General features: G+C 42.4%; 3 protein-coding genes across 4 annotated transcripts in view; all 3 read right to left on the reverse strand.

The window, feature by feature from the left end:
* Positions 1 to 2523, reverse strand: part of LOC109881640 (zinc finger protein 883-like) — a 7978-nt gene extending 5455 nt beyond the window's left edge. The window contains exon 1 of the mRNA XM_031820302.1: positions 1911 to 2523. Within this exon, the coding sequence (XP_031676162.1) occupies positions 1911 to 2256 (346 nt within the window). The 5' untranslated portion in view covers positions 2257 to 2523. The remainder of the gene's footprint in view (positions 1 to 1910) is intronic.
* Positions 2524 to 4794: 2271 nt separating this feature from the next.
* Positions 4795 to 48078, reverse strand: LOC116371432 (zinc finger protein 568-like). Of its 2 annotated transcripts, none has more exons than XM_031820300.1 (2): positions 47112 to 47862; positions 4795 to 9164 (listed from the first exon to the last, which is right to left on the reverse strand). In XM_031820300.1, the coding sequence occupies exons 1-2, from the start codon at positions 47839 to 47841 to the stop codon at positions 8191 to 8193; spliced, it is 1704 nt and encodes a 567-aa protein (XP_031676160.1). In that variant the 5' UTR covers positions 47842 to 47862; the 3' UTR covers positions 4795 to 8190. The 2 variants fall into 2 exon arrangements, with proteins under 2 accessions (XP_031676160.1, XP_031676161.1); XM_031820301.1 differs by lacking the exon at positions 4795 to 9164 and adding an exon at positions 31920 to 34935 and having other exon boundaries at positions 47112 to 48078.
* Positions 48079 to 49617: 1539 nt separating this feature from the next.
* On the reverse strand, positions 49618 to 58352 carry LOC109877353 (piggyBac transposable element-derived protein 4-like). The gene is made up of 5 exons (XM_031820298.1): positions 57872 to 58352; positions 57075 to 57172; positions 56778 to 56934; positions 54356 to 54461; positions 49618 to 52941 (listed from the first exon to the last, which is right to left on the reverse strand). Exons 1-5 carry the CDS (start codon positions 58065 to 58067, stop codon positions 51228 to 51230), a joined length of 2271 nt encoding a protein of 756 aa, XP_031676158.1. The 5' UTR covers positions 58068 to 58352; the 3' UTR covers positions 49618 to 51227.
* Positions 58353 to 72089: the final 13737 nt, after the last annotated feature.

Raw genomic sequence — 72089 nt, forward strand, 5'->3', positions numbered from 1 at the left:
TATAGTGTTCCATAGCATTCCATAGCGTTCCATGATAGTATAAAGCACTAAATGAACCTCAGTTAGTGCTAAACACGGTTGCTAGAATCTGGACTAGAACATTTGATCATATTACTCCAGTGCTAGCCTCTCTACACTGGCTTCCTGTTAAGGCAAGGGCTGATTTCAAGGTTTTACTGCTAACCTACAAAGCATTACATGGGCTTGCTCCTACCTATCTTTCCGATTTGGTCCAGCTGTACATACCTACACGTACGCTACGGTCACAAGATGCAGGCCCCCTTACTGTCCCTAGAATGTCTACGCAAACAGCTGGAGGCAGGGCTTTCTCCTACAGAGCTCCATTTTTATGGAACGGTCTGCCTACCCATGTCAGAGACGCAAACTCGGTCTCAACCTTTAAGTCTTTACTGAAGACTCATCTCTTCAGTGGGTCATATGATTGAGTATAGTCTGGCCCAGGAGTGTGAACGGAAAGGCTCTGGAGCAACGAACCGACCTTGCTGTCTCTGCCTGGCCGGTTCCCCTCTCTCTCCACTGGGATTCTCTGCCTCTAACCCTATTACAGGGGCTGAGTCACTGGCTAAGTGGTGCTCTTCCATGCCGTTCCTAGGAGGGGTGTCACTTGAGTGGGTTGAGGCACTGACGTGGTCTTCCTGTCCGGGTTGGCTACAGGGTGGTTCTTTTTTTTAAACCTTTATTTAACTAGGCAAGTCAGTTAAGAACAAATTCTTATTTTCAATGACGGCCTAGGAACAGTGGGTTAACTGCCTGATCAGGGGCAGAACAACAGATTTGTACCTTGTCAGTTCGGGGATTTGAACTCGCAACCTTCCGGTTACTTGTCCAACGCTCTAACCACTAGGCTACCCTGCCCCCCCTTGGGTTGTGCCGTGGCGGAAATCTTTTTGGGCTATACTTGGCCTTGTCTCAGGATGGTAAATTGGTGGTTGAAGATATCCCTCTAGTGGTGTGGGGGCTGTGCTTTGGCAAAGTGGGTGGGGTTATATCCTGCCTGTATGGCCCTGTCTGGGGGTATTGTCAGACGGGCCACAGTGTCTCCCGACCCCTCCTGTCTCAGCCTCCAGTATTTATGCTGCAGTAGTTTATGTGTCGGGGGGCTGGGGTCAGTCTGTTATATCTGGAGTATTTCTCCTGTCTTATCCGGTGTCCTGTGTGAATTTAAGTATGCTCTCTCTAATTCTCTCTCTCTTTCTTTCCCTCTTTCCGAGGACCAGAGCCCTAGGACCATGCCTCAGGACTACATGGCCTAATGACTCCTTGCTGTCCCCAGTCCACCTGGCAGTGCTGCTGCTCCAGATCGAACTGTTCTGCCTGCGGCTATGGAACCCTGACCTGTTCACCGGACGTGCTACAGGTCCCAGAACTGCTGTTTTCAACTCTCTAGTGACAGCAGTAGCGGTAGAGATACTCTGAATGATAGGCTATGAAAAGCCAACTGACATTTACTCCTGAGGTGCTGACCTGTTGCACCCTCTACAACCACTGTGATTATTATTATTTGACCCTGCTGGTCATTTATGAACATTTGAACATCTTGGCCATGTTCTGTTATAATCTCCACCCGGCACAGCCAGAAGAGGACTGGCCACCCCCCCATAGCCTGGTACCTCTCTACCCAGTACAGCCAGAAGAGGACTGGCCACCCCTCATAGCCTGGTTCCTCTCTAGGTTTCTTCCTATGTTCTGGCCTTTCTAGGGAGATTTTCCTCGCCACCATGCTTCTACACCTGCATTGCTTGCTGTTTGGGGTTTTAGGCTGGGTTTCTGTACAGCACTTTGAGATATCAGCTGATGTAAGAAGGGTATTATAAATACATTTGATTTGATTGATTAACGTTTTATTGGCCGCCCCGTCTATTTGTAGCTTTCACAAAGATATTACTCACTGTTGTTAATCAGATCTCCTGTCTCCTCTTCTTCTTCCAATGTGACAGTAATCTCCCCCAATTCCTTCATTCCAAAAACGTCTTCCTCTTCTTTCACTGTGGCAGTCATCTCCCCCTCCTCCCCCTCTTTCTCTTCCTCCTCTTTTACTGTAACATCCTCCTCCTCTTTCACTCTGAACGCGTCTTCATCTTCTTTCACTGTAACAGCCTCAACCTCTGTTTCTTGTTTTACGGTGACATCCTCTTCTTCCTTCTCCTCTTTCACGACAATGTTCAGCCCCAGAGTGTCTTTCTCCGTCCAGCAGACCTCCTCTTTAGAAGTGGGGGAGTCGTTTCGTGAGCTCATGGTTGGGATGTTAGCTAGTCAGCTAGCTAGTTAGTTAGTTAGTGACAAGACTAGCACTACTGCTAATTTACCCAGCTAGCTAGCTGACTAAAAACAACGTAGATATTTAATGAAATGGTGTAACTAGCTAGTAGATACGACAAGTGTGTTTAAAACACAGTCGCTAATATACAACGAAAGCTTTTAAAGATCTGCTATGTTGGCTAGAAAGCTACCGAGGTGAATAACTCGCTGGCGTTGTTTGAAGAAGCGTCCCGTCCATTAGATTATACGTCACACCGGCAGCATTGCCCTGAAACAGGCACGTCGCCACCTGCTGGCTGGGAGGGTAACAGTCAAGGGATTTTATATTAATTTTATTTTGAGACACTTAATTAGATTTGGATACAAAAGTTTGGATACACCGACTCATTCCAGGGTTTTCTTTATTTATTTAATAGTGAAGACATCAAAATTATGAAATAACACATATGGGATCATGTAGTAACCAAAACAAGTGTTAAACCAAGTGTTAAATCAAAATATATTTTATATTTGAGATTTTTCAAAGTAGCCACCCTTTGCCACTCTTGGCTTGTGGATAATTCCCCAGTAGCTTGTGGATGATTCCCCAGTAGCTTGTGGAGGATTCCCCAGTGGCTTGTGGATGATTCCCCAGTAGCTTGTGGAGGATTCCCCAGTAGCTGGTGGAGGATTCCCCAGTAGCTGGTGGATAATTCCCCAGTAGCTTGTGGATAATTCCCCAGTAGCTTGTGGACAATTCCGCAGTAGCTTGTGGATGATTCCCCAGTAGCTTGTGGAGGATTCCCCAGTAGCTGGTGGATAATTCCCCAGTAGCTTGTGGATAATTCCCCAGTAGCTTGTGGATGATTCCCCAGTAGCTTGTGTATGATTCCCCAGTAGCTTGTGGAGGATTCCCCAGTAGCTTGTGGATAATTCCCCAGTAGCTTGTGGATAATTCCCCAGTAGTTTGTGGAGGATTCCCCAGTAGCTTGTGGATAATTCCGCAGTAGCTTGTGGTGGAATCCCCAGTAGCTTGTGGAGGATTCCCAAGTAGCTTGTGGATGATTCCCCAGTAGCATCCTGAATATTAAGGCTATACTCCATGTTATACACACACACAGACACTCAACCATGACACTCAACCATGCAAACTGGCTGGGTTATTCTTTATTTCAGACATCACACATTATAGTCTTACTCTAATCCAGACATCGTACACACTCTCACTAAATCACATCCAGTATCATACACATCAACCTACACAGATCTACTAGACACGTAATATCTTGACTACATTTTCTAAAATCCGTGGCATTGGCTCACAGGCAAACAAAACCAAACAAATGGTTGCTTGAACCTGTTTCTTGAATTCTAAACATCAGACATTTGAAATCTCTATTTTTGACCTTCATAATACCTCTTATGGCAGTAACTTTACAAGCACTAATCATGGTCCATTTAGACTGAGAACAGTGTCTAGTTACAGTAAGGGCTACAATAAGTATAGCCAGTTAGAATTGTTACGGTTTAAGACATTATAGGAAAAGATCAGTCTTTATGCGGCTGAAAGAAAAGGAATATAACATATATTATTTACAGGAAACTTAATCTACATCCTGAGATGAAGCTGCGTGGGAAAAGGAAATGGGGTTGGTGAAATAGTGTTCTGTCATGTGGACAAAGGAACTCAAAAGGTGTGATGATATTAATTATCAAAAATGTCGATCCGAATGTGTAAACAGTCAAGAATTATTCGCAAGGAAGGTGGCTCCTTTTGAATATAAAAGTGGATGGAAAAAATAGATCATCGATATTGTCACGTTCTGACCTTTATTTCCTGTGTTCTGTATTTAGTTAGTATGGTCAGGGCGTGAGTTGGGTGGGCAGTCTATGTTTGATTTTCTATGATTTGGGGTTTTCTATGTTTCGGCCTAGTATGGTTCTCAATCAGAGGCAGGTGTCATTAGTTGTCTCTGATTGAGAATCATACTTAGGTAGCCTGGGTGTCACTGTGTGTTTGTGGGTGATTGTTCCTGTCTTTGTGTTTGCACCAGATGGGACTGTTTTAGGTTTTCTCACATTTGTTGTTTTTGTTAGTTATCTCATGTGTAGTTTCTTTATAAATTAAAGAATATGAATAGGTAATCACTCATCACCGTGCCCTTACGGAGATCACAAATATTATGGACTAACAACCCCTGACCTATTACGATATACATGGAGGAGACATAATTAATCTAGTCGTCTTGACTACTTTCTTGTCTCTTTCTCTCTCACATCAAAGGTTAAACAAGTATTGATAGGAGACAGAATGTGATCAGACCATCATCTAATTGGCCTTCATGTGGATGGGGATATTGAAATTGTATCAAAGTCTACTGCAGGACAATTTATTCTTAAATAAGACTAAATAATTTACAACCGTTTTTTTCCCATTACAATATAGGTTCAGCAAATCCCCTTATCGTTTGGGATACCTTTAAATGTAGCTTTCAGAGGTCATTCAATTCAACATTCATCAATAATAATTTAAAAAAAAGTTGTTTCTGTCTAAAGAGACAAGACTAACAATGGAAATACATGAATCTATAGTTCAGGTAGACCGCAATAAAGACAATACTACAGAGATACAAAATAGGTTAGAGAAAAAAAACAAAAAAGAACTTGAGGAACTTATTCCAAAAACGATCTAATGTAATCTATTACAAAAATAAAGCAAATGCACCAAATTCTGCACTTCCTGAATCTCCAACACAGCAACTGTTACGAATCCCTTTTGGCCCGACAGTCTAGGGTGGGATGGTAATGAGACCCGTAACATAACTCATGCAAATTATTATTGTGACAAAGTAAAAGGGTGAACGAAATAACCACGACAACAGAGAAAAGAACACAGGATACCTGTATCCGTAACAGCAACCCTAACAAAAATAATTGGCAGAAACTTATTAAAGACAAAGTCATCTATGATTCTCCAAATTATATTTTAAAAGAGGAAGCTAAATATTTTAAGTAGATATGTTCCTTTCCGTCTCATGCTCTGAATGATGACTACTGTAAGGAATTCTTTCCCTCAAAAAAAAAAAATGGAAAATTAACAAATGCACAGAAAGACCATTGCGAGGGCCAAATTACAGAGGAATAATTTTTTGAGGCTAGTAAATCCTTTTAGTGTGGAAAACCCCCAGAGCTTGATGGCATACAGGTAGAGGTATATCAAGCCTTCTTTGATATACTCAAAGCTCCATTGTTAGCTTGTTTTAACTAGCCCATATAGAAATGGGAGTCTGTCAGGTACTCAGCAGGAAGGTCTGATTTCACTATTATTAAAACAAGACCCAGATGGCAAATACAAAGACCCAGTCTGTCTAAAAAAAAAATGGAGGCATCTTACACATCAATATTGTGATGCAAAAAATACTAGCGAAAAGCATAGCACTCCGAATTAAAAAAGGGTTTTACCAGGTATTGTTCATCCTGATAAGACAGGTTTTTAACATGGACGATACATTGGAGATAAAATACGACAACTACTAGAAATAATAGAGCACCATGAAACATCTAAGAAGTCAGGCCTGGTATTTATAGCGGATTTTGAAAAGGCCTCTTATTCAATAGGTAAAAGTTATGTGTAGCAACCCCAGCTGTGAAATAGTAAACAGTGGCTACTTCTCAGAGAGTGTTGAATTGTCAAGAGTTAAACAAGGGTGTCCTCTGTCAACACATCTATTCGTTACGGCCATCTAAATGCTAGCTATTAAAATCAGATCAAATAACAACTGTAGTGGCTTCCTTACATATTGACCACAGCCACTGCCCAAACCTGAAGCAGGGTTGTTTCGGATGCGTACAGTCCACATTCAAAGTTCCCAACCGGCAAAAAACATCCAATGAGATCCAGGGATATGGTGCAACAAAAAGGTTTATTCTTCTTATATCTAACAAATAAATGATTCTCCAATCAACTTAAAAGCATAGATTACTTGATGTGAAAATTACATAAGACGGCCTGTTCATATGTCTGAATGGTCAAAAGACTATACCGCACCCGCGTCTAGCTAGGACTCCCCTCACCCCTCACCCCGAAGTCCCAACTTCCTGCCTTACTCCTATCACTAACACACTTACCACAGTACAATGAATGGGCGAGAGGGGAGGGGGAGGAGCCAAACACAAAGTTACTAATAAAGGAATATATCTCAATCAGATAAATGTCAATCATAAAAGGTACCTAATACTAATACACCATATACATTCATATTTCATATATTTCATAAAAGGTACCTAATACTAATACACCATATACATTCACATTTCATATATTTACACACACGTACATGGAGCTCTTGTATGTTCGGTTTTTTATACCAACATGTCAAAATCGGCTCTAACATCATAAATCATGACATCATAACAACAACATTAGAGGATTCTAACATCATAAATCATGACATCATAACAACAACATTAAAGCATTCTAACATCATAAATCATGACATCATAACAACAACATTAGACGATTAGAAATCCAAGGCTTAAAAAACAAAAAGGTGCCGATGACTCAAGTTTTATATTAAGTCCTCAAGCTGTCTCACTGTCTCATTGAAGATAACTTTTATGACAAGTCTACAATATTGCGTATTGGACCTTTACCAAAAAAACAGCTTTTACATGATCCTGTAGTTTACCTGTAAAATGGGCTGATGGTGAAGTAGACATACTTGGTATTCATTTCACAAAATATATATATATATATAAATGGTTTGAGTCCTCGATTTGACTTGTTGGAAGATCTGTCGACATCCCTATGGGCGGGACGCTTGAGCCTGGTTGCTCCTGTGGGTCACTCTGGACGGGAGTCTGCTAGATGGCTGAATGTAATGTAAATGTTGAACGGCTTCGCTGCAGGTAGATTGTATGTTGTAATATTCCACAAGAAAACAAAAACAAACAAAAAAAAACATTGCTACTGGTTACAAATGCTAGCAGTGTTAAGTAGCAATTAGCTGCTAGCCATCATGAAAATGGAGCAGAAAATGCTAGCAGTGTTAAGTAGCAATTAGCTGCTAGCCATCGTGAAAATGGAGCAGACAAATGCTAGCAGTGTTAAGTAGCAATTAGCTGCTAGCCATCATGAAAATGGAGCAGAAAATGCTAGCAGTGTTAAGTAGCAATTAGCTGCTAGCCATCGTGAAAATGGAGCAGACAAATGCTAGCAGTGTTAAGTAGCAATTAGCTGCTAGCCATCGTGAAAATGGAGCAGACAAATGCTAGCAGTGTTAAGTAGCAATTAGCTGCTAGCCATCGTGAAAATGGAGCAGACAAATGCTAGCAGTGTTAAGTAGCAATTAGCTGCTAGCCATCTTGAAAATGGAGCAGACAAATGCTAGCAGTGTTAAGTAGCAATTAGCTGCTAGCCATCGTGAAAATGGAGCAGACAAATGCTAGCAGTGTTAAGTAGCAATTAGCTGCTAGCCATCGTGAAAATGGAGCAGACAAATGCTAGCAGTGTTAAGTAGCAATTAGCTGCTAGCCATCATGAAAATAGAGCAGACAAATGCTAGCAGTGTTTTATCCACAGCTGGGCACAAATGTTTATATTGTTAATCTTTAGTTTTTTTATATCCTCTTATGTTTCTTGTGTAGTAAATATTTCAGTTTTTGTTTTCATAGTTTTTTCCTGTGAAGCCCATTGTGTTCCACTCCATGTCTGAAATGTGCTGAATAAATATAGCTTGGTTAGATTTGATGTGAATTTAGGTCATGTGATCGGGAAAATATAGTTCCACACAATGGGAACGGTTCTCTAACTGTGTGTGATTCTTTCCACACCGGGACCAACTGTGTGGTTTTTCCCCTGTGTGTTTCCTTTTATGTGAATTTAGGTGATGTGATCGGGAAAATATAGTTCCACACAACGGGAATGGTTCTCTAACTGTGTGTGATTCTTTCCACACTGGGACCAACTGTGTGGTTTTTCCCCTTTGTGTTTCCTTCCCCCGTGTGTTTCCTTTTATGTGATTTTAGGTCATGTGATCGTGAATATCTCTTTCCGCACAAGGCGCAATGGTAAAGCTTCTTCCCGGCGTGTGTCTTCTCATGCTCCCTCATGTTATCTAACGACCTAAAGAATTTTCCACAATGGGAACAGGGGTAAGGCTTCTCTCCAGAGTGTATTTTCTTATGTTTGTTCAGGTTCCCTAAATGCAAAAAACACTTTCCACACTGGGAACAACTGTGTGGTTTTTCCCCTGTGTGTGTCCGCTCATGTGATCTCAGGTCATGTGATCGTAAGAAACTATTTCCACACTGAGAGCAATGGTAAGATTTCTCCCCGGTGTGCGTCATCTCATGCTTTTTTAAGTCTGATGACGTTGAAAATCTCTTTCCACAATTGGAGCAGTGGTAAGGCTTTTCTCCTGTGTGTTTCTTCTCGTGATCTTTCAGGTTCCCCAACTTGGTAAAATCCTTGCCACACAGGGAGCAATGGTAAGGTTTCTCCCCTGTGTGTGTCCTCTCATGCGTTTTCAGGTTACCTGACAACCTAAAATTCTTTCCACAATGGGAACAGGGGTAAGGCTTCTCTCCAGAGTGTATTCTCTTATGTTTGTTCAGGTTCCCTAAATGGGAAAAAAGCTTTCCACACTGTGAGCAATTGTGAGGTTTTTCCCCTGTGTGTGTCCTCTCATGTGATTTTAGGTCATGTGATCGTGAGAATCTATTTCCACACTGGGAGCATTGGAAGGGCTTTTCTCCAGTGTGTTTCCTTTCATGCTCTTTCAGCTTCCATAACCACTTAAAACTCATATTACACTGGGAGCAGTGGTGTTGCATCGCTGGGGTCTCAGGGTCTGGTTCCCCTGAAGGACTCTCTCTGCTGTCAGATGGAGAGTCTGGTCTCTCTCCTGCCAAAGACAAACAGAGTATTTAGTTAAACATATAAAACTGTTTTCCTATGAGGTTTAATCCAGACTAGATCCTTCAAAATAAAATCATTATAAAATGCTGATTGGTTGATTATTATCATTATAAAATGCTGATTGGTTGATTATTATCATTATAAAATGCTGATTGGTTGATTGGTTGATTATTATTATTATTAATGCTGATTGGTTGATTATTATTATTATAATAAAATGAGTATTTAGTTAAACAGAATATTTAGTTAAACAGACAGACCTGACTGACCATTATAAAACTGTTTTCCTATGCGGTTTAATCCAGACTAGAGCCCTCATTATGAAACACAAAATGTGGATCCTGGATGCTGATTGGTTGATAGCTGTTAGTTATTCACGTTAATCCCGGGTAATGGCTGTTAACAGTTCCATTTGAATTATTTCTACACATCCACTGTCCCACAGCCCTGCCAGGAAATTCATCAACTAATCTCCACTGTTCCACAGCCCTGCCAGGAAATTCATAAACTAATCTCCACTGTCCCACAGCCCTGCCAGGAAATTCAGAAACTATTATCCACTAGAAAGACTCATTGAGACATTATTACCCCATGCTTTACAGCCTAGCATTTGGTTTGCAAATTGCAATTCAAAACTAATCTCCACTGTCCCACAGCCCAGCCAGGAAATTCATAAACTAATCTCCACTGTCCCACAGCCCTCCCAGGAAATTCATAAACGAATCTCCACTTAATGGCTAATTGTTGGTTTGCTACTAGAATGGTACATAAGGGGTTAAGATGGGGCTAGAATGGTACATGATGGGTTAAGATGGGGCTAGAATGGTACATGATGGGTTAAGATGGGGCTAGAATGGTACATAAGGGGCTAAGAGGGGGCTAGAATGGTACATAAGGGGTTAAATGGGACTAGAATGGTAAAAAATAGGTTAATATGGGGCTAGAATGGTACAAACCGGGTTAAGATGGGGCTAGAATGGTGCATAAGGGGTTAAGATGGGGCTAGAATGGTACATAAGGGATTAAGGCGGGGCTAGACTGGTACATAAGGGGTTATTAAGGTGGGTCTATAATGGTACATACGGGGTTTTCCAACAATATCAACTGGAACCTGTTTTACCATCATTATCAGTTAGAACCTGTTTTATACTATCATTATCAGTTAGAACCTGTTTTATACCATCATTATCAGTTAGAACCTGTTATACCATCATTATCAGTTAGAACCTGTTTGTACCATCATTATCAGTTAGAACCTGTTATCCCATCATTATCAGTTAGAACCTGTTTTACCATCATTATCAGTTAGAACCTGTTTTATCATCATTATCAGTTAGAACCTGTTATACCATCATTATCAGTTAGAACCTGTTTTATACCATCATTATCAGTTAGAACCTGTTTTATCATCATTATCAGTTAGAACCTGTTATACCATCATTATCAGTTAGAACCTGTTTTATACCGTCATTATCCGTTAGAACCTGTTTTATACCATCATTATCAGTTAGAACCTGTTTTACCATCATTATCAGTTAGAACCTGTTTAATACCATCATTATCAGTTAGAACCTGTTATCCCATCATTATCAGTTAGAACCTGTTTTACCATCATTATCAGTTAGAACCTGTTTTATACCATCATTATCAGTTAGAACCATTACCAACTGGGACCGGTCTGTGTTTACCATCATTATCAACTGGGACCTGTCTGTGTTTACCATCATTATCAACTGGGACCGGTCTGTGTTTACCATCATTATCAACTGGGACCGGTCTGTGTTTACCATCATTATCAGTTAGAACCTGTTTTACCATCATTATCAGTTAGAACCTGTTTAATACCATCATTATCAGTTAGAACCTGTTTTATATCATCATTATTAGTTAGGACCATTACCAACTGGGACCGGTCTATGTTTACCATCATTACCAACTGGGACCGGTCTGTGTTTACCATCATTATCAACTGGGACCGGTCTGTGTTTAACATCTTTACCAACTGGGACCGGTCTGTGTTTACCATCATTACCAACTGGGACCGGCCTGTGTTTACCATCATTACCAACTGGGACCTGTCTGTGTTTATCATCATTATCAACTGGGAATGGTCTGTGTTACCATCATTACCAACTGGGACCGGTCTGTGTTTACCATCATTATCAACCGGGACCGGTCTGTGTTTACCATCATAACCAACTGGGACCGGTCTGTGTTTACCATCATTATCAACCGGGACCGGTCTGTGTTTACCATCATTATCAACCGGGACCGGTCTGTGTTTACCATCATTATCAACCGGGACCGGTCTGTGTTTACCATCATTATCAACCGGGACCGGTCTGTGTTTACCATCATCTCTGTAGGAAGGACTGGTTTATTATACAGCTGAACCCATAACCATTAAGGACTGGTTTATCCTGTACAGCTGAACCCATAACCATAAAGGACTGGTTTATCCTGTACAGCTGAACCCATAACCATAAAGGACTGGTTTATTATACAGCTGAACCCATAACCATAAAGGACTGGTTTATCCTGTACAGCTGAACCCATAACCATAAAGGACTGGTTTATCCTGTACAGCTGAACCCATAACCATAAAGGACTGGTTTATTATACAGCTGAACCCATAACCATAAAGGACTGGTTTATTATACAGCTGAACCCATAACCATTAAGGACTGGTTTATCCTGTACAGCTGAACCCATAACCATAAAGGACTGGTTTATCCTGTACAGCTGAACCCATAACCATAAAGGACTGGTTTATCCTGTACAGCTGAACCCATAACCATAAAGGACTGGTTTATTATACAGCTGAACCCATAACCACAAAGGACTGGTTTATTATACAGCTGAACCCATAACCATAAAGGACTGGTTTATTATACAGCTGAACCCATAACCATAAAGGACTGGTTTATTATACAGCTGAACCCATAACCACAAAGGACTGGTTTATCCTGTACAGCTGAACCCATAACCATAAAGGACTGGTTTATCCTGTACAGCTGAACCCATAACCATAAAGGACTGGTTTATTATACAGCTGAACCCATAACCATAAAGGACTGGTTTATCCTGTACAGCTGAACCCATAACCATAAAGGACTGGTTTATTATACAGCTGAACCCATAACCATAAAGGACTGGTTTATCCTGTACAGCTGAACCCATAACCATAAAGGACTGGTTTATCCTGTACAGCTGAACCCATAACCACAAAGGACTGGTTTATTATACAGCTGAACCCATAACCATAAAGGACTGGTTTATTATACAGCTGAACCCATAACCATAAAGGACTGGTTTATCCTGTACAGCTGAACCCATAACCATAAAGGACTGGTTTATTATACAGCTGAACCCATAACCATAAAGGACTGGTTTATCCTGTACAGCTGAACCCATAACCATAAAGGACTGGTTTATTATACAGCTGAACCCATAACCATAAAGGACTGGTTTATCCTGTACAGCTGAACCCATAACCATTAAGGACTGGTTTATTATACAGCTGAACCCATAACCATAAAGGACTGGTTTATTATACAGCTGAACCCATAACCATTAAGGACTGGTTTATTATACAGCTGAACCCATAACCATAAAGGACTGGTTTATTATACAGCTGAACCCATAACCATAAAGGACTGGTTTATTATACAGCTGAACCCATAACCATAAAGGACTGGTTTATTATACAGCTGAACCCATAACCATTAAGGACTGGTTTATCCTGTACAGCTGAACCCATAACCATAAAGGACTGGTTTATCCTGTACAGCTGAACCCATAACCATAAAGGACTGGTTTATCCTGTACAGCTGAACCCATAACCATAAAGGACTGGTTTATCCTGTACAGCTGAACCCATAACCATAAAGGACTGGTTTATCCTGTACAGCTGAACCCATAACCATAAAGGACTGGTTTATCCTGTACAGCTGAACCCATAACCATAAAGGACTGGTTTATCCTGTACAGCTGAACCCATAACCATAAAGGACTGGTTTATCCTGTACAGCTGAACTCATAACCATAAAGGACTGGTTTATCCTGTACAGCTGAACCCATAACCATAAAGGACTGGTTTATTATACAGCTGAACCCATAACCACAAAGGACTGGTTTATTATACAGCTGAACCCATAACCACAAAGGACTGGTTTATTATACAGCTGAACCCATAACCACAAAGGACTGGTTTATTATACAGCTGAACCCATAACCATAAAGGACTGGTTTATTATACAGCTGAACCCATAACCACAAAGGACTGGTTTATCCTGTACAGCTGAACCCATAACCATAAAGGACTGGTTTATCCTGTACAGCTGAACCCATAACCATAAAGGACTGGTTTATTATACAGCTGAACCCATAACCATAAAGGACTGGTTTATTATACAGCTGAACCCATAACCATAAAGGACTGGTTTATCCTGTACAGCTGAACCCATAACCATAAAGGACTGGCTTATTATACAGCTGAACCCATAACCATAAAGGACTGGTTTATCCTGTACAGCTGAACCCCGTAACCATAAAGGACTGGTTTATCCTGTACAGCTGAACCCATAACCATAAAGGACTGGTTTATCCTGTACAGCTGAACCCATAACCACAAAGGACTGGTTTATCCTGTACAGCTGAACCCATAACCATAAAGGACTGGTTTATTATACAGCTGAACCCATAACCATAAAGGACTGGTTTATTATACAGCTGAACCCATAACCATTAAGGACTGGTTTATCCTGTACAGCTGAACCCATAACCATAAAGGACTGGTTTATTATACAGCTGAACCCATAACCATAAAGGACTGGTTTATCCTGTACAGCTGAACCCATAACCATAAAGGACTGGTTTATCCTGTACAGCTGAACCCATAACCACAAAGGACTGGTTTATTATACAGCTGAACCCATAACCATAAAGGACTGGTTTATTATACAGCTGAACCCATAACCATAAAGGACTGGTTTATTATACAGCTGAACCCATAACCATAAAGGACTGGTTTATTATACAGCTGAACCCATAACCATAAAGGACTGGTTTATTATACAGCTGAACCCATAACCACAAAGGACTGGTTTATCCTGTACAGCTGAACCCATAACCATAAAGGACTGGTTTATCCTGTACAGCTGAACCCATAACCATAAAGGACTGGTTTATCCTGTACAGCTGAACCCATAACCATAAAGGACTGGTTTATTATACAGCTGGACCCCATAACCACTAAGGACTGGTGTTAATATACAGCTGAACCCATAACCACAAGGACTGGTTTATTATACAGCTGAACCCATAACCATAAGGACTGGTTTATTATACAGCTGAACCCATAACCATAAAGGACTGGTTTATTATACAGCTGAACCCATAACCATAAAGGACTGGTTTATATCAGCTGAACCCATAACCATAAAGGACTGGTTTATTATACAGCTGAACCCATAACCATAAAGGACTGGTTTATTATACAGCGAACCCATAACCATAAAGACGGTTTATTATACAGCATGAACCATAACATAAAGACTGGTTTATCCTGTACAGCTGAACCCATAACCACACAGGACTGGTTTATCCTGTACAGCTGAACCCATAACCATAAAGGACTGGTTTATCCTGTACAGCTGAACCCATAAACCATAAAGGACTGGTTTATCCTGTACAGCTGAACCCATAACCATAAAGGACTGGTTTATCCTGTACAGCTGAACCCATAACCTAAAGGACTGGTTTATCCTGTACAGCTGAACCCATAACCACAAAGGACTGGTTTATTATACAGCTGAACCCATAACCATAAAGGACTGGTTTATCCTGTACAGCTGAACCCATAACCATAAAGGACTGGTTTATCCTGTACAGCTGAACCCATAACCATAAAGGACTGGTTTATTATACAGCTGAACCCATAACCATAAAGGACTGGTTTATTATACAGCTGAACCCATAACCATAAAGGACTGGTTTATTATACAGCTGAACCCATAACCACAAAGGACTGGTTTATCCTGTACAGCTGAACCCATAACCACAAAGGACTGGTTTATCCTGTACAGCTGAACCCATAACCATAAAGGACTGGTTTATCCTGTACAGCTGAACCCATAACCATAAAGGACTGGTTTATTATACAGCTGAACCCATAACCATAAAGGACTGGTTTATTATACAGCTGAACCCATAACCACAAAGGACTGGTTTATTATACAGCTGAACCCATAACCATAAAGGACTGGTTTATTATACAGCTGAACCCATAACCACAAAGGACTGGTTTATTATACAGCTGAACCCATAACCATAAAGGACTGGTTTATTATACAGCTGAACCCATAACCACAAAGGACTGGTTTATCCTGTACAGCTGAACCCATAACCATAAAGGACTGGTTTATCCTGTACAGCTGAACCCATAACCATAAAGGACTGGTTTATCCTGTACAGCTGAACCCATAACCACAAAGGACTGGTTTATTATACAGCTGAACCCATAACCACAAAGGACTGGTTTATTATACAGCTGAACCCATAACCACAAAGGACTGGTTTATCCTGTACAGCTGAACCCATAACCATAAAGGACTGGTTTATCCTGTACAGCTGAACCCATAACCATAAAGGACTGGTTTATCCTGTACAGCTGAACCCATAACCATAAAGGACTGGTTTATTATACAGCTGAACCCATAACCATAAAGGACTGGTTTATCCTGTACAGCTGAACCCATAACCATAAAGGACTGGTTTATTATACAGCTGAACCCATAACCATAAAGGACTGGTTTATTATACAGCTGAACCCATAACCACAAAGGACTGGTTTATTATACAGCTGAACCCATAACCATAAAGGACTGGTTTATTATACAGCTGAACCCATAACCATAAAGGACTGGTTTATTATACAGCTGAACCCATAACCACAAAGGACTGGTTTATTATACAGCTGAACCCATAACCATAAAGGACTGGTTTATCCTGTACAGCTGAACCCATAACCACAAAGGACTGGTTTATTATACAGCTGAACCCATAACCATAAAGGACTGGTTTATTATACAGCTGAACCCATAACCATAAAGGACTGGTTTATCCTGTACAGCTGAACCCATAACCATAAAGGACTGGTTTATTATACAGCTGAACCCATAACCATAAAGGACTGGTTTATCCTGTACAGCTGAACCCATAACCATAAAGGACTGGTTTATCCTGTACAGCTGAACCCATAACCACAAAGGACTGGTTTATTATACAGCTGAACCCATAACCATAAAGGACTGGTTTATCCTGTACAGCTGAACCCATAACCATAAAGGACTGGTTTATCCTGTACAGCTGAACCCATAACCATAAAGGACTGGTTTATTATACAGCTGAACCCATAACCATAAAGGACTGGTTTATTATACAGCTGAACCCATAACCATAAAGGACTGGTTTATTATACAGCTGAACCCATAACCATAAAGGACTGGTTTATTATACAGCTGAACCCATAACCACAAAGGACTGGTTTATTATACAGCTGAACCCATAACCACAAAGGACTGGTTTATTATACAGCTGAACCCATAACCATAAAGGACTGGTTTATTATACAGCTGAACCCATAACCATAAAGGACTGGTTTATCCTGTACAGCTGAACCCATAACCATAAAGGACTGGTTTATCCTGTACAGCTGAACCCATAACCACAAAGGACTGGTTTATTATACAGCTGAACCCATAACCATAAAGGACTGGTTTATCCTGTACAGCTGAACCCATAACCACAAAGGACTGGTTTATTATACAGCTGAACCCATAACCATAAAGGACTGGTTTATTATACAGCTGAACCCATAACCATTAAGGACTGGTTTATTATACAGCTGAACCCATAACCATAAAGGACTGGCTTATCCTGTACAGCTGAACCCATAACCATAAAGGACTGGTTTATTATACAGCTGAACCCATAACCATAAAGGACTGGTTTATTATACAGCTGAACCCATAACCATAAAGGACTGGTTTATCCTGTACAGCTGAACCCATAACCATAAAGGACTGGTTTATCCTGTACAGCTGAACCCATAACCATAAAGGACTGGTTTATTATACAGCTGAACCCATAACCATTAAGGACTGGTTTATTATACAGCTGAACCCATAACCATAAAGGACTGGCTTATCCTGTACAGCTGAACCCATAACCATAAAGGACTGGTTTATTATACAGCTGAACCCATAACCACAAAGGACTGGTTTATCCTGTACAGCTGAACCCATAACCATAAAGGACTGGTTTATCCTGTACAGCTGAACCCATAACCACAAAGGACTGGTTTATTATACAGCTGAACCCATAACCATAAAGGACTGGTTTATCCTGTACAGCTGAACCCATAACCACAAAGGACTGGTTTATTATACAGCTGAACCCATAACCATAAAGGACTGGTTTATTATACAGCTGAACCCATAACCACAAAGGACTGGCTTATTATACAGCTGAACCCATAACCATAAAGGACTGGTTTATTATACAGCTGAACCCATAACCATAAAGGACTGGTTTATTATACAGCTGAACCCATAACCATAAAGGACTGGTTTATTATACAGCTGAACCCATAACCACAAAGGACTGGTTTATTATACAGCTGAACCCATAACCATAAAGGACTGGTTTATTATACAGCTGAACCCATAACCATAAAGGACTGGTTTATTATACAGCTGAACCCATAACCATAAAGGACTGGTTTATTATACAGCTGAACCCATAACCATAAAGGACTGGTTTATTATACAGCTGAACCCATAACCATAAAGGACTGGTTTATTATACAGCTGAACCCATAACCATAAAGGACTGGTTTATCCTGTACAGCTGAACCCATAACCATAAAGGACTGGTTTATTATACAGCTGAACCCATAACCATAAAGGACTGGTTTATCCTGTACAGCTGAACCCATAACCATAAAGGACTGGTTTATCCTGTACAGCTGAACCCATAACCATAAAGGACTGGTTTATTATACAGCTGAACCCATAACCATAAAGGACTGGTTTATTATACAGCTGAACCCATAACCATAAAGGACTGGTTTATTATACAGCTGAACCCATAACCATAAAGGACTGGTTTATTATACAGCTGAACCCATAACCATAAAGGACTGGTTTATCCTGTACAGCTGAACCCATAACCATAAAGGACTGGTTTATTATACAGCTGAACCCATAACCATAAAGGACTGGTTTATTATACAGCTGAACCCATAACCATAAAGGACTGGTTTATCCTGTACAGCTGAACCCATAACCACAAAGGACTGGTTTATTATACAGCTGAACCCATAACCATAAAGGACTGGTTTATCCTGTACAGCTGAACCCATAACCATAAAGGACTGGTTTATTATACAGCTGAACCCATAACCATAAAGGACTGGTTTATTATACAGCTGAACCCATAACCATAAAGGACTGGTTTATTATACAGCTGAACCCATAACCATAAAGGACTGGTTTATCCTGTACAGCTGAACCCATAACCATAAAGGACTGGTTTATCCTGTACAGCTGAACCCATAACCACAAAGGACTGGTTTATCCTGTACAGCTGAACCCATAACCATAAAGGACTGGTTTATCCTGTACAGCTGAACCCATAACCATAAAGGACTGGTTTATCCTGTACAGCTGAACCCATAACCATAAAGGACTGGTTTATCCTGTACAGCTGAACCCATAACCATAAAGGACTGGTTTATTATACAGCTGAACCCATAACCATAAAGGACTGGTTTATCCTGTACAGCTGAACCCATAACCATAAAGGACTGGTTTATCCTGTACAGCTGAACCCATAACCACAAAGGACTGGTTTATTATACAGCTGAACCCATAACCATAAAGGACTGGTTTATTATACAGCTGAACCCATAACCATAAAGGACTGGTTTATCCTGTACAGCTGAACCCATAACCATAAAGGACTGGTTTATCCTGTACAGCTGAACCCATAACCATAAAGGACTGGTTTATTATACAGCTGAACCCATAACCATAAAGGACTGGTTTATTATACAGCTGAACCCATAACCATTAAGGACTGGTTTATCCTGTACAGCTGAACCCATAACCATAAAGGACTGGTTTATCCTGTACAGCTGAACCCATAACCATAAAGGACTGGTTTATCCTGTACAGCTGAACCCATAACCACAAAGGACTGGTTTATCCTGTACAGCTGAACCCATAACCATAAAGGACTGGTTTATTATACAGCTGAACCCATAACCATAAAGGACTGGTTTATCCTGTACAGCTGAACCCATAACCACAAAGGACTGGTTTATCCTGTACAGCTGAACCCATAACCATAAAGGACTGGTTTATTATACAGCTGAACCCATAACCATAAAGGACTGGTTTATTATACAGCTGAACCCATAACCATAAAGGACTGGTTTATTATACAGCTGAACCCATAACCATAAAGGACTGGTTTATCCTGTACAGCTGAACCCATAACCATAAAGGACTGGTTTATCCTGTACAGCTGAACCCATAACCATAAAGGACTGGTTTATTATACAGCTGAACCCATAACCATAAAGGACTGGTTTATCCTGTACAGCTGAACCCATAACCATAAAGGACTGGTTTATTATACAGCTGAACCCATAACCATAAAGGACTGGTTTATTATACAGCTGAACCCATAACCATAAAGGACTGGTTTATCCTGTACAGCTGAACCCATAACCATAAAGGACTGGTTTATTATACAGCTGAACCCATAACCATAAAGGACTGGTTTATTATACAGCTGAACCCATAACCATAAAGGACTGGTTTATTATACAGCTGAACCCATAACCATAAAGGACTGGTTTATCCTGTACAGCTGAACCCATAACCATAAAGGACTGGTTTATCCTGTACAGCTGAACCCATAACCATAAAGGACTGGTTTATCCTGTACAGCTGAACCCATAACCATAAAGGACTGGTTTATTATACAGCTGAACCCATAACCATAAAGGACTGGTTTATCCTGTACAGCTGAACCCATAACCATAAAGGACTGGTTTATTATACAGCTGAACCCATAACCATAAAGGACTGGTTTATTATACAGCTGAACCCATAACCATAAAGGACTGGTTTATCCTGTACAGCTGAACCCATAACCATAAAGGACTGGTTTATTATACAGCTGAACCCATAACCATAAAGGACTGGTTTATTATACAGCTGAACCCATAACCATAAAGGACTGGTTTATCCTGTACAGCTGAACCCATAACCATAAAGGACTGGTTTATCCTGGACAGCTGAACCCATAACCACAAAGGACTGGTTTATTATACAGCTGAACCCATAACCATAAAGGACTGGTTTATTATACAGCTGAACCCATAACCATAAAGGACTGGTTTATTATACAGCTGAACCCATAACCATAAAGGACTGGTTTATTATACAGCTGAACCCATAACCATAAAGGACTGGTTTATTATACAGCTGAACCCATAACCATAAAGGACTGGTTTATTATACAGCTGAACCCATAACCATAAAGGACTGGTTTATCCTGTACAGCTGAACCCATAACCATAAAGGACTGGTTTATCCTGTACAGCTGAACCCATAACCATAAAGGACTGGTTTATTATACAGCTGAACCCATAACCATAAAGGACTGGTTTATTATACAGCTGAACCCATAACCATAAAGGACTGGTTTATCCTGTACAGCTGAACCCATAACCATAAAGGACTGGTTTATCCTGTACAGCTGAACCCATAACCACAAAGGACTGGTTTATTATACAGCTGAACCCATAACCATAAAGGACTGGTTTATTATACAGCTGAACCCATAACCATAAAGGACTGGTTTATTATACAGCTGAACCCATAACCATAAAGGACTGGTTTATTATACAGCTGAACCCATAACCATAAAGGACTGGTTTATTATACAGCTGAACCCATAACCATAAAGGACTGGTTTATCCTGTACAGCTGAACCCATAACCATAAAGGACTGGTTTATTATACAGCTGAACCCATAACCATAAAGGACTGGTTTATCCTGTACAGCTGAACCCATAACCATAAAGGACTGGTTTATTATACAGCTGAACCCATAACCATAAAGGACTGGTTTATCCTGTACAGCTGAACCCATAACCATAAAGGACTGGTTTATCCTGTACAGCTGAACCCATAACCATAAAGGACTGGTTTATCCTGTACAGCTGAACCCATAACCACAAAGGACTGGTTTATCCTGTACAGCTGAACCCATAACCATAAAGGACTGGTTTATCCTGTACAGCTGAACCCATAACCATAAAGGACTGGTTTATTATACAGCTGAACCCATAACCATAAAGGACTGGTTTATCCTGTACAGCTGAACCCATAACCATAAAGGACTGGTTTATCCTGTACAGCTGAACCCATAACCACAAAGGACTGGTTTATTATACAGCTGAACCCATAACCATTAAGGACTGGTTTATCCTGTACAGCTGAACCCATAACCATAAAGGACTGGTTTATCCTGTACAGCTGAACCCATAACCACAAAGGACTGGTTTATCCTGTACAGCTGAACCCATAACCATAAAGGACTGGTTTATTATACAGCTGAACCCATAACCATAAAGGACTGGTTTATCCTGTACAGCTGAACCCATAACCATAAAGGACTGGTTTATTATACAGCTGAACCCATAACCACAAAGGACTGGTTTATCCTGTACAGCTGAACCCATAACCATAAAGGACTGGTTTATTATACAGCTGAACCCATAACCATAAAGGACTGGTTTATCCTGTACAGCTGAACCCATAACCATAAAGGACTGGTTTATTATACAGCTGAACCCATAACCATAAAGGACTGGTTTATTATACAGCTGAACCCATAACCATAAAGGACTGGTTTATCCTGTACAGCTGAACCCATAACCATAAAGGACTGGTTTATTATACAGCTGAACCCATAACCACAAAGGACTGGTTTATCCTGTACAGCTGAACCCATAACCATAAAGGACTGGTTTATTATACAGCTGAACTCATAACCACAAAGGACTGGTTTATCCTGTACAGCTGAACCCATAACCACAAAGGACTGGTTTATTATACAGCTGAACCCATAACCACAAAGGACTGGTTTATCCTGTACAGCTGAACCCATAACCATAAAGGACTGGTTTATTATACAGCTGAACCCATAACCATAAAGGACTGGTTTATTATACAGCTGAACCCATAACCATAAAGGACTGGTTTATTATACAGCTGAACTCATAACCACAAAGGACTGGTTTATCCTGTACAGCTGAACCCATAACCACAAAGGACTGGTTTATTATACAGCTGAACCCATAACCACAAAGGACTGGTTTATCCTGTACAGCTGAACCCATAACCATAAAGGACTGGTTTATTATACAGCTGAACCCATAACCATAAAGGACTGGTTTATTATACAGCTGAACCCATAACCACAAAGGACTGGTTTATCCTGTACAGCTGAACCCATAACCACAAAGGACTGGTTTATCCTGTACAGCTGAACCCATAACCACAAAGGACTGGTTTATTATACAGCTGAACCCATAACCACAAAGGACTGGTTTATCCTGTACAGCTGAACCCATAACCACAAAGGACTGGTTTATTATACAGCTGAACCCATAACCATAAAGGACTGGTTTATCCTGTACAGCTGAACCCATAACCACAAAGGACTGGTTTATTATACAGCTGAACCCATAACCATAAAGGACTGGTTTATTATACAGCTGAACCCATAACCATAAAGGACTGGTTTATCCTGTACAGCTGAACCCATAACCATAAAGGACTGGTTTATTATACAGCTGAACCCATAACCATAAAGGACTGGTTTATTATACAGCTGAACCCATAACCATAAAGGACTGGTTTATCCTGTACAGCTGAACCCATAACCACAAAGGACTGGTTTATCCTGTACAGCTGAACCCATAACCATAAAGGACTGGTTTATTATACAGCTGAACCCATAACCATAAAGGACTGGTTTATCCTGTACAGCTGAACCCATAACCATAAAGGACTGGTTTATCCTGTACAGCTGAACCCATAACCATAAAGGACTGGTTTATTATACAGCTGAACCCATAACCATAAAGGACTGGTTTATTATACAGCTGAACCCATAACCATAAAGGACTGGTTTATCCTGTACAGCTGAACCCATAACCATAAAGGACTGGTTTATTATACAGCTGAACCCATAACCATAAAGGACTGGTTTATTATACAGCTGAACCCATAACCATAAAGGACTGGTTTATCCTGTACAGCTGAACCCATAACCATAAAGGACTGGTTTATTATACAGCTGAACTCATAACCACAAAGGACTGGTTTATCCTGTACAGCTGAACCCATAACCACAAAGGACTGGTTTATTATACAGCTGAACCCATAACCATAAAGGACTGGTTTATTATACAGCTGAACCCATAACCATAAAGGACTGGTTTATTATACAGCTGAACCCATAACCATAAAGGACTGGTTTATTATACAGCTGAACTCATAACCACAAAGGACTGGTTTATCCTGTACAGCTGAACCCATAACCACAAAGGACTGGTTTATCCTGTACAGCTGAACCCATAACCACAAAGGACTGGTTTATCCTGTACAGCTGAACCCATAACCATAAAGGACTGGTTTATTATACAGCTGAACCCATAACCACAAAGGACTGGTTTATTATACAGCTGAACCCATAACCACAAAGGACTGGTTTATCCTGTACAGCTGAACCCATAACCATAAAGGACTGGTTTATTATACAGCTGAACCCATAACCATAAAGGACTGGTTTATTATACAGCTGAACCCATAACCATAAAGGACTGGTTTATCCTGTACAGCTGAACCCATAACCATAAAGGACTGGTTTATTATACAGCTGAACCCATAACCATAAAGGACTGGTTTATCCTGTACAGCTGAACCCATAACCATAAAGGACTGGTTTATCCTGTACAGCTGAACCCATAACCACAAAGGACTGGTTTATTATACAGCTGAACCCATAACCATAAAGGACTGGTTTATTATACAGCTGAACCCATAACCATAAAGGACTGGTTTATCCTGTACAGCTGAACCCATAACCATAAAGGACTGGTTTATCCTGTACAGCTGAACCCATAACCATAAAGGACTGGTTTATTATACAGCTGAACCCATAACCACAAAGGACTGGTTTATCCTGTACAGCTGAACCCATAACCACAAAGGACTGGTTTATCCTGTACAGCTGAACCCATAACCATAAAGGACTGGTTTATTATACAGCTGAACCCATAACCATAAAGGACTGGTTTATCCTGTACAGCTGAACCCATAACCATAAAGGACTGGTTTATCCTGTACAGCTGAACCCATAACCATAAAGGACTGGTTTATCCTGTACAGCTGAACCCATAACCATAAAGGACTGGTTTATCCTGTACAGCTGAACCCATAACCATAAAGGACTGGTTTATCCTGTACAGCTGAACCCATAACCATAAAGGACTGGTTTATCCTGTACAGCTGAACCCATAACCATAAAGGACTGGTTTATCCTGTACAGCTGAACCCATAACCATAAAGGACTGGTTTATTATACAGCTGAACCCATAACCATAAAGGACTGGTTTATCCTGTACAGCTGAACCCATAACCATAAAGGACTGGTTTATTATACAGCTGAACCCATAACCACAAAGGACTGGTTTATCCTGTACAGCTGAACCCATAACCATAAAGGACTGGTTTATCCTGTACAGCTGAACCCATAACCATAAAGGACTGGTTTATCCTGTACAGCTGAACCCATAACCATAAAGGACTGGTTTATCCTGTACAGCTGAACCCATAACCATAAAGGACTGGTTTATCCTGTACAGCTGAACCCATAACCATAAAGGACTGGTTTATCCTGTACAGCTGAACCCATAACCATAAAGGACTGGTTTATCCTGTACAGCTGAACCCATAACCACAAAGGACTGGTTTATCCTGTACAGCTGAACCCATAACCATAAAGGACTGGTTTATTATACAGCTGAACCCATAACCATAAAGGACTGGTTTATCCTGTACAGCTGAACCCATAACCATAAAGGACTGGTTTATCCTGTACAGCTGAACCCATAACCATAAAGGACTGGTTTATCCTGTACAGCTGAACCCATAACCACAAAGGACTGGTTTATCCTGTACAGCTGAACCCATAACCATAAAGGACTGGTTTATTATACAGCTGAACCCATAACCATAAAGGACTGGTTTATCCTGTACAGCTGAACCCATAACCATAAAGGACTGGTTTATCCTGTACAGCTGAACCCATAACCACAAAGGACTGGTTTATCCTGTACAGCTGAACCCATAACCATAAAGGACTGGTTTATTATACAGCTGAACCCATAACCATAAAGGACTGGTTTATCCTGTACAGCTGAACCCATAACCACAAAGGACTGGTTTATCCTGTACAGCTGAACCCATAACCATAAAGGACTGGTTTATCCTGTACAGCTGAACCCATAACCATAAAGGACTGGTTTATTATACAGCTGAACCCATAACCATAAAGGACTGGTTTATCCTGTACAGCTGAACCCATAACCATAAAGGACTGGTTTATTATACAGCTGAACCCATAACCACAAAGGACTGGTTTATCCTGTACAGCTGAACCCATAACCATAAAGGACTGGTTTATTATACAGCTGAACCCATAACCATAAAGGACTGGTTTATTATACAGCTGAACCCATAACCATAAAGGACTGGTTTATCCTGTACAGCTGAACCCATAACCACAAAGGACTGGTTTATCCTGTACAGCTGAACCCATAACCACAAAGGACTGGTTTATCCTGTACAGCTGAACCCATAACCATAAAGGACTGGTTTATTATACAGCTGAACCCATAACCATAAAGGACTGGTTTATCCTGTACAGCTGAACCCATAACCATAAAGGACTGGTTTATTATACAGCTGAACCCATAACCACAAAGGACTGGTTTATCCTGTACAGCTGAACCCATAACCATAAAGGACTGGTTTATTATACAGCTGAACCCATAACCATAAAGGACTGGTTTATTATACAGCTGAACCCATAACCACAAAGGACTGGTTTATTATACAGCTGAACCCATAACCACAAAGGACTGGTTTATTATACAGCTGAACCCATAACCATAAAGGACTGGTTTATTATACAGCTGAACCCATAACCATAAAGGACTGGTTTATTATACAGCTGAACCCATAACCATAAAGGACTGGTTTATCCTGTACAGCTGAACCCATAACCATAAAGGACTGGTTTATTATACAGCTGAACCCATAACCATAAAGGACTGGTTTATTATACAGCTGAACCCATAACCATAAAGGACTGGTTTATTATACAGCTGAACCCATAACCACAAAGGACTGGTTTATCCTGTACAGCTGAACCCATAACCACAAAGGACTGGTTTATCCTGTACAGCTGAACCCATAACCATAAAGGACTGGTTTATTATACAGCTGAACCCATAACCATAAAGGACTGGTTTATTATACAGCTGAACCCATAACCACAAAGGACTGGTTTATCCTGTACAGCTGAACCCATAACCACAAAGGACTGGTTTATCCTGTACAGCTGAACCCATAACCATAAAGGACTGGTTTATTATACAGCTGAACCCATAACCATAAAGGACTGGTTTATTATACAGCTGAACCCATAACCATAAAGGACTGGTTTATTATACAGCTGAACCCATAACCATAAAGGACTGGTTTATTATACAGCTGAACCCATAACCACAAAGGACTGGTTTATCCTGTACAGCTGAACCCATAACCACAAAGGACTGGTTTATCCTGTACAGCTGAACCCATAACCATAAAGGACTGGTTTATCCTGTACAGCTGAACCCATAACCACAAAGGACTGGTTTATTATACAGCTGAACCCATAACCATAAAGGACTGGTTTATTATACAGCTGAACCCATAACCATAAAGGACTGGTTTATTATACAGCTGAACCCATAACCACAAAGGACTGGTTTATTATACAGCTGAACCCATAACCATAAAGGACTGGTTTATCCTGTACAGCTGAACCCATAACCACAAAGGACTGGTTTATCCTGTACAGCTGAACCCATAACCATAAAGGACTGGTTTATCCTGTACAGCTGAACCCATAACCATAAAGGACTGGTTTATCCTGTACAGCTGAACCCATAACCATAAAGGACTGGTTTATTATACAGCTGAACCCATAACCATAAAGGACTGGTTTATTATACAGCTGAACCCATAACCATAAAGGACTGGTTTATCCTGTACAGCTGAACCCATAACCATAAAGGACTGGTTTATCCTGTACAGCTGAACCCATAACCATAAAGGACTGGTTTATTATACAGCTGAACCCATAACCATAAAGGACTGGTTTATTATACAGCTGAACCCATAACCATAAAGGACTGGTTTATCCTGTACAGCTGAACCCATAACCACAAAGGACTGGTTTATTATACAGCTGAACCCATAACCACAAAGGACTGGTTTATTATACAGCTGAACCCATAACCATAAAGGACTGGTTTATTATACAGCTGAACCCATAACCATAAAGGACTGGTTTATCCTGTACAGCTGAACCCATAACCATAAAGGACTGGTTTATTATACAGCTGAACCCATAACCACAAAGGACTGGTTTATCCTGTACAGCTGAACCCATAACCATAAAGGACTGGTTTATTATACAGCTGAACCCATAACCATAAAGGACTGGTTTATTATACAGCTGAACCCATAACCACAAAGGACTGGTTTATCCCATAAAGGAGGACCACTGTAGAAGACAAAATGTCAAAGTAGTGTCGTTCCGTGACATCAATAAATGTGAAGACTGTTATTTTATCAAATCAATTCTCTGTGTAATTATTATTACGTGATTAAACTAATCATTTAAACTTTAATTAACTAGGAAGTCGGGGGCACCACGGGAAAATTTTTTAAGAGACTATTTCCCAAATCGACAAGATGTTTTCATATCTTATCAAAACAATCGCTTAACGTATTGTATCGCATCAGTTCTCATTACTGAACATCGCAAACCTCAGATATCTGCACAAACCCTCGCATAAATAATGAATCAGCGATATACAAATTGGTTAAAGTATTTATTTACTAACTAACTAATCCAAGTCACAGAATAACATGAAAACACAGTCACGAGAATTTTCAATCCCAAAATGATGATAACTCAACTATTTTATAGCTTTGACCAAATCCCCAAGGTTTGTAAGTCCCTGGTTTAAAAAATAATTCGGCAAAGTCTCAGATTCTGCAAAAGGTTAATTCATTATTCGGAGAGCGCCCTGAAGTCAAAAATGAGAACACAGTCATTTTATAAACACACACACTACTACATTCATAGATAACTACACTCATAGAAATGGCTAATATCTTACATGAACTACGGCTCAATCGAAAATAAATGACATATTTACGAGTGTTGATGCCTTGCTCTGTGGTCGCCGGTTACTCTTGCTGGAGAGTCAATCGACAAAGGCTTTGGTTGTGTTATAATGGATACGTTAGGCGTACCCATGGTTGTCGCATAGAATACTGTAGGTGTTTTGGCGGTTGTCGGGATTCTTGTCCTAGGCTTCGTACATTTCTGGCTTCAGACTGGTAGTTTGATGGCCTAGGACTTCTTACTTCTGTAGTGAATCGATAGTCTCAGAGTTTAACTTCTTGGTGACTGGGGGGCAGTATTGAGTAGCTTGGATGAATAAGGTGCCCAAAGTAGCTGCCTGCTACTTAGCCATAAAAGCTAGAATATGCATATAATTAGTATATTTGGATAGAAAACACTCTGAAGTTTCTACAACTGTTTGAATGATGTCTGTGAGTATAACAGAACTCATATGCGAAAACCTGAAGACAAATCCAACCAGGAAGTGGGAAATCTGAGGTTGGTCATTTCTCAACACATTCCCTATTGAAGATACAGTGGGATATTGATCACGTTGCACTTCCTAAGGCATCCACTAGATGTCAACAGTCTTTAGAAACTTGTTTGAGGCTTCTACTGTAAAGGAGGGGCTCGTAAGGGCTATTTGAGTCAGTGGTCTGGCAGAGTGCCACAAGCTTGTGACGCTCGTTCACGTGAGAGGTAGCTCGCGTTCCATTGCATTTCTACAGACAAAGGAATTCTCTGGTTGGAACATTATTGAAGTTTTATGTTAAAAACATCCTTAAGATTGATTCTATACATCGTTTGACATGTTTCTATGGACTGTAACGGAACTTTTTGACATTTCGTCTGCTCCTAGTGAACGCGCTTCGTGACTTTGGATTTGTTTCCAAAACACGCTAACAAAAGTAGCTATTTGGACATAAATGATGGACATTATCGAACAAATCAAACATTTATTGTGGAACTGTGATTCCTGGGAGTGCATTCTGATGAAGATCATCAAAGGTAAGTGAATATTTATAATGTTATTTCTGACTAATGTTGACTATCCAATATGGCGGATATCTATTTGGCTTGTTTGGTCTCTGAGCGCTGTAGTCACATTATTGCATGGTTTGCTTTCTACTTAAAAAAAATTGAAATCTGACACAGCGGTTGCATTTAGGAGAAGTTTATCTAAAGTTCCATGTATAATAGTTGTATCTTTCATCAATGTTTATTATGAGTATTTCTGTGAATTGATGTGGCTCTCTGCAAAATCGTCGCATGTTTTAGAAATACTGAACATAACACGCCTATGTAAAATAAGATTTTTGGATATAAAGATGCACTTTATCGAACAAAACATACATGTATTGTGTAACATGAAGTCATCTGATGAAGATCATGAAAGGTTAGTGATTAATTTGATCTATATTCCTGTTTTTTGTGACACCTCTCTTTGGCTGGAAAAATGGCTGTGTTTTTCTGTGACTTGGTGGTGACCTAACAATCGTTTGTGGAGCTTTCGCCGTAAAGCATTTTTGAAATCAGACACTGCGGCTGGATTAACGAGAATTGTATCTTTAAAATGGTGTAAAATACTTGTATGCTTGAGGAATTTTAATTATGACATTTTTGTTGTTTTGAATTTGGTGCCCTGCACTTTCACTGCCTGTTGGCAGAGTGGGACGCTACCGTCCCGAATATCCCAGAGAGGTGAACCATTTCCAGCCGTGTAGCCAATGCTCCACACTGTATAGTCTTGTCCTTTGGTAGAGTTGTCGTGCCAACCATTTCAACTTGTAGCTGCCGCTTCATATTTTCGGTCTTAGAAATTCACCATTTGCAACCTTAGCTTACGTTTGCGTGGTCTGATGTAAATTTCTGTCAGAAGTGGGTTTTATATACTTCTGAGAACAGGGTGGTCCATGCGCCACCATAATGTCTATGCTCACGTGACCGTGGCCCCTTATTTGGTTAACTTGACATGAAAACCCATATTTTATCATATAGAAGGTTGACATCACAATACATCTTTTCACAAATAGTTTCATGTTTAATTACATACGTTTCACAATATGTAGATGGAACCCCCATAATTCAGAAGTGGAACACAACCACAGACACAGTAATGACTGTTTCCTGTCCTTCATGAGATCGTCAAATAAAACACACTCGTCATGACTGTCCCTTAAGTGTCCACAGACCACTCCCACATTCTCAAAAATGTAAATATTGTTTAATTATTCAAACTTTTGATTGTCCAAGGGTCTCTCCGTGTTCCACGGTTTACATTCCAATCTCGAACACTACAGGCCATAGGGGCACCGTATTTGATGACCGACCATAAAACAGACAACTTCCCGCTCTCCCCCCTCTACGAGAGAGACCCACTGTAACCTGATCCTTCAGATCGCCACAGGAGAGTCATGACATTCCCCCTCTACGAGAGAGACCCACTGTAACCTGATCCTTCAGATCATCACAGGAGAGTCATGACATTCCCCCTCTACGAGAGACCCACTGTAACCTGATCCTTCAGATCATCACAGGTAGCGGATTTGTGGAAAACGGCCCAAAATGCCTTAGACTCTAGCCACACACCGACACACCCACCAACTGGAGCAAACCAAAATGTACCTCATAGTCTGTTCAAGAACATACAAGAAAATGTTGGTAATAGTGTTATTCAGTACAAACTCTTCCACAACGTTCAATCAAATTGAACACACCCCTGTTCAATACCCTGAAACCCCTTCAATTTACAGACAAGCTCTCCCCTGATTGGTCGCTACACACCTCCATCAATGAAGGTCTACAGTAGGTTCAACAGCACTCTGTAAGGTAGCACCATGGTGTAGCCGGAGGACAGCTGGCTTCCGTCCTCCTCTTGGTACACTGGCTTCAAAATAAAACCTAGGAGGCTCATGGTTTTCACCCCCTTCCATAGATTTACACAGAAATTATGACAACTTCCGGAGGACGTCCTCCAACATTTCAGAGCTCTTGCAGCATTAACTGACATGTTGTTGACCCAATCAAAGGATGAGAGAATGAATTTAGTACTGAAAGCATAAGCTACAGGTAGCTAACACTGCAGTGCACAAAATATGGTGAGTAGGTGACTCAAAGAGAGAAAGACACAATAGTTGAAATTTTTTTTACAAATAATTTATTCAAAAATTAAGGAGAAGCGAAAACTAGCTATATTTCATAGTATGTTTTTTACTTTCACTTAATAGTGAATGCAGCTAGCTAGTTTAGCCTACTAGTTTAGCCTACTCAGGCTCAAACAGAGAGGGATGCTAAGTTAGCTAGCTGGCTATCCAACAGAGAGGGATGCTAAGTTAGCTAGCTGGCTATCCAACACTGGAACTCTTCCAAGTCAAGGTAAGCTTTTGGTTTTACTCATTTATTGCACTATAAAGCTACTGCATGATTGTAGCAGGTTTACTAACGTGTTAGTCTTATTAGTTGTGTTGACTACCACGTTACCTTAGCTATTATGGTGACAATGATATAGGCTGTGTGTAGCGGTTATGATGTAGTTTGGCTTGGAAAGGTTTTTTCTCCTGGTCACATAGAGCTGATGTGTTGTGCACTGAAGTCCACAAATGAAGGGAAAAGGTGAGAAGTGGAGAGCTAGCTAGTTTAGCCTACTAGTTTAGCCTACTCAGGCTCAAACAGAGAGGGTTGCTAAGTTAGCTAGCTGGCTATCCAACAGAGAGGGATGCTAAGTTAGCTAGCTGGCTATCCAACAGAGAGGGATGCTAAGTTAGCTAGCTGGCTGTCCAACAGAGAGGGATGCTAAGTTAGCTAGCTGGCTATCCAACAGAGAGGGATGCTAAGTTAGCTAGCTGGCTATCCAACAGAGAGGGATGCTAAGTTAGCTAGCTGGCTATCCAACACTGGAACTCTTCCAAGTCAAGGAGCGCGTAGACGGGAGTAAGAATTATACCATGAGAAAAGGGATCATGCTGTTTGTATGTGGCTGCTATGAAAGTGAACTGTGTGCGCGGGTGATCAGGGGTGTGTTTATCCCAATGATTCTGTTGAAAAACGTTACGAAACGGGGATAAACATACCTGTATTTCAAAATTCAAATTTCTGTAAGTACATAGATGTACATAATCAATGTCCACTAGTGGCTAACACAGTAAAAAAAAAAAATCTATTTCATTTGAATTCAGATAAAAATGTTGCATTAATCAAATGTGTGTAACAATCAGCACCTGTGTTCTCTCTCTAACATGGTGGAATAATACTGACGGGAACATTCATGAGGTCGTGAATGTTTTCCATGTTTACAACGTTATCAGAACATCACCACAGTCAGCACCTGTGTTCTCTCTCTAACATGGTGGAATAATACTGACGGGAACATTCATGAGGTCGTGAATGTTTTCCCATGTTAACAACGTGGGAACATCACCACAGTTTCATAGATCTTTAGCTTGGAGACTAGAACACAAATTAACTAAATGAAACCAAAACAACTACGTTTCTTGAGGTTTTAAGGTTAGAATCAAGAAATACACACAATATGCAATTAATAATTTACATTTTAAAATATCTAAATCATGTCATTAATAACATCTAAGGGTTCTAACATGTATCCAATCTATCAAAGTGTAGAATCAAAATTATAATCTGATTTTAGACATAATCCTGTCTCAGACACTAAACAGGTCTATTCTAGAGAACGATTTAATATCAACAATATGGTTTAATGTGACATAAAACAACAGTCAAACATCAGTCAGAACACTGTGACTCATCAGAACACTGTGACTCATCAGAACACGGTGACTCATCAGAACACAGTGACTCATCAGAACACAGTGACTCATCAGAACACTGCCTGTAGATACCATGTATCTAGAGAAAAAAACAAAAACAGGCCTATTGTTGATTAAGATTTCATATCAACAATATGATTTAATGTGGCATAAAACAAGTCAAACATAAGTCAGAACACAGTGACTCATCAGAACACTGCCTGTCTATTCTATCATGTGATTTCAGGTCCTCTGGGAAGATGTCTTTCCACAATTAGGTTCCCTAACTAGAACTCTTTACAAACTTCCTCCCCTGTGTGTGTGTATGTTCCTTTTCAGGCTCCCTAACTAGGTAAAACTCTTTCCACACTGGGAACAACTGGGTGATTTCTCCCAAGTGTCCTCTCATGATCTTATAGTTTCCCTAAATTGGTCAAATCTTTTCCACTGCGACCATGGTAAGATGTGTGTGTGTCCTCTCATGCTCCTTAAGGTTATTTAACAACCTGAAATTCATTAGGCAATGGGAACATGAGTAAGGCTTCACTCCAGAGTGTATTCTCTTCTTATGTTTGTTCAGGCTCCCTAAATGGGTAAAATCATTTCCGCATAGGGAACAATGGTAAGGTTTCTCCCCGGTGTGTGTCCTCTCATGTGATTTTTGGTCCTGTGATCTAGAAAACCTCTTTCCACAATGGGTACAGGGGTAAGGCTTTTCTCCTGAGTGTACTCTATTATGTTTGTTCAGGCTCCCTAACTGCGTAAAACACTTGTCACAATGAGAGCAGTGGAGAAGTTTCTCCCCTGTGTGTGTCCTCTCGTGTGACTTTAGTTCCTGTGATCGTGAAAATCTCTTTCCACACTGGGAACATTGGTAAGTCTTTTCTTCAGTGTGTTTCCTTTCATGCTCTTTTCGGTAAGCTAATTGGGTAAAACTCTTTTCACACAGGGAGCAATGGTAAGGTTTCTCTCCTGTGTGTGTCCTCTCATGCTCCTTCAGCTTATCTAACAACCTAAATTTCTTTCCACAGTGGGAACAATGGTAAGGCTTTTCTCCTGTGTGTATTCGATTATGTTTGTTCAGGCTCCATAACTGGGTAAAACACTTTCCACACTGGGAGCAGAGAAAAGGCCTTTCCCCTGTGTGTGTCCTCTGATGTATTTTTAGGTTCTGTGATCGTGGAAATCTCTTTCCACACTGGGAGCAGTGGAAAGGCTTGTGTCCTGTGTGTGCCCTCTCATGCTCTTTTAGGTTCCATGACAACGTGAAACTCTTATTACACTGGGAGCAGTTGAGTCGTCTCACTGGTTTGGGAGTCTCTGGGTCTGGTTCCTCTGAAGGACTCTTACTGCTGTCAGAGTGACAGACTGGTCTCTCTCCTGCCAAAGACAGAGTATTTGGTTAAAACAGAGAGACCTGGATGAAACCTCCACATGATAAAACTGTCTTCCTATAAGGTTTAATCTAGACTAGATCCTTCATTATTAAACAGTACACTTGGAACATGAATGCCGATTGGTTAATAGCCATTAGTTATTCACAATACTACTCGGGTAATGGCGGTTACCAGTTCCATTTGAATCATTCCTACACATCCACTGTCTCACAGCCCAGCCAGGCAATTCATCAACTAATCTCCACTGTCCCACAGCCCTGCCAGGAAATGTATCAACTAATCTCCACTGTCTCACAGCCCAGCCAGGCAATTTATAAACTAATCTCCACTGGAAAAATGAAACTCAACATTATTACCCCTAGTCCAGCATTTAGTTTGTAACAGATGGGACTTGTTCTGAACCTTGTTATCTGACCTCTGACCTCTGAATTTTGTATAGGTACAGACAATATGTATAGAACCTATTCTGGTTTATTCTTCAATAGAAATGTATGAAAATACACTGCTCCAAAAAAATAAAGGGAACACTTAAACAACACAATGTAACTCCAAGTCAATCACACTTCTGTGAAATCCAACTGTCCACTTAGGAAGCAACACTGATTGACAATAAATGTCACATGCTGTTGTGCAAATGGAATAGACAACAGGTGGAAATTATAGGCAATTAGCAAGACACTCCCAATAAAGGAGTGGTTCTGCAGGTGGTGACCACAGACCACTTCTCAGTTCCTATGCTTCCTGGCTGATGTTTTGGTCACTTTTGAATGCTGGCGGGTGCTTTCACTCTAGAGGTAGCATGAGACGGAGTCTACAACCCACACAAGTGGCTCAGGTAGTGCAGCTCATCCAGGATGGCACATCAATGCAAGCTGTGGCAAGAAGGTTTGCGGTGTCTGTCAGCGTAGTGTCCAGAGCATGGAGGCGCTACCAGGAGACAGGCCAGTACATCAGGAGACGTGGAGACCGTAGGAGGGCAACAACCCAGCAGCAGGACCGCTACCTCCGCATTTGTGCAAGGAGGAGCACTGCCAGAGCCCTGCAAAATGACCTCCAGCAGGCCACAAATGTGCATGTGTCTGCTCAAACGGTCAGAAACAGACTCCATGAGGGTGGTATGAGGGCCCGACGTCCACAGGTGGGGGTTGTGCTTACAGCCCAACACCGTGCAGGACGTTTGGCTTTTGCCAGAGAACACCAAGATTGACAAATTCGCCACTGGCGCCCTGTGCTCTTCACAGATGAAAGCAGGTTCACACTGAGCACGTGACAGACGTGACGGAGTCTGGAGACGCCGTGGAGAACGTTCTGCTGCCTGCAACATTCTCCAGCATGACCGGTTTGGCGGTGGGTCAGTCATGGTGTGGGGTGGCATTTCTTTGGGGGACCGCACAGCCCTCCATGTGCTCGCCAGAGGTAGCCTGACTGCCATTAGGTACCGAGATGAGATCCTCAGACCACTTGTGAGACCATATGCTGGTGCGGTTGGCCCTGGGTTCCTCCTAATGCAAGACAATGCTAGACCTCATGTGGCTGGAGTGTGTCAGCAGTTCCTGCAAGAGGAAGGCATTGATGCTATGGACTGGCCCGCCCGTTCCCCAGACCTGAATCCAATTGAGCACATCTGGGACATCATGTCTCGCTCCATCCACCAACTCCACATTGCACCACACTGTCCAGGAGTTGGCGGATGCTTTAGTCCGGGTCTGGGAGGAGATCCCTCAGGAGACCATCCGCCACCTCATCAGGAGCATGCCCAGGCGTTGTAGGGAAGTGATACAGGCACATGAAGGCCACACACACTACTGAGCCTCATTTTGACTTGTTTTAAAGGACATTACATCAAAGTTGGATCAGCCTGTAGTGTGGTTTTCCACTTTAATTTTTTAGTGTCACTCCAAATCCAGACCTCCATGGGTTGATAAATTTGATTTCCATTGATAATTTCTATGTGATTTTGTTGTCAGTGCATTCAACTATGTATATTTCTTTCATTCAGATCTAGGAGGTGTTATTTTAGTGTTCGCTTTATTTTTTTGAGCAGTGTTATATAAATTCCTGTGGAAGTTGGAACTAAAGTTAGACTAATTTGGGATCGTCTGTGATGAGACCATTAATATTTAATTGTTGAATTGTATTATTTTTTTAAGAGTGGTCTTTATCTAACCTGAAAAAACCAAGATGAATTTTGTTCATCCTCCTCTAGCCACTTCTTCCCAGATCTGACAAAGGTTCCCTCTGCTTTCAGTTTATACAGATCATCCAACTGGTGTTGTAGCTCAAACAGATTTGTCCTCCTCTGAGAGCCTTTCAACAGACTTTGGAACGAGACAGGTGATCTTTGGAATTATACTTTCTTCTTCAACTCTCGTCTTGGCAACAATATTCCCATATATTCTTAAATATTTTCCAACCTCATATTTAAAAGGCTGCTAGGATATGAACACAGTAGCACAGACTACATCCATATGACGTTGAGAAATAGTGCATTGTGGGAAGTTTAGAAAATACCCTGGAAATAAGTTAATAAATATGTAATAACGCAAAAACATAACTGTTTTTTCTTAATAGGTAACCAAATCGTGACGACAACTAGCTTACTAATAAGTCTTTAACCACACAGTGTTGTTACATTGGTGAGTAAAAACTCTTCCCTAATTTCTTCTAATTTCTTCCTACGCTTTAACATGTCTGAAAATAAAATATACATATACATCAAATATACATTCTCAACTGCGTCACTCCAGTCAGCAGACATTTTAAGTTTCTAAAATCCCTTATGGGAAAAACGATTGGAATCATTCCCCTGTTTGACCCTGAGGTTTATGGGTACTATGACTCCTACTGTGGTACTTTATGTGAGCCATTCAATATGTGACAGAGATGAAAATCTCCTCTAGGATGGGATGCTAACATGACCAGGATGGGTTGATAACATGACCAGGATGGGTTAATAACATGACCAGGATGGGATGATAACATGACCAGGATGGGATGTTAACATGACCAGGATGGGATGTTAACATGACCAGGATGGGATGTTAACATGACCAGGATGGGGTGTTAACATGACCAGGATGGGGTGTTAATATGACCAGGATGGGGTGTTAATATGACCAGGATGGGGTGTTAATATGACCAGGATGGGGTGTTAATATGACCAAAATGGATTGTTAACATGACCCATGTTAACATGACCAGGATGGGTTGTTAACATGACCAGGATGGGTTGTTAACATGACCAGGATGGGTTGTTAACATGACCAGGATGGGTTGTTAACATGACCAGGATGGGTTGTTAACATGACCAGGATGGGTTGTTAACATGACCAGGATGGGTTGTTAACATGACCAGGATGGGTTGTTAACATGACCAGGATGGGTTGTTAACATGACCAGGATGGGTTGTTAACATGACCAGGATGGGTTGTTAACATGACCAGGATGGGTTGTTAACATGACCAGGATGGGTTGTTAACATGACCAGGATGGGTTGTTAACATGACCAGGATGGGTTGTTAACATGACCAGGATGGGGTGTTAATATGACCAAAATGGATTGTTAACATGACCCATGTTAACATGACCAGGATGGGTTGTTAACATGACCAGGATGGGTTGTTAACATGACCAGGATGGGTTGTTAACATGACCAGGATGGGTTGTTAACATGACCAGGATGGGTTGTTAACATGACCAGGATGGGTTGTTAACATGACCAGGATGGGTTGTTAACATGACCAGGATGGGTTGTTAACATGACCAGGATGGGTTGTTAACATGACCAGGATGGGATGATAACATGACCAGGATGGGATGTTAACATGACCAGGATGGGATGTTAATATGACCAGGATGGGGTGTTAATATGACCAGGATGGGGTGTTAATATGACCAGGATGGGGTGTTAATATGACCAAAATGGATTGTTAACATGACCCATGTTAACATGACCAGGATGGGTTGTTAACATGACCAGGATGGGTTGTTAACATGACCAGGATGGGTTGTTAACATGACCAGGATGGGTTGTTAACATGACCAGGATGGGTTGTTAACATGACCAGGAGGGGTTGTTAACATGACCAGGAGGGGTTGTTAACATGACCAGGAGGGGTTGTTAACATGACCAGGAGGGGTTGTTAACATGACCAGGAGGGGTTGTTAACATGACCAGGAGGGGTTGTTAACATGACCAGGAGGGGTTGTTAACATGACCAGGAGGGGTTGATAACATGACCAGGAGGGGTTGATAACATGACCAGGAGGGGTTGATAACATGACCAGGAGGGGTTGTTAACATGACCAGGATGGGTTGTTAACATGACCAGGATGGGTTGTTAACATGACCAGGATGGGTTGTTAACATGACCAGGATGGGTTGTTAATATGACCAGGATGGGTTAATAACATGACCAGGATGGGTTAATAACATGACCAGGATGGGTTAATAACATGACCAGGATGGGTTAATAACATGACCAGGATGGGTTAACATGACCAGGATGGGTTAACATGACCAGGATGGGTTAATAACATGACCAGGACCAGGATGGGTTGATAACATGACCAGGATGGGTTGTTAATATGACCAGGATGGGTTAATAACATATCCAGGATGGGTTGTTAATGTGACCAGGATGGGTTAATAACATGACCAGGACCAGGATGGGTTGTTAACATGACCAGGATGGGTTGTTAACATGACCAGGATGGGTTGTTAATATGACCAGGATGGGTTGATAATATGACCAGGATGGGTTGATATGACCAGGATGGGTTAATAACATGACCAGGATGGGTTAATAACATGACCAGGATGGGTTAATAACATGACCAGGACCAGGATGGGTTAATAACATGACCAGGATGGGTTGATAACATGACCAGGACGGGTTGTTAACATGACCAGGACGGGTTGATAACATGACCAGGACGGGTTGATAACATGACCAGGACGGGTTGATAACATGACCAGGACGGGTTGATAACATGACCAGGACGGGTTGTTAACATGACCAGGATGGTTTGTTAACATGACCAGGATGGGTTGTTAACATGACCAGGATGGGTTGTTAACATGACCAGGATGGGTTGTTAACATGACCAGGATGGGTTGTTAACATGACCAGGATGGGTTGTTAACATGACCAGGATGGGTTGTCAACATGACCAGGATGGGTTAATAACATGACCAGGATGGGTTAATAACATGACCAGGATGGGTTAATAACATGACCAGGATGGGTTAATAACATGACCAGGATGGGTTGTTAATATGACCAGGATGGGTTAATAACATGACCAGGACCAGGATGGGTTGATAACATGACCAGGATGGGGTATTAACATGACCAGGATGGGTTAATAACATGACCAAGATGGGTTAATAACATGACCAGGATGGGTTAATAACATGACCAGGATGGGTTGTTAACATGACCAGGATGGGTTGTTAACATGACCAGGATGGGTTAATAACAGGATGGGTTAATAACAGGATGGGTTAATAACATGACCAGGATGGGTTGTTAACATGACCAGGATGGGTTGTCAATATGATGATACACCACCACCACCCAGTATATAGATGATACACACCACCCAGTATATAGATGATACACACCACCACCACCCAGTATATAGATGATACACCACCACCCAGTAAATAGATGCTACACACCACCACCACCCAATATAGATGATACACACCACCACCCCCACCCAGTATATAGATGATACACACCACCACCCAGTAAATAGATGATACACCACCACCCAGTAAATAGATGATACACCACCACCCAGTAAATAGATGCTACACACCTCCACCACCCAATATATAGATGATACACCACCACCACCACCCAATATATAGATGATACACCACCACCACCCAGTAAATAGATGCTACACACCACCACCACCACCCAGTATATAGATGCTACACACCACCACCCAGTATATAGATGCTACACACCACCACCCAGTATATAGATGCTACACACCACCACCCAGTATATAGATGCTACACACCACCACCCAGTATATAGATGCTACACACCACCACCCAGTATATAGATGCTACACACCACCACCCAGTATATAGATGCTACACACCACCACCCAGTATATAGATGCTACACACCACCACCCAGTATATAGATGCTACACACCACCACCCAGTATAGATGCTACACACCACCACCCAGTATATAGATGCTACACACCACCACCCAGTATATAGATGCTACACCACCACCACCCAGTATATAGATGCTACACCACCCAGTATATAGATGATACACACCACCACCACCACCCAGTATATAGATACACACCACCCAGTATATAGATGATACACACCACCCAGTATATAGATGATACACACCACCACCACCACCCAGTGTATAGATACACCACCACCCAGTATATAGATGATACACCACCACCCAGTATATAGATGGTACACCACCACCCAGTATATAGATGGTACACCACCACCCAGTATATAGATGGTACACCACCACCCAGTATATAGATGGTACACCACCACCCAGTGTATAGATGGTACACCACCACCCAGTATATAGATGGTACACCACCACCCAGTATATAGATGGTACACCACCACCCAGTATATAGATGGTACACCACCACCCAGTATATAGATGGTACACCACCACCCAGTATATAGATGGTACACCACCACCCAGTATATAGATGGTACACCACCACCCAGTATATAGATGGTACACCACCACCCAGTATATAGATGGTACACCACCACCCAGTATATAGATGGTACACCACCACCCAGTATATAGATGGTACACCACCACCCAGTATATAGATGCTACACCACCACCCAGTATATAGATGCTACACAATCTGGGTTAGGGTTTGGCTGGGGTAGGCCGTAATTGACCACCACCACCACCCAGTATAAAGATGCTACACAATCTGGGTTAGGGTTTGGCTGGGGTAAGCCGTAATTGACCACCACCACCACCACCCAGTATATAGATGCTACACAATCTGGGTTAGGGTTTGGCTGGGGTAAGCCGTAATTGACCACCACCACCACCCCCCAGTATATAGATGCTACACAATCTGGGTTAGGGTTTGGCTGGGGTAGGCCGTAAATGTAAATAACAATTTGTCCTTAGCTGACTTGTCTAGTTAAATAAAGATTAAAATAACATACAAAATAACCACTTTTTACCATTTTAGGAAATAAATAAAGCAGTCAAACCCATGTTATTGTGAATAATAACAGACTCTTTAGGGACGTTTCCCAGAACTCAGCTTCACGTCTTGTTTAAAGAACGGCCCATTGCTGTATTAGTTTGAAAGTATTGTATTGTTCCTGCACCTTAAATATAAACAGTAACGGAACCTTTTTCAGTCCAAGTCAAGCATGAGTTCTCATATGCCTTATTTATTTATTAATTTTACCTTTATTTAACCAGGTAGGCAAGTTGAGAACAAGTTCTCATTTACAATTGCGACCTGGCCAAGATAAAGCAAAGCAGTTCGACAGATAAAACGACACAGAGTTACACATGGAGTAAAAACAAACATACAGTCAATAATGCAGTATAAACAAGTCTATATACAATGTGAGCAAATGAGGTGAGAAGGGAGGTAAAGGCAAAAAAAGGCCATGATGGCAAAGTAAATACAATATAGCAAGTAAAATACTGGAATGGTAGTTTTGCAATGGAAGAATGTGCAAAGTAGAAATAAAAAATAATGGGGTGCAAAGGAGCAAAATAAATAAATTAATTAAAATTAAATACAGTTGGGAAAGAGGTAGTTGTTTGGGCTAAATTATAGGTGGGCTATGTACAGGTGCAGTAATCTGTGAGCTGCTCTGACAGTTGGTGCTTAAAGCTAGTGAGGGAGATAAGTGTTTCCAGTTTCAGAGATTTTTGTAGTTCGTTCCAGTCATTGGCAGCAGAGAACTGGAAGGAGAGGCGGCCAAAGAAATAATTGGTTTTGGGGGTGACTAGAGAGATATACCTGCTGGAGCGTGTGCTACAGATGCTATGGTGACCAGCGAGCTGAGATAAGGGGGGACTTTACCTAGCAGGGTCTTGTAGATGACATGGAGCCAGTGGGTTTGGCGACGAGTATGAAGCGAGGGCCAGCCAACAAGAGCGTACAGGTCGCAATGGTGGGTAGTATATGGGGCTTTGGTGATAAAACGGATTGCACTGTGATAGACTGCATCCAATTTGTTGAGTAGGGTATTGGAGGCTATTTTGTAAATGACATCGCCAAAGTCGAGGATTGGTAGGATGGTCAGTTTTACAAGGGTATGTTTGGCAGCATGAGTGAAGGATGCTTTGTTTGCGAAATAGGAAGCCAATTCTAGATTTAACTTTGGATTGGAGATGTTTGATATGGGTCTGGAAGGAGAGTTTACAATCTAACCAGACACCTAAGTATTTGTAGTTGTCCACGTATTCTAAGTCAGAGCCGTCCAGAGTAGTGATGTTGGACAGGCGGGTAGGTGCAGGTAGCGATCGGTTGAAGAGCATGCATTTAGTTTTACTTGTATTTAAGAGCAATTGGAGGCCACGGAAGGAGAGTTGTATGGCATTGAAGCTTGCCTGGAGGGTTGTTAACACAGTGTCCAAAGAAGGGCCGGAAGTATACAGAATGGTGTCGTCTGCGTAGAGGTGGATCAGGGACTCACCAGCAGCAAGAGCGACCTCATTGATGTATACAGAGAAGAGAGTCGGTCCAAGAATTGAACCCTGTGGCACCCCCATAGAGACTGCCAGAGGTCCGGACAGCAGACCCTCCGATTTGACACACTGAATTCTATCAGAGAAGTAGTTGGTGAACCAGGCGAGGCAATCATTTGAGAAACCAAGGCTGTCGAGTCTGCCGATGAGGATATGGTGATTGACAGAGTCGAAAGCCTTGGCCAGATCAATGAATACGGCTGCACAGTAATGTTTCTTATCGATGGCGGTTAAGATATCGTTTAGGACCTTGAGCGTGGCTGAGGTGCACCCATGACCAGCTCTGAAACCAGATTGCATAGCAGAGAAGGTATGGTGAGATTCGAAATGGTCGGTAATCTGTTTGTTGACTTGGCTTTCGAAGACCTTAGAAAGGCACGGTAGGATAGATATAGGTCTGTAGCAGTTTGGGTCAAGAGTGTCCCCCCCTTTGAAGAGGGGGATGACCGCAGCTGCTTTCCAATCTTTGGGAATCTCAGACGACACGAAAGAGAGGTTGAACAGGCTAGTAATAGGGGTGGCAACAATTTCGGCAGATAATTTTAGAAAGAAAGGGTCCAGATTGTCTAGCCCGGCTGATTTGTAGGGGTCCAGATTTTGCAGCTCTTTCAGAACATCAGCTGAATGGATTTGGGAGAAGGAGAAATGGGGAAGGCTTGGGCGAGTTGCTGTTGGGGGTGCAGTGCTGTTGTCCGGGGTAGGAGTAGCCAGGTGGAAAGCATGGCCAGCCGTAGAAAAATGCTTATTGAAATTCTCAATTATGGTGGATTTATCAGTGGTGACAGTGTTTCCTATCTTCAGTGCAGTGGGCAGCTGGGAGGAGGTGTTCTTATTCTCCATGGACTTTACAGTGTCCCAGAACTTTTTTGAGTTAGTGTTGCAGGAAGCAAATTTCTGCTTGAAAAAGCTAGCCTTGGCTTTTCTAACTGCCTGTGTATAATGATTTCTAGCTTCCCTGAACAGCTGCATATCACGGGGGCTGTTCGATGCTAATGCAGAACGCCATAGGATGTTTTTGTGTTGGTTAAGGGCAGTCAGGTCTGGGGAGAACCAAGGGCTATATCTGTTCCTGGTTCTAAATTTCTTAAATGGGGCATGTTTATTTAAGATGGTTAGGAAGGCATTTTAAAAAAATATCCAGGCATCCTCTACTGACGGGATGAGATCAATATTATTGCTTATTGCTTACATTCATGTATATAAACATTACCGGAACCTTTTTCAGTCCAAGTCGAGCACGGGTTCTCATGCCTTATTGCTTACATTCATGTGGCTCCCTTTTTTCAAAAGAATCATTCCTTGTCTTGATTCTGTCCGTTTGATCATTTGAAATCAGAGTTGGTTGTAATGTATGATATGGTAACCACAGAGATCTCAAACCTTAATGGGTAGCCTAGTGGTTAGAGGGGGGGGGGGGGGGGGGCAGGTAGCCTAGTGGTTAGAGGGGGGGGGGCAGGTAGCCTAGTGGTTAGAGGGGGGGGTCAGGTAGCCTAGTGGTTAGAGGGAGGGGTCAGGTAGCCTAGTGGTTAGAGGGGGGGGGGATCAGGTAGCCTAGTGGTTAGAGAGGGGGGGGGGGGGGGGGGGGTCAGGTAGCCTGGTGGTTATAGGGGGGGGGGGGGGGGGGCAGGTAGCCTAGTGGTTAGGGGGTTGGAACTAGTAACCGAAAGGTTGCAAGTTTGAATCCCCGAGCTCACAAGGTAAAAATCTGTCATTCAGCCCCTGAACAAGGCAGTTGACCCACTGTTCCTAGGCCAGTTGACCCACTGTTCCTAGGCCAGTTGACCCACTGTTCCTAGGCCAGTTGACCCACTGTTCCTAGGCCAGTTGACCCACTGTTCCTAGGCCAGTTGACCCACTGTTCCTAGGCCAGTTGACCCACTGTTCCTAGGCCAGTTGACCCACTGTTCCTAGGCCAGTTGACCCACTGTTCCTAGACCAGTTGACCCACTGTTCCTAGACCAGTTGACCCACTGTTCCTAGACCAGTTGACCCACTGTTCCTAGACCAGTTGACCCACTGTTCCTAGACCAGTTGACCCACTGTTCCTAGACCAGTTGACCCACTGTTCCTAGACCAGTTGACCCACTGTTCCTAGACCAGTTGACCCACTGTTCCTAGACCAGTTGACCCACTGTTCCTAGACCAGTTGACCCACTGTTCCTAGACCAGTTGACCCACTGTTCCTAGACCAGTTGACCCACTGTTCCTAGACCAGTTGACCCACTGTTCCTAGACCAGTTGACCCACTGTTCCTAGACCAGTTGACCCACTGTTCCTAGACCAGTTGACCCACTGTTCCTAGACCAGTTGACCCACTGTTCCTAGACCAGTTGACCCACTGTTCCTAGACCAGTTGACCCACTGTTCCTAGACCAGTTGACCCACTGTTCCTAGACCAGTTGACCCACTGTTCCTAGACCAGTTGACCCACTGTTCCTAGACCAGTTGACCCACTGTTCCTAGACCAGTTGACCCACTGTTCCTAGACCAGTTGACCCACTGTTCCTAGACCAGTTGACCCACTGTTCCTAGACCAGTTGACCCACTGTTCCTAGACCAGTTGACCCACTGTTCCTAGGCCAGTTGACCCACTGTTCCTAGACCAGTTGACCCACTGTTCCTAGACCAGTTGACCCACTGTTCCTAGACCAGTTCACCCACTGTTCCTAGACCAGTTGACCCACTGTTCCTAGACCAGTTCACCCACTGTTCCTAGACCAGTTAACCCACTGTTCCTAGACCAGTTCACCCACTGTTCCTAGACCAGTTCACCCACTGTTCCTAGGCCGTCATTGAAAATAGTTAAATAAAGGTCAAATATATATTTCATTTTAAATCAGATCAGTCAGCCTTACCTTATAACTAAACAACCAAGGACCTAATAATACTACCATTGATAATAACTATAATTAATACAAAATAATAACTTGGCTCTTTTTAACCTTTATTTAACCTTTATTTAACCAGGCAAGTCAGTTAAGAACATATTCTTATTTTCAATGACGGCCTGGGAACAGTGGGTGAACTGGTCTAGGAACAGTGGGTCAACTGGTCTAGGAACAGTGGGTGAACTGGTCTAGGAACAGTGGGTGAACTGCCTGTTCAGGGGCAGAACGACAGATTTGTACCTTGTCAGCTCGGGGATATGAACTTGCAACCTTTCGGTTGGCATGCTCTCATGGGATGTTGAGGGTAGAGAATGAGCGAAGCACTACAGGAAGGGATATTCAGTGATTAAAAATGTTGGGAAAAATATAAGAAATAGGAAGCATTTTATCCATAGAGCCCTTTATCCATTAACATTTTGTTGGTTGATGACAATCTGTAGCTTTAATAATTCCTAACCACACATATAGTTCAACAACTGCAGAGTTTTTGCCCCTATTTTTAAGACAGTACTTACCGTCGTTAATCAGATCTCCTGTCGTCTCTTCTTCTTCTTTCTCCTCCTCTTCCAAAGAGACAGTAATCTCCCCCTCCTCCTTCATTCCAAAAACGGCATTCTCCTCTTTCTCCTCCTTCAGAGTAACATCCTCCTCCTCTTTTACACTGAACGCTTCTTCCTCTTCCTTCACAGTAGCAGTCACCTCCCCCTCCTTCATTCCAAAAACGGCATTCTCCTCCTTCAGAGTAACATCCTCCTCCTCTTTTACACTGAACGCTTCTTCCTCTTCCTTCACAGTAGCAGTCACCTCCCCCTCCTTCATTCCAAAAACGGCATTCTCCTCCTTCAGAGTAACATCCTCCTCCTCTTTTACACTGAAAGCTTCTTCCTCTTCCTTCACAGTAGCAGTCACCTCCCCCTCCTTCATTCCAAAAAGGGCATAGTCCTCCTCCTCTTCCTTCACAGTAGCAGTCACCTCCCCCTCATCCTTCTTCATTCCAAAAACGGCATTCTGTATCTCTTCAGTTACATCCTCCTCTTTCACTGTAACATCCTCCTCCTCTTTCACTCTGAACGAGTCTTCCTCTTCTTTCACTGAAACGTCTTTCTCTTCTTCTTTCACGGTAACAGTCTCACCCTCCACTAGTTTTTGTATTGTAACATATTTCTCTTCCTCCTCCTCTTTCACCAGAGTTTCTTTCTCCGTCCAGCAGACCTCCTCATGGGTGGAGTAGCTTAGTGAGCTCATGGTCGGGGATGCTAACTTGCTAGCTAGTTAGCATTAGCAACTCGTCTAATACTAGTCCTAACTTAACCAGCTAGCTAGATGACTAACAACGGAATATTTAAACGAAAGGGGTAGTAACTAACTAGACGACAAAAATGAGTTTAAAACACAATGGCTAATAATCACCGAAAGCGTCTGAAGAGCACCGATGTTTCAGCTTTGTTGCCTAGCAAGATACCGAGGTGGTTGACTTCTTCTTCTTTAGGATTTGGTTGGCGGCGCTCATCCGGGTTTAAGGTGCGTATACCGCCACCTGCTGTACTGGTGTGTGAGGCCATTCACGGCCAACCAACATTCAATTCTTGATTCGGTAACACAAATTGTGTAAAATGAAAGTTTCCCTGACAACTATTAACCCATTCCACTATTTAACCCTATTTAATCGTACTCCAGGCCAACGGTCTGGGAAGACAGAACACTACCACTCAACACCACCTGCAACTGTTCTGCAGTAAATCCTCGCAATCCAGAGTACTTCTCTGTTGCAACCCCCAACAACCTCCTGTGACCTCCGATCCATTTCTGTAGTACAGTTGACAACCATGGCTATGAATGCTAAAAAAAAAGCCCACCTTTACTGAAGCACATTCTTCCCATCACTCTCCCTTGATCTCTGCCTATTCACTGGGATCCTCTCGGGATCCCTCACCCTGTACCCATCTTCCTCTACCACTCTCTCATGGTCTCTGCCTACTCACAGGGATCCTCTCGGGATCCCTCACCCTGTACCCATCTTCCTCTACCACTCTCTTCACTGCTATCGGCATACAACACTTTCTGTCCTACTGTAACCCTGGCAACCTCAACCCGCCTTTCTCTCACCGAACACCTCCGATAGGTTGCTGACTTCTTCTTCTTCTTTGGGTTTATTGGCTCAAACTCAAAAGGTGTTTTATCGTCACCAACTGGACGGGGTTGAAACAATTCACCCAAGAAAACGAATTCCACTACAGGAGAATGTATATACATATTCCTAAACCTTCAGTTATTCGATAACCTCAAAATCCTATGTGGGGCCTGAGAGGGTGGGACAGCGTGAGAGTCCATGTAGCTCCTCAGATGTTAAGTAGTTTAATTCCAGGGAATAGTTCAGCTGCAGGAATCAACGAGGACATTTACACACACAGTAATAATTGGATATTAAACTGACTATAGGCAGGAGGTAGATGATGCAGTGGTCATGGTAGCACCTTACACTGCTCATCTTAAATCGGCATCGCAGTGCTAGAGACGTTAACACAGACCCGGGTTCATTCCCGGATATCAGAGGATATCAGAGGGCCATCAGGTAGCCTGATTTCAGATGTGTCTATGGAAACAGGATATCAGAGTGCCATCAGGTAGCCTGATTTCAGATGTGTCCATGGAAACAGGATATCAGAGTGCCATCAGGTAGCCTGATTTCAGATGTGTCCATGGAAACAGGATATCAGTCTATGATAGCCCTACCAACCCTTCTGTTTCTTCGTAATGGCCCTTCGCGTGAGTTGGGTTTGTTCCTTCGTTCATGTTGTCACTCCCTTATTTCCCGGTCTAGTATGAGGCCTTGGATAGATGAGTACTTTATGTTTATAGACTCTTCCTATACTCCCTTACCTTGTCTTCTTTTATATATCAATACCTAATAAAACAATTTTCTGTTAGTTATTATGCTCGTCAGCTAGTAGTCACTGGGAAACTAGTATTGTTATATGTATTGACTTTTCCAAAAGATATATTATTGTCCACACAATGAAATATTCCTTAGTGCAATCACTTTAACCTATAACCAGGGTCACTTTCTGTTCAGTGAGAGTGTCAAAGCCGTTTGCTCTCCAGATCGTTAATCTGGCCTAGTTGTCAAAGTTTCAAGCTTTTATTAAGTCACTCTGTTTTTTGTCTTATACACATTATTACAATACAATGGTTCTACAGTTTCCTAATACATCAATAATGCTCAATGCGCTATACTATGCCAAATAATATTGCAAATATAATTCGCTTAAAACACTTCTAAAACTCATAAACAAAACAAACACCCATATATTTACCTTGAAGCTCTATTCCCTTGGTCCTTCCCGAAACTGGTCTTTATAAGAGTAGTAATATTTGTGCAGCCTTCTGCTGTTTATACTACTATAATCTTCTTATTTAGTCCGAATGGTTTTTACTGCCTACTGTTTAGATATTGATTCCTTTTTAATCGACTCTTGGCTACTACGAGGCTTTAACTATTTCTGGGCTTTTCCAATCTTGCCGAACTGCGATTGTTACTGACGCACCAAAAGATGGAACGTTGTTGCTATGAAGATTTGTCCGCGCCTCGCGCTGTTGAGGGGTGAAGTCCTCTCGTACACAAACTCGTTCACTTCTTCTTTTTATAAGGTGTGAGATTCCAGTGTACAACACAATTATTTACGATATACCAGTCAATAGTTTGCTCGCGCCTTGAGATGAAAGTAGTCAATACAAACAGAGTATAGTACAAGTCATTTACCTGGTCTGATGATTCTCTATGATGTCCAAATCATATAGGTTGAGGATCATGCCGTGGCACTGATCTCTCCTCATTTTATACCTCTTTTAGACACTCAGTTTGGGGGAAGATGTTCGGGAGTGCAATATATCTTAACAGTGTGCCATTACATTATGTCCTTGCCACTTTCTTTGCAGTGTTGCTCAAGATTAAGTAGAACTTAGTTCCTTCAGCACTGATGCCCATACGTTTTCTTCCGTTGGGGTCGTTGGTTTGGTAGATCTGTTCCTATCACTCCTCCTCAGTCTTCCTGTAGGTTGGTTCTTGTTTAATGTCCAGTACTTATAGTTCCTGTGTATTTGGCTCCCTCTGCTGGTCACTTGCTGTTGTGTCAGTTTCTTCCCGCATTCCCCAGTCAATAGTTGGTCTTAAAGCCCATGGATGTGGCTCTGGATCTGGACCGGCTACTGGGGGAGGGGTCTGATCTCTTTTGGCTTTTTGCTACACACCTCAAGAGTAAAAATTAACAGTTTAGGGTTCCATAGCCGCAGGCAGAACAGTTGAAACTGGAGCAGCACGGCCGGGTGGACTGGGGACAGCAAGGAGTCATCATGCCAGGTATGCCTGACGCATGGTCCTAGGGCTCAGGTCCTCCGAGAGAGAGAACGAGAGAATTGGAGAGAGCCTACTTAAATTCACACGGGACACCGGATAGGACAAGAAAAGTACTCCAGATATAACATACTAACCCTAGCCCCCCGACACAAACTACTGCAGCATAAATACTGGAGGCTGAGACAGGAGGGGTCAGGAGACACTGTGGCCCCATCCGATGAGACCCCCGGACTGGGCCAAACAGGAAGGATATAACCCCACCCACTTTGCCAAAGCTCTACACAATATTCTGCTGCTGATGCCAGATGCCATAGCAGTCTCTTTCTGATGTAAAGCAGAGGGTCACTGAGCATGCGGGGCATGTGATGGGGGACTTCATCTTGCAAACAACACAGCAACGCCTCCATGCTGAGCCCCTTTGGCCCTTAGGCACATCCATGTCTGCACAAATATATTTGGGCAGATGAACACTTGTGGCAGGAGCAGAAGGGCTTAGTGCAATGGTGCTGTAGCCAGCAAGCTCCCTGATGAGCAGCTCTCTGAAGGCTTTCTGTGAGATGGGGGGCTGTCCACAGCTCTTCGCCATTTCCTTGTGTAGGATGAATGCATTCACCACGGCGATGTCGATGAAATGATAGAAGAAGGTCCTGTACCATTTCATTGTCTTATGGAGAACATTGTAGTAGCCTGTCAGCGCGTCTGATAGGTACACACCTCCCATGCTCTTGTTGAAGTCCTTTACCGCAGTTGGAATGGGGACATTTTTGGTGGTCCATGCCCCAGTAGCGTCCTTCACACGCTTGACAACATGATCCCCACTGAAGGATTTGTGGATACTGGAGCACATCACCACCTCTCTGGCATCGATCCACTTAACAAAGAGCAGGTCATCTTCACGGATCCATCGCATGGTCCCCCGCTCAGCCCTCTTAGGCATGTCGTTCACCTTCGTCTTCGGGAAGCCCACCGTGGTGGTACGAATGGTGCCACAAGCCCACACTCCCCGTTTCCTAAGCTCTGCAAACAGGGCAGGGCTTGTGTAGAAGTTATCCACAAACAGTTTGTAGCCCTTCCCGAGCAGTTGAAAATCCAATAACACCATTACAGAGGCATAGCTGAGTTCCTTACCGTAACCAAAACTGTTCTTCCCCTCGTAGACAAAGAAATTGCACGTGTAGGCACACGCAGAATCAGCCAACACAAACAGCTTGAGACCACACTTGGTTGGTTTGCTTCTCATGTATTGTTGGAGGCCAATGTTGTCCTTTGAGGCCACCATCCTCTCATTGATTGACACGTTCTGGGCTGGCTGAAAGTACGTCTTGCAGGCCTCGACAATGCTGTGGTAGAGAGGTTTGATTTTGCACAGTGTATCAAACCTCGCTGTGCCTCTCTTCTTCTCATTCTCTTCATCAACCTTTGGGTCACTGATATGAAGAGCCTGGGAGAGATCCAGAAACCTTTTGCAGGACATAACAGTCGAGGGGAAAGGCAGTTGGTAGAGAGATGACGTTTTCCAGTAGTCCTTCAGGCTTTTCAGCCTCACCAGCCCCATGTAGATGACCAGAGAAAGGTAGCAGAAAAAGTCTGCCGTGGATATGGGCTTCCATGCTACCTTTTTGCCTGCTTGCTTCATCTTCCCATACTTATTCGTGTTAGACACGAGCGACTCTACAACGGATTGAGTGAAGAACAGCTGGAAAAGCTGAAGGGGGCTGTACGTAGCAGTCATGTTCAGCTGAGGTCCTGGCTTCCTTTTTGGCCTAAAGGTTGGTTGGGGTGGCTCCACATCGTCTTCTAGGACGGTGTGCCAACGCCATCCTGTCCCTCTGTTAGTGGATGGCACACTTCCCCTCTTCCTCTTCTTTGTCGGTCCTCTAGACGGCCCGGGAGGTGTGGAGCCAGAGACAGCAGGGGTACAGCTGGATGAACCAGCTTCAGAGGGGGATGGACAAGTTGGCACTGGGGGCTCCCAGTCAGGGTCAGTGCCACTGTGAAAGAAAATGTTCAGTTAGAATAGTTTCACATATGAGCCCTGCATCAACAGGTATAATAAACACACACATTATATATATATATATATATACATACATACACACATACACACGAGTACAGGGAACATAAAGTGCTGTTCCATTTCACATTGTTGTGGGCCTCAAATAGGCCATTTCATGTGGGGGTGGGGTGGAGCAGCAGCTGGTAGACCATGCTCCCTCTAATGTAGACTGATTGGAGGAAGCATGCTGGCTGTGTTTGCCTACATTCTACACCATACAATTAATTAATTAATATATTAATTAATTAATACAAATCATTAATTTATATACACACATTTTTATATATACACACACATATATATATACACACATATACATACACATATACACAAACACAGGCTATGGGTCGTTCTCATACATACAAACAGACCCTCACTCACAATGACTAGCCAACACCGCCAGCATTCAAAAGTGACCAAAACATCAGCCAGGAAGCATAGGAAAGCATAGGAACTGAGAAGTGGTCTGTGGTCCCCACCTGCAGAACCACTCCTTTATTGGGGGTGTCTTGCTAAATGCCTATAATTTCCACCTGTTGTCTATTCCATTTGCACAACAGCATGTGAAATTTGTCAATCAGTGTTGCTTCCTAAGTGGACAGTTTGATTTCACAGAAGTGTGATTGACTTGGAGTTACATTGTGTTGTTTAAGTGTTCCCTTAATTTTTTAGAGCAGTGTCTATACAGTAGGGCAATAAAATTATTTAGTCAGCCACCAATTGTGCAAGTTCTCCCACTTAAAAAGATGAGAGGCCTGTAATTTGTAAACATACATATATATATGGTGCAAGTTCTCCCACTTAAAAAGATGAGGGGCCTGTAATTTGTAAACATACATATATATATTGTGCAAGTTCTCCCACTTAAAAAGATGAGGGGCCTGTAATTTGTAAACATACATATATATAGTGTAAGTTCTCCCACTTAAAAAAATCAGGCAAATACTTATTTTCCACCATAATTTGCAAATAAATTCATAAAAAATCCTACAATGTGATTTTCTGGATTTTCTTTCCTCATTTTGTCTGTCATAGTTGTAGTGTACCTATGATGAAAATTACAGGCCTCTCATCTTTTTTGGTTGGTGATCAAATACTAATAAAATGCAATAAAATGCAAATTAATTACTTAAAAATCATACAATGTGATTTTCTGGATTTTAGATTCCGTCTCTCACAGTTGAAGTGTACCTATGATAAAAATTACAGGCCTCTACATGCTTTGTAAGTAGGAAAACCTGCAAAATCGTCAATATATCAAATACTTGTTCTCCCCACTGTATATAAATATATATGCAACCATTTAAACAACTGCATTAGCATGAGAAGCAAAAACATGTTTTACTTACTGATCGGAAAGTGGATCTTCTTCCAAAAACATTTCATCCGCGCTGGAATCAAAACTCAGATCACTCACAGAGTCCTCATCCATTCCTTCTGTGTCATTCTCAATTTCTGCAATAATATCATCAACATGTTTATACTTGGACTTTGATTGAGCTTTTCCACTCTTAGTAGCCATGTTTAACTATTTCAGATTTGAGAAGTTTGTAGAAGAGAACGAACAGCTGTGAAACGTAAACTACATGGCGTCCTGATTCCTTTCACCAGAGAATGAACTCTGTTGTGCACAGCTCTAGCATGATGGCTGTGAAACGTAAACTACTGTGCATCTGGTTTCCCTTCACCAGAGAATGAACTCTGTTGTGCACAGCTCTAGCATGATGGCTGTGAAACGTAAACTACTGTGCATCTGGTTTCCCTTCACCAGAGAATGAACTCTGTTGTGCACAGCTCTAGCATGATGGCTGTTTGTCCTACAAACGGTGTTCACATACTGCTGGAAAGCCCAGCTCATTGGCTACCCAGCTAGGTTTCAAAACGATAGGTGGTCATTGGACACCACCAGGTTTTGTATAGCCAATACATAATGTAGAATGATGAAACGAGTGTCCGAGGATTTGCAAAGAAACCAAACTTGACCGGGTTAAACAACGTTTAGCCAATTAGATTTCATAAAATCGTTTTTGCTGCAAGTTGAAAGAGTCGGAATTCATGCAGAATGCTGTTTCCAACATGGACCGTGTTGGGATGTACACTACCCATCTAAAGTTCAGGGTCACTTAGAAATGTCCTTTCGTCAATTAAAATAACATCAAATTGATCCTAAATACAGTGTAGACATTGTTCATGTTGTAAATGACTATTGTAGCTGGGAACGGCTGATTATTTGTGGATTATCTACATAGAGACCCATTATTATCTACAGAGGCCCATTATTATCTACAGAGGCCCATTATTATCTACAGAGGCCCATTATTATCTACAGAGGCCCATTATTATCTACAGAGGCCCATTATTATCTACATAGAGGCCCATTATTATCTACATAGAGGCCCATTATTATCTACAGAGGCCCATTATTACCTACAGAGGCCCATTATTACCTACAGAGGCCCATTATTATCTACAGAGGCCCATTATTATCTACATAGAGGCCCATTATTATCTACATAGAGGCCCTTTATTATCTACAGAGGCCCATTATTATCTACAGAGGCCCATTATTATCTACAGAGAGGCCCTTTATTATCTACAGAGGCCCATTATTATCTACAGAGGCCCATTATTATCTACAGAGGCCCATTATTATCTACAGAGGCCCATTATCAGTAACCATCACTCCTGTGTTCCAATGGCACGTTGTGTTAGTTAATCCAAGTGTATCATTTTAAAAGGCTAATTGATCATTAGAAAACTATTCTGCAGTTATGTTAGCACAGCTGACAACTGTTCTGATTAAAGAAGCAATAAAACTGGCCTTCTTTAGACTAGTTGAGTATCTGGAGCATCAGCATTTGTGGGTTTGATTACAGGCTCAAAATGGCCAGAAACAAATAACTTTCTTCTGAAACTTGTCAGTCTATTCTGGTTCTGAGAAATGAAGGCTATTCCATGTGAGAAATTGCCAAGAAACTGAAGTTCTCGTACATAGCTGTGTACTACTCCTTTCACAGAACGGCACAAACTGACTCTAACCAGAATAGAAAGAGGAGTGGGAGGCCCCGGTGCACAACTGAGCAAGAGGACAAGTACATTAGAGTGTTTAGTTTGAGAAACAGACGCTTCACAAGTCCTCAACTGGCAGCTTCATTAAATATTACCCGCAAAACACCAGTCTCAACATCAACAGTGAAGAGCCGACTCCAGGGTGCTGGCCTTCTAGACAGAGTTCCTCTGTCCAGTGTCTGTGTTCTTTTGCCACTGGACAGAGGAACTCTGCCTAGAAGGCCAGCATCCTGGAGTGGCCTCTTCACTGTTGACGTTGAGGCTGGTGTTTTGTGGGTACTATTTAATGAAGCTGCCAGTTGTGAGGCATCTTTCTCAAACGAGACACTAATGTACTTGTACTCTTGCTCAATTGATTGGTCAAAAGAACAGGTGACTAAGTCAAACAAGATTTTTATTAGTCGGGGACAGCCCTACTGGTAAAAGATACCAGTCCATCTTCATATCAACTAACAGAACTCTGCTGGTTGTCCTGGTAACAGATACCAGTCCACCTTCCTGTCAACTAATAGAACTCTGCTGGTTGTCCTGGTAACAGATACCAGTCCACCTTCCTGTCAACTAACAGAACTCTGCTGGTTGTCCTGGTAACAGATACCAGTCCATCTTCATATCAACTAACAGAACTCTGCTGGTTGTCCTGGTAACAGATACCAGTGGGCAGATCTATTGTATTTGTTCCAACTAAACAACAGCACTTACTTTGATGTGTCAAATCTGATCCGTTCTTCTCTCCTCCTCTCACAGTTCCACTCAGCCCCGTTGTTTTCTTGCAGTCCACCAGCAGCAGAGACAACCTCTTCATCCCGGGAGAAGCACGACACTGGGACTCCGGGAGGGAGGAAGGGCTAGCGTTGTCCTGGTAACCATAAAAAGAGGAGACAGAGATACATATCATTATGGATGCTGATGTCACTGAAGTGTCACTGAAGTGTTTTACAGAAACCCAGCCCAGACCACAATAGAGCAAGCTGTATGCTAGATCAGACCAAGCTGTACCATCTGGTGTTCTGATCTGGAGAGACTCTTCTCTGCCTCTTCAGCTTCGTGAGGTTGTTGAGGCTCCCCAGAGGACCCACGATTGTCATGTCTCTCTCCTGTGTGAACGAGAACATCAAATGCTTAGCAGGACAGGAAAATGGTCCAATTCACACACTAAATCAAGAGAACATCCCTGGTAAATCATTACTGCCTCTTCAACAAACACATGTTTCAATTGTAGATTGTCAGAGGGTTGGAGTGTGTCCCTGGCTATCCGTAAATAAAATAAAAAAATGTAAACAAGAAAATGGCACCATCTGGTCTGCTTAATAAGGAATTTGAAATGATTTATATTTAAGTATATTTTAGACTTTTACTCAAGTAGTATTTTACTGGGTGATTCACTTTTACTTGAGTCATTTTCTATTGAGGTATCTTTACTGTTACTCAAGTATGACAATTGCGTACTTTCCCCCCCACCACTGTGATGCAAATGTTAAAGGGCCGTTCCACAAAATGGATGCCTTTTGCGTCCCTTCGACATTTTAAGTATACATTATGCACTGTATATTATATTTTAAACGCCTGTTATAATAGATGAAGTGCACTTTAATATAGACCACATGGAAAATTCAATAAAATCACATTTTGAAGTTCCAAAAATATATGTACCAATGGCAGATTGCCCCTTAAACAGTTCCTACAGTACTGAACAACATACTAAAGTGCAGAACTTCAGTATAATGCCAATTTGTTTTTTTACATACATTATTTCAACAACTGCATAGTGCCCCTGTTTATAAGACAGTACTCACTGGTGGTAATCGGATGTTCGGTCTCGTCTTCCTCTTTTATTGAGATATCCTCCTCTTTTACTCCAAAAGGGTCTTCCTCCTTTTTGATTCTGAAAGCTCCTACCCCTTTTTCCACTTTGACAACCTCGTTCCCATATTCCTCTTTCACTGTAATATCATCCTCTTGTTTCACTGTAATATCATCCTCTTCTTTCATTCTTCAAACTTCTTTGCCTCCTCCTTTCACCAGTTTCTTTCTCCGTCGAGATTAGTGAGTTTATGCTCCGGGAGATTAGCCTAGTGCAGTATCAATGTAACACATTTGCTAATTTGACAAGCAAATTACGTTAAATGAACCAGTAGATAGGTAAACAGAATTATGTTCAAAACACTAAGAGTAATATACACAAGATTAGTCTAAAGAGCTTCACTTTTTAGGTTTGCTAGCAAAGCACCGCGTGGGTAAACCAAGAACCTTATGTCGCTGTTGAAGAAGTCTCCCGCCCGTCCACTAGATAATACGTCACGCAAGAAGCATCACCTGAAAAATTCATATCGCCATCTGCCGACTGGAGTGGGTAACGCAAATTGGAAAAATATGAATTACAATGTTCAGTCTGGCAAGCAATGTCATAAGAAGTCATTTAAAAATAACCAGATGTTATGTTCTTACTTCTTACAGCCAATACTTTCCTCCAGGATTGGCCTGCCTATTAGGCAGGATTAGGTGACAGATAGAATAGGGTGCCATACTCCGAGCTAAATTGACCAAGGCTCATCACGAACAACACATAACACTTCATATAATGCTGCCCAAATACAATGAAAACTTCTCTCACCCAGTGGCATATGGGCTATTTAGGTGAGTGTTGGTGTCTCCCATCTCCACAGAGGAACACTAGATCTCTGTCAGAGTGACCATCAGGTTCTCGGTAACATCCCAGACCAAGGCCCTTCTCCCCTGATTGCTCAGATTGGCCAGGCGGCCCGCTCTAGGAAGAGCCTTGGTGGTTCCAAACTTTTCCTTTTAAGAACCATGGTAGCCACTGTGTTCTTTGGGAACTTCAATGCGGCAGAATTATATTTTTTATTTGTCTCCCTTCCCCATATCTGTGTCAGGGCTCTACGGACAATTCCTTCCATCTCATCTCAAGGATGATTAATGGAAACAAGATGCACCTGAGCTCAATTTCGATTCTCATAGCAAAGGGTCTGAATACTTATGTAAATAAGTTATTTCTGTTTAAATATATATACATTTGTAATAATTTCTAAAAACCTGAATACTTTCCAAAGGCACTGTATGTATAAACATATATTTTCCTTTGTTTTCCACTAACCCTACCACCCCTTCCCTGATTGGAGGAAACTAATGCACAACAACTATTAGGCTTCTACGTCCAGCTCATACATACTATGTACATTTTATAGCCACAATGTATTATACAATAGTTATCCTTCAGTTACCCTAAACCTCTCCCATCTATCTCTGAAGACCATCCAGTCCTATCCTTCAGTTACCCTAAACCTCTCCCGTCTATCTCTGAAGACCATCCAGTCCTATCCTTCAGTTACCCTAAACCTCTCCCATCTATCTCTGATGACCATCCAGTCCTATCCTTCAGTTACCCTAAACCTCTCCCATCTATCTCTGAAGACCAGCCAGTCCTATCCTTCAGTTTCCCTAAACCTCTCCCGTCTATCTCTGAAGACCATCCAGTCCTATCCTTCAGTTACCCTAAACCTCTCCCATCTATCTCGGAAGACCAGCCAGTCCTATCCTTCAGTTTCCCTAAACCTCTCCCGTCTATCTCTGAAGACCATCCAGTCCTATCCTTCAGTTACCCTAAACCTCTCCCATCTATCTCTGAAGAGCATCCAGTCCTATCCTTCAGTTACCCTAAACCTCTCCCATCTATCTCTGAAGACCATCCAGTCCTATCCTTCAGTTACCCTAAACCTCTCCCATCTATCTCTGAAGACCATCCAGTCCTATCCTTCAGTTACCCTAAACCTCTCCCATCTATCTCTGAAGACCATCCAGTCCTATCCTTCAGTTACCCTAAACCTCTCCCATCTATCTCTGAAGACCATCCAGTCCTATCCTTCAGTTACCCTAAACCTCTCCCATCTATCTCTGAAGACCATCCAGTCCTATCCTTCAGTTACCCTAAACCTCTCCCATCTATCTCCGAAGACCATCCAGTCCTATTCTTCAGTTACCCTAAACCTCTCCCATCTATCTCTGAAGACCATCCAGTCCTATCCTTCAGTTACCCTAACCCTCTCCCATCTATCTCTGAAGACCATCCAGTCCTATCCTTCAGTTACCCTAAATCCCTCCCATATATTTCTGAAGACCATCCAGTCCTATCCTTCAGTTACCCTAAACCTCTCCCATCTATCTCCGAAGACCATCCAGTCCTATCCTTCAGTTACCCTAAACCTCTCCCATCTATCTCCGAAGACCATCCAGTCCTATCCTTCAGTTACCCTAAACCTCTCCCATCTATCTCCGAAGACCATCCAGTCCTATCCTTCAGTTACCCTAAACCTCTCCCATCTATCTCTGAAGACCATCCAGTCCTATTCTTCAGTTACCCTAAACCTCTCCCATCTATCTCCGAAGACCATCCAGTCCTATTCTTCAGTTACCCTAAACCTCTCCCATCTATCTCTGAAGACCATCCAGTCCTATCCTTCAGTTACCCTAAACCTCTCCCATCTATCTCTGAAGACCATCCAGTCCTATTCTTCAGTTACCCTAAACCTCTCCCATCTATCTCTGAAGACCATCCAGTCCTATCCTTCAGTTACCCTAAACCTCTCCCATCTATCTCTGAAGACCATCCAGTCCTATCCTTCAGTTACCCTAAACCTCTCCCATCTATCTCTGAAGACCATCCAGTCCTATCCTTCAGTTACCCTAAACCTCTCCCATCTATCTCTGAAGACCATCCAGTCCTATCCTTCAGTTACCCTAAACCTCTCCCATCTATCTCTGAAGAGCATCCAGTCCTATCCTTCAGTTACCCTAAACCTCTCCCATCTATCTCTGAAGACCATCCAGTCCTATCCTTCAGTTACCCTAAACCTCTCCCATCTATCTCTGAAGACCATCCAGTCCTATCCTTCAGTTACCCTAAACCTCTCCCATCTATCTCTGAAGACCATCCAGTCCTATCCTTCAGTTACCCTAAACCTCTCCCATCTATCTCTGAAGACCATCCAGTCCTATCCTTCAGTTACCCTAAACCTCTCCCATCTATCTCTGAAGACCATCCAGTCCTATCCTTCAGTTACCCTAAACCTCTCCCATCTATCTCCGAAGACCATCCAGTCCTATTCTTCAGTTACCCTAAACCTCTCCCATCTATCTCTGAAGACCATCCAGTCCTATCCTTCAGTTACCCTAAACCTCTCCCATCTATCTCTGAAGACCATCCAGTCCTATTCTTCAGTTACCCTAAACCTCTCCCATCTATCTCTGAAGACCATCCAGTCCTATCCTTCAGTTACCCTAAACCTCTCCCATCTATCTCTGAAGACCATCCAGTCCTATCCTTCAGTTACCCTAAACCTCTCCCATCTATCTCTGAAGACCATCCAGTCCTATCCTTCAGTTACCCTAAACCTCTCCCATCTATCTCTGAAGACCATCCAGTCCTATCCTTCAGTTACCCTAAACCTCTCCCATCTATCTCTGAAGACCATCCAGTCCTATCCTTCAGTTACCCTAAACCTCTCCCATCTATCTCTGAAGACCATCCAGTCCTATCCTTCAGTTACCCTAAACCTCTCCCATCTATCTCTGAAGACCATCCAGTCCTATCCTTCAGTTACCCTAAACCTCTCCCATCTATCTCTGAAGACCATCCAGTCCTATCCTTCAGTTACCCTAAACCTCTCCCATCTATCTCTGAAGACCATCCAGTCCTATCCTTCAGTTACCCTAAACCTCTCCCATCTATCTCTGAAGACCATCCAGTCCTATTATTCAGTTACCCTAAACCTCTCCCATCTATCTCTGAAGACCATCCAGTCCTATTCTTCAGTTACCCTAAACCTCTCCCATCTATCTCTGAAGACCATCCAGTCCTATCCTTCAGTTACCCTAAACCTCTCCCATCTATCTCTGAAGAGCATCCAGTCCTATCCTTCAGTTACCCTAAACCTCTCCCATCTATCTCTGAAGACCATCCAGTCCTATCCTTCAGTTACCCTAAACCTCTCCCATCTATCTCTGAAGACCATCCAGTCCTATCCTTCAGTTACCCTAAACCTCTCCCATCTATCTCTGAAGACCATCCAGTCCTATCCTTCAGTTACCCTAAACCTCTCCCATCTATCTCTGAAGACCATCCAGTCCTATCCTTCAGTTACCCTAAACCTCTCCCATCTATCTCTGAAGACCATCCTGTTCTATTTGCCATATATTTTAACTGTGATGTTTCACAAAAGTTCTTGACCTTTATATTCTCATAGTTGCTGCAGATAGTAAATTAAAAATAAACATGTTTGCTAAAAGTATTATTATATTATTGATCAATTGTCTATGACTTTTCAAATCCCCCAGTAGTGCTGTCTGCAGAGTTAGCTCCAGGTAAATGTTGCCATTCCTTGACATGCGACCAAAAACAAGCTACATATGGACAGAACTAAAACAAATGATCTAATGATTCTGTCTCTTCGCAGCTAAATCTGCAGAGAGGTTCATTGTATCCCCCATATATAGAACATTGTTTTGGTTGCAATAATTTTGTATAATAATTCAAATTGAAAAATTCCAAGTTTTGAATCTTGCGTCATTCATCATTTTCTTTAACCAATTTTGGTCTTTAATGCAGGACTGACAGACAAGTTTCTTACTTTTTCCCCTTTCCACCATTTTTGTGGTAATGCTGCAATTAGTTGGTTGTAATTTTGGGTAGTGCAGACATTTCCATATATTTTTGTTAGATGCATGTGTGACAACTCCACCAGTCCTATTTATGATATAATTTACAAAGATTAAACCTTTTTTATGTATTCAATTGTACTTTTATTTTTTTAACCAATTAGTATATTTGAGTTTAACCTGAATTTTTGAAGAATCTTTTCTGGATTAAACTGAAATTGCAACATTCTATGGCTTGTATTGTAATATAGCCCGACAGGATGCTTTCATTGTGCATCTGTAAAACTGTGTGAGGGTTTTAGGTGACAAGCCAAATTTCTTGTGCCTCCTGATGTTGAAGAGGCTCTGCCGTACCAGGCGGTAATACAGCCCGACAGGATGCTTTCATTGTGCATCTGTAAAACTGTGTGAGGGTTTTAGGTGACAAGCCAAATTTATTGTGCCTCCTGATGTTGAAGAGGCTCTGCCGTACCAGGCGGTAATACAGCCCGACAGGATGCTTTCATTGTGCATCTGTAAAACTGTGTGAGGGTTTTAGGTGACAAGCCAAATTTCTTGTGCCTCCTGATGTTGAAGAGGCTCTGCCGTACCAGGCGGTAATACAGCCCGACAGGATGCTTTCATTGTGCATCTGTAAAACTGTGTGAGGGTTTTAGGTGACAAGCCAAATTTCTTGTGCCTCCTGATGTTGAAGAGGCTCTGCCGTACCAGGCGGTAATACAGCCCGACAGGATGCTTTCATTGTGCATCTGTAAAACTGTGTGAGGGTTTTAGGTGACAAGCCAAATTTATTGTGCCTCCTGATGTTGAAGAGGCTCTGCCGTACCAGGCGGTAATACAGCCCGACAGGATGCTTTCATTGTGCATCTGTAAAACTGTGTGAGGGTTTTAGGTGACAAGCCAAATTTCTTGTGCCTCCTGATGTTGAAGAGGCTCTGCCGTACCAGGCGGTAATACAGCCCGACAGGATGCTTTCATTGTGCATCTGTAAAACTGTGTGAGGGTTTTAGGTGACAAGAGAGCAGAGGGTAAAGGAACACTGTGTTTATTCCGGAGAAAAGTAGGTCACGCCAAAACCCCAGGCGCATACAATGACCGGCCCAAAAAACAGGACACAAACAGTCCGGAGAAATACAGAAAATAACACACCCACAAAACGAACAGAGAAACAAGCCCGCACAATAGCCGGCGGGCCTAGTGCCCTTAAATAGCCAACAAACAAAACTAAACTCAAAACAGGTGTAACCAATCAGACCAAACTAACTGAAACAAATAAAAGGTAATCGATGGCAGCTAGTAGGCGACGACGACCGCCGAGCACCGCCCGAACAGGAAGAGGCACCATCTTTGGCGGGATTCGTGACAACAAGCCACATTTCTTCTGCCTCCTGATGTTGAAGAGGCTCTGTTGCGCCTTCTTCACCACAGTGTGTTCTTGGGGTCCTTTAATGCTGCAGAAGTGTTTTGGTACCCTTCCCAAGATTTGTGCCTCAACGTAATCCTGTCTCGAAGCTCTGCAGGCTATTCCTTCTACCTCATGGCTTGGTTTTTGCTCTGACCGTCTCATAGCAAGGGGTCTGAATACTTACTGTTATGTAAATAAGGTATTTCTGCTTTTTATCTTTTAATAAATTAGCTACATTTTCTAAAAACCTGTTTTTGCTTTCTCATATTGGGGTATTGTGTAGATTGCTGATAGAGAACCAGTTCGGAATATGTCATTTTTTAAAATCCATTTAAAATAAGGCTGTAACTTAACAAAATGTGGAAAAAGTCAAGAGGTCTGAATACTTCCCGAATGCACTGTACAAACATCACATTGAATATTCACCTCACTTATGAAAAGCTCCATGAGGAAAAAAGGATTCCCAGATGATCTTTTAGATGTTCTGTCTTCAGGATGTTCTGGGTTGATGGCTGTTGGAGAGGGAGGGGCAGTTGAGTGAGCTGGGGCCTTTCATTGCCCTTCCTCTGGGAGCCTGACAGCTTGTGACATAATGAGAGAGTTCGTTACCCCACTCCAGTCAGCAGATGGCGATGTGAGTCTATCAGGTGATGCTTCTTGCGTGACGTATAATCTTGTGGACGGGACAAAAGGCTTCTGATTCAACCAACGCGGTGGTTTGCTATCGAACATAAAACTGAAACGTTGAAGCGTTTAAAGATAAACTTCTCCTTAAAACTTCTTAAAGCTAGGAACCACTAGACAACATCCGCTGAAATGGCAGAGCATGAAATTAATTTAGGCTCGGAACCACTAGACAACATCCGCTGAAATGGCAGAGCGCGAAATTCATTTAGGCTACGAACCACTAGACAACATCCGCTGAAATGGCAGAGCGCGAAATTCAAAAATATTTTTGGGATTATTTAACTTTCATACATTCACAAGTGCAATACACCAAATTAAAGTTTAACTTCTTGTTAATCGTGTCCGATTTCAAAAAGGTTAAAGGTAACTTCAGGATACAGCTGTTACTCTACACTATCCCTAGACAATCCAGTAATGAGAGAAAATGTAGCTAACATTTAATTGACACGGTTTGTGGGAAAGCTTTTCCATCAACCAGAAGATGATTGTCATTAGCATCATCGCTAACAGCTACACATAGTGTTAGACTGCACTTAGACAGGGGCATTTCCTGGCTGTTTAATCTTCAAAAACGGAAAATCTAAATCACATAGGCAAATTTAACGACAATTTTCAGGCAGAGGATTCAGAATAACTATGATAAAAAATGAATACAAATTATACCAGGGCACTTTAGAGACTGGAAGGGTAAAGGGGCATGTGCTCTACACAGGTAGAGTCCTATCTGTCCATGTTGCCTTTTGCAAAGTGGGCACTGCTTCATGTGGCAACACCACCACTTACCTAAATAGCCCACATGCCGCTGGGTGAGAAGTTTTCCTTGATTTTGGGCAACATTATGTGAGGTGTTATTATGTGTTGTTAGCAATGAGCCTTGGTCAATTTCGCTCTGAATATGCCACCCTCTTCAATCTGTCACCTAATCCAGCCTAATGGGCAGGTCAGGCCTGGAGGAAAGTATTGGCTGTAAGAGAAAACATAACATCTGGTTGTTTTTAAATGACTTCTTATGACATTGCTTGCCAGAATAAACATTGTAATTAATATTTTTCCAAACTGCGTTACCCACTCCAGTCAATAGATGGCGATATGAGTATTTCAGGTGATGCTTCTTGCGTGACGTACAATCTAGTGGACGGAACTGGAGGCTTCTTCAACAGAGACAGAAGGCTTCTGATTCAACCAACGTGGTGGTTTGCTAGCGAACGTTAAACCGAAACATTGAAGCGTTTAAGACACATCTTGGGTATATTATTCTTAGTGTTTTCACCACAATTCTGTTAATTGAAACGTGTGTGGTAAATTGATATTGCACTAGGCTAATCGCCCGGAACATGAGCTCATTAATCTCGACGGAGAAAGAAGCTCTGGTGAAAGGAGAGGAAGAAGCTTTCAGGATGAAAAGGGAGGAAGAGGAGTCTATCACATTGAAAGAAGAAGAGGATGGTATTACAGTGAAAGAGGAATATGGGAAAGAGGTTGTGGAAGAGGAGGAGGTAGAAGCTTTCAGAATCAAAAAGGAGGAATATGCTGGAATTTTGAAAGAAGAGGAAGAACCTTTTGGAGTAAAAGAGGAAGAGGAGGCTATCTCAATTAAAGTGGAGGAGGAAGACGTTTTGGGAGTGAAAAAGGATGACGCTGAAGATTCGAGTAAGACCAGTGAGCACTGACTTAAATACGGGCACTAAATATGCATTTTCTTGAACTAATGTGGGGTTTGAAAGGGGCATTCTACTGAAGTTCTACACTTTAATATGTTGTTCAGTGCTCAATAAATTGTTAAAGGTGCTATCCGTCATTTGTACATATATTTTCGTGACTTTAATATTAGATTTATTGAAATGTCCATGTGGTCCACATTAAAGTGCACTTCATCTAACAGGCTTTTCAGAATTCAACATTGGTGCATAATTTCTACTTAAATTGTCAAAGGGATGCAAAAGGCACCCATTTCGTGGAAAGACCCTTTTTACATTTGCAACACAAACAATATTTTAGGAAATCACATTAAAGTGCACTTCATTTAAGGCTTCATTTAGGCTTTTCAAATTCAACATTGGTGCATAATTTCTACTTAAATTGTCAAAGGGATGCAAAAGGCACCCATTTCGTGGAAAGACCCTTTTTACATTTGCAACACAAACAATATTTTAGGAAATCACGATGAAAGTGGCCATTATAGGCACTTTTTCTTAATGCATATTCATGCCTCTTGTAAGACTGATTGCAGTAGATGGTCATAAGTTTACCATCTGTTTGATGTTCTCATTCACACAGGAGAGACACATGACTATCGTGGATCCTCTGGGAAGCCTCAACAACATCCTGATGCTGACGAGGAAGAGAAGAGTCTCTCCAGATCAGAACACAAGATGGTACAGCTTGGTCTGGTCTAGCATACAGCTTGCTCTATCTGGGTCTGGGCTGGGTTTCTGTAGAGCACTTCATGACAACAGTGACATCAGCATCCATAATGATATGTGTCTGTGTCCCCTCTTTATGGTTACCAGGACAACGCTTTATTTAACCAGGTAGGCTAGTTGAGAACACCTGTATTTAACCAGGTAGGCTAGTTGAGAACACCTTTATTTAACCAGGTAGGCCAGTTGAGAACACCTTTATTTAACCAGGTGGGCTAGTTGAGAACACCTGTATTTAACCAGGTAGGCTAGTTGAGAACACCTTTATTTAACCAGGTAGGCCAGTTGAGAACATGTTCTCATTTGCAACTGCAACCTGACCAAGATAAAGCAAAGCAATGTGACACATACAACAACACAGAGGTACACATGGAATAAACAAAACATACAGTCAATAATTCAGTAGAACAAAAGAAAACAAAAAGTCTATATACAGTGAGTGCAAATGAGGTAAGTTAAGGAAATAAATAGGCCATGGTGGTGAAGTAATTACAATATAGCAATTAAACACTGAATGGTAGATGTGCAGAAGATGAATGTGCAGGTAGAGATACTGGGGTGCAAAGGAGCAAAATAAATACCAGTATGGGGATGAGGTAGGTAGATAGATGGGCTGTTTACAGATAGGCTAAGTACAGGTGCAGTGATCTGTAAACTGCTCTGACAGCTGGTGCTTAAAGCTAGTGAGGGAGATGTGCGTCTCCAGCTTCAGAATTTTTTGCAATTCGTTCCAGTCATGGGCAGCAGAGAACTGGAAGGAAAGACGACCAAATGAGGAATTGGCTTTGGGGATGACCAGTTAGATATACCTGCTGGAGTGCGTGCTACAAGTGGGTGCTGCTATGGTGACCAGTGAGATATACCTGCTGGAGCGCGTGCTATGGGTGGGTGCTGCTATGGTGACCAGTGAGCTGAGATAAGACGGGGCTTTACCTAGCAGAGACTTGTAGATAACCTGTAGCCAGTGGATTTGGCGGCGAGGGCCAGCCAACGAGAGTGTACAGGTCGCAATGGTGGGTAGTATATGGGGCTTTGGTGACAAAACAGATGGCACTGTGATAGACTGCATCCAGTTTGTTGAGCATCGATGGGGGCATTCACGGGGCCTATTCGATGCTAATGCAGAACGCCACAGGATGTTTTTGTGCTGGTCAAGGGCAGGCAGGTCTGGTGTGAACCAAGGACTATATCTATTCCTAGTTCAACATTTTTTGAGAGGGGCATGCTAAGATGGTGAGGAAGGCACTTTTAAAGAATAGCCAGGCATTATCTACTGAAGGGATGAGTTCAATGTCATTCCAGGATACCCCTGCCAGGTCTATTAGAAAGGCCTGCTCGCAGAAGTGTTTCAGGGAGCGTTTGACAGTGATGGGGTCGTTTGGTCGCAGACCCATTACGTATGCAGGCAATGAGGCAGTGATCGCTGAGATCTTGATTGAAAACAGCAGAGTTGTATTTGGAGGTCGAATTAGTTAGGATGACATCTATGAGGGTGCCCGTGTTTACTGATTTGGGGTTGTACCTGGTACGTTCATTGATCACTTGTGTGAGATTTGGGGGCATCAAGCTTAGCTTGTAGGATGGCTGAGGTGTTAAGCATGTCCCAGTTTAGGTCACCTAGTAGCATGAGCTCAGAAGATAGATGGGGGGCAATCAGTTCACATATGGTGTCCAGAGCACAGTTGGGGGCAGAGGGTGTTCTATAGCAGGCGGCATCTATCAGAAGATAGATGGGGAGCAATCAGTTCACATATGGTGTCCAGAGCACAGCTGGGGGCAGAGGGTGTTCTATAGCAGGCGGCATCTATCAGAAGATAGATGGGGAGCAATCAGTTCACATATGGTGTCCAGAGCACAGCTGGGGGCAGAGGGTGGTCTATAGCAGGCGGCATCTATCAGAAGATAGATGGGGAGCAATCAGTTCACATATGGTGTCCAGAGCACAGCTGGGGGCAGAGGGTGGTCTATAGCAGGCGGCATCTATCAGAAGATAGATGGGGAGCAATCAGTTCACATATGGTGTCCAGAGCACAGCTGGGGGCAGAGGGTGTTCTATAGCAGGCGGCATCTATCAGAAGATAGATGGGGAGCAATCAGTTCACATATGGTGTCCAGAGCACAGCTGGGGGCAGAGGGTGGTCTATAGCAGGCGGCATCTATCAAAAGATAGATGGGGAGCAATCAGTTCACATATGGTGTCCAGAGCACAGCTGGGGGCAGAAGGTGGTCTATAGCAGGCGGCATCTATCAGAAGATAGATGGGGAGCAATCAGTTCACATATGGTGTCCAGAGCACAGCTGGGGGCAGAGGGTGGTCTATAGCAGGCGGCATCTATCAGAAGATAGATGGGGAGCAATCAGTTCACATATGGTGTCCAGAGCACAGCTGGGGGCAGAGGGTGGTCTATAGCAGGCGGCATCTATCAGAAGATAGATGGGGAGCAATCAGTTCACATATGGTGTCCAGAGCACAGCTGGGGGCAGAGGGTGGTCTATAGCAGGCGGCATCTATCAGAAGATAGATGGGGAGCAATCAGTTCACATATGGTGTCCAGAGCACAGCTGGGGGCAGAGGGTGGTCTATAGCAGGCGGCATCTATCAGAAGATAGATGGGGAGCAATCAGTTCACATATGCACTGCTCAAAAAATAAAGGGAACACTAAAATAACACATCCTAGACCTGAATTTATTAAATATTATTATTAAATACTTTTTTCTTTACATAGTTGAATGTGCTGACAACAAAATCACACAAAATTGATCAATGGAAATCAAATTTATCAACCCAAGGAGGTCTGGATTTGGAGTCACACTCAAAATTAAAGTGGAAAACCACACTACAGGCTGATCCAACTTTGATGTAATGTCCTTAAAACAAGTCAAAATGAGGCTCGGTAGTGTGTGTGGCCTCCACGTGCCTGTATGACCTCTCTACAATGCCTGGGCATGCTCCTGGTGAGGTGGCGGATGGTCTCCTGAGGGATCTCCTCCCAGACCTGGACTAAAGCATCCGCCAACTCCTGGACAGTCTGTGGTGCAACGTGGAGCGAGACATGATGTCCTAGATGTGCTCAATTGGATTCAGGTCTGGTTACCACCTGTAGAACCACTCCTTTATTGGGGGTGTCTTGCTAATTGCCTATAATTTCCACCTGTTGTCTATTCCATTTGCACAACAGCATGTGAAATTTATTGTCAATCCGTGTTGCTTCCTAAGTGGACAGTTTGATTTCACAGAAGTGTGATTGACTTGGAGTTACATTGTGTTGTTTAAGTGTTCCCTTTATTTTTTTGAGCAGTGTAGTACCGAGGGCACAGCTGGGGGCAGAGGAAGGTCTTTGTGTTGTTTAAGTGTTCCCTTTATTTTTTTTGAGCAGTGTAGTATCGGGGGCACCGCTGGGGGCAGAGGAAGGTCTATAGCAAGCGGCAAAAGTGAGAGACTTGTTTCTGGATGCATTTTTAGAAGTAGAAGCTCAAATCGTTTGGGTCTTAGGACTTAGCATGCAGAGTGCTGTATTACTTTCTATCTTTGCAGTAGATTGCAACACCGCCCCCTTTGGCAGTTCTATCTTGGCGGAAAACTTTATAGTTAGCAATGGAGATTTCAGGGTTTTTGGTGGTTTTCCTAAGCCAGGATTCAGACACGGCTAAGACATCTGGGTTGGCAGAGTGTGCTAAAGCAGTGAGTAGAACAAACTTAGGGAGTCGGCTTCTAATGTTAACATGCATGAAACCAAGGCTTTTACGTTCACAGAAGTCAACAAATGAGAGCACCTGGGGGGTGGGAGTGGAGCTAGGCACTGCAGGGCCTGGATTAACCTCCACATCACCAGAGGAACAGAGGAGAAGTAGGATAAGGGTACGGCTAAAGACTATATGAACTGGTCGTCTAGCACGTTCAGAACAGAGAGTAAAAGGAGCAGGTTTCTGGCCACGATAGCATAGATTCAAGGCATAGTGTACAGACAAAGGTAAGGTAGGATGTGAATACATTGGAGGTAAACCTAGGCATTGAGTAATGATGCGAGAGATATAGTCTCTAGAGACGTTTAAACCAGGTGATGTCATCGCATATGTAGGAGGTTGAACAACATGCTTGGTTAAGGCATATTGGAGCAGGGCTAGAGGCTCTACAGTGAAATAAGACAGTAATCACTAACCAGGACAGTAATGGACAAGGCATATTGATATTAGAGAGAGGCATGCGTAGCCTAGTGAACATATGGGTCCAGTGAGTGGTTGAGCTGGCTTGGGACACGGCGATTCAGACAGTTAGCAGGCTAACAAGCTAGCAGTTAGCAGACCGGGCAGGCAAGCTAGCAGTTAGCAGACCTGGTTAGCAAGCAGTTAACAAGGGCTAGCAGTTAGCAGACCTGGTTAGCAAGCAGTTAGCAAGGGCTAGCAGTTAGCAGGCCGGGCAGGCAAGCTAGCAGTTAGCAGACCTGGTTAGCAAGCAGTTAGCAAGGGTTAGCAGTTAGCAGACCTGGTTAGCAAGGGCTAGCAGTTAGCAGACCTGGTTAGCAAGCAGTTAGCAAGCAAGCAGATAGCAGGCCGGGCAGGCAAGCTAGCAGTTAGCAGACCTGGTTAGCAAGCAGTTAGCAAGGGCTAGCAGTTAGCAGACCTGGTTAGCAAGGGCTAGCAGTTAGCAGGCCGGGCAGGCAAGCTAGCAGTTAGCAGACCTGGTTAGCAAGCAGTTAGCAGACCGGGCAGACAAGCTAGCAGTTAGCAGACCTGGTTAGCAAGCAGTTAGCAAGGGCTAGCAGTTAGCAGACCGGGTTAGCAAGCAAGCAGATAGCAGGGGCTAGAAAGTTAGCCTTGGGGGGGGGCGT

This window comes from Oncorhynchus kisutch, unplaced genomic scaffold (genome assembly GCF_002021735.2).
Source record: "Oncorhynchus kisutch isolate 150728-3 unplaced genomic scaffold, Okis_V2 scaffold3219, whole genome shotgun sequence".
In the NCBI taxonomy this organism is placed as follows: Eukaryota; Metazoa; Chordata; class Actinopteri; order Salmoniformes; family Salmonidae; genus Oncorhynchus; species Oncorhynchus kisutch.

What these genes read in the sequence shown, in the direction of transcription:
- LOC116371432 (XM_031820300.1), bottom strand. Translation starts at nt 47,841, where the DNA reads ATGAGCTCACTAAGCTACTCCACCCATGAGGAGGTCTGCTGGACGGAG. An exon ending in AGGAGATCTGATTAACGACG is followed by an intron (nt 9,165 to 47,111) that starts GTAAGTACTGTC and finishes TGTCTTTGGCAG; the next exon opens with GAGAGAGACCAGACTCTCCA.
- LOC109877353 (XM_031820298.1), bottom strand. Translation starts at nt 58,067, where the DNA reads ATGAAAGAAGAGGATGATATTACAGTGAAACAAGAGGATGATATTACA. An exon ending in CCAGATCAGAACACCAGATG is followed by an intron (nt 56,935 to 57,074) that starts GTACAGCTTGGT and finishes TATGGTTACCAG; the next exon opens with GACAACGCTAGCCCTTCCTC. An exon ending in GAAGATCCACTTTCCGATCA is followed by an intron (nt 52,942 to 54,355) that starts GTAAGTAAAACA and finishes TTTCTTTCACAG; the next exon opens with TGGCACTGACCCTGACTGGG.